Raw genomic sequence first — 66,836 nt, forward strand, 5'->3', positions numbered from 1 at the left:
CGATCGGCTGTTTACACGTATCCGTGCTCAGACCCTTCTGCGAAGGCCTTTTGCTCCGCAAAAGGTTAGCGTTCACGCTAATAGCCGCTAGGCTACATGAGGTAAGGGTCTGATTTATCTGAGACAAGTGTTTGCTGTGATAAGCATTGATGAGTCAGCACCTCTTGTCCCTGGTAATGCCGGCCAGGCCTTGTGCCCCCTGGGCCCCTCCCCCTTTTTGCTCTTTTGCTCTTTTGGTGGCCCCTAATTACCTACTCTTGCCGCAGGGGCCGACCACGTTGGTGATGCTGTTGGATGCCCTTGACCACCCCTGGAACCCCAAGCCTCTCTGCTATCTGCTTGCCTAGCTAGCTACAGCTTTAGCCACCAATGCCCAACAACCCCTCCATCATGCCGCATTCCTGCACTCATTACCCGTACTTCCTCGACCCCACCATCGCCTCAACCCCACCATGACTGGCGAAATTGTTATGGGAAAATACTCGAGCGCTCCTCAATGGATCTGTCTTGCGTAAACATTGCAGTGATGACTGAAGACCCAAGCTGAGTAGGCATGTACCACGAGGTAGTATTTCCTATCCTCTGTTAACTCCCAGATCCAGTTCCGCCTGTAACCTGCCTTGGACAACAGATACATAACATACGTCACAGTGTCGGTCTCAAGTCGCAATCTCAATCACAATCACAAGCTCATAGTCAAGCTTCACTCAAGTTTCCCATTCCTCATTCGAAGCGGGTGCGGAAAAAACACAAAAAACCGGCCATTGATTTGTTCCTTATCAAGCAAGAGATTACCCTTATTTGGGCTATTCGGAGGTCAACATATGTAATATCCCAACCCCTCGCCACGCGGTCTTGCTCAGATTTCTCTGACTTTTGGTAGTGTCCTTCTCTGTTTCTCGCATTGGATATCGCCCGCCCTCTCCCTAGCCGAGAAGCTCTACGCAAATTCCTCGGAGATAAGAGCTCTCAGCAGAGACAGAAGAAAATGACCACCCCGCGCTGCTTCATCGTTCGACATGGCGAAACGGAATGGTCGCTCTCGGGGAAACACACGGGCACCACAGATATACCTTTGACAAAGAACGGAGAGAAGCGAGTGCGTGCCACGGGGAAGGCTCTTGTCGGGGACGATAGGTTGATTGTGCCGAAGCAATTGGTTCACATGTAAGGGGCCTCTCTCTCATACACGCTCTACCACGAACCACTGCACTCTTCCTTTGTCCTTTGTATACCAGAGAAGAATAGGTCAAGACTGACATTGAGAAAATCATCTCAAAACATAGCTATGTCTCCCCCCGCCACCGCGCCCAAAAAACCCTCGAACTCCTCAATCTGGGCTGCCACCAGCCGTACCCTTGGCAAACACCATCCAAGTCCACGACAACAAACGAAGTACCACCACCGCACGAGACCAACGCGGACGTGACGATCGACCCGCGCATCGCCGAGTGGGACTACGGCGACTACGAGGGCATTACGAGTGCTGAAATCCGCGAACTGCGCCGCAAGCAGGGCCTGGGACCCTGGGATATCTGGCGCGACGGCTGTCCCGGTGGCGAGTCGCCCCAGGACATCATGGACCGGGTCGACAGCCTGATCCGCGAGATCCGGGAGCGATATCATTCCAAGGTGATTGGGAAGCCCAAGCAGCCCGGCGTCACGGGCGACGTCCTGGTCGTTGGCCACGGCCACATCCTGCGCGCCTTCGCTGTGCGCTGGATCGGCAGACCGCTCACCGAGACGGCCATGATCATGGAGGCCGGCGGTGTCGGCACCCTGAGCTACGAACATCATAATATCCACGAGCCGGCCATACTGCTCGGCGGAGGCTTTGTGGTCGGTGACGACAAGGACGAGATCGAAAAGGACGAGAAATGTGCAAAGTCATGACCCTCACTAGTGGGAGCTTTTCGGTCCTTTAGTTTTTTCTGGCCGTTTGCGATCGATACATTCTTCAGTCTTCTGTGCAGCAACCGTCATAATACCTCGTTTTAGCCAGCGGAAGAAAAGGGAGCTGCGACATGTCATGTATCACTCTTGAATCTAGAAGGCATGGAGTCAATCCGGGCTAAAATGAACTCGAAGAGTCTATGGCTTTGTTTTTGCCCTGACAATAACAGTTCCCCTTCCCCTTCTTCATTCTCTGCCTCACCTCACGTGTCTCGTCTCTCCAGCTCACTATACCTTACCAACCACCCGACGGCGCTGCTGGATTTGGTCCTTCCATGCCCCATCCCGCGGCCCCGAAGCCTCCCTGATCCTGAACGCTGAGAGGGCTGCACGGCGGCGGAGGTTCTGTAGGCGTTGCTGGCCGCGGACCAGCGCCGCTACTGGCGCTCATGTCGAATTTCGTCTGGCCACCTCCGACGGTGCCGGCGCCCGTGAAAGCAACGGTTGGGGGAGCAGGGGCTGGTGGGCCGGTCATGCCCATGCGCGCCGCTGCTTGCGGGTTGTTGAGGACGTAGTCGAGCAAGTCGCCCGGCGGGGGTCCAGCGGGACCTCCGTTTCCTTGAGCCGAGATCTGGCCCTTTGGACTGATCGCTGAGCTGCGGCGAGAGGTTCCCTGCGCGGTGTTGAAGTTCCCTGCGTGGTGAGACGCAGTGCTGGCCTGCTTTTCTTGTTGCCCGTCCCAGCCGTTCTTGTTCCCTGCGGAGGCGCTGTACCAACCACTATTGTTGTTCCCGCTGCCACCTCCGTTCCCCCAACTCTGGTTGTTGCTGCTGTTATTGGGCTGCGATTGATTGTTTTCTTGCCAGTTCTGAGATCCACCATTATTCCCGCTCGTGTTCTGCTGGCTGTTCCCGGTTTGCCAATCGTTGTTCGAACCATTATTCCAATTGCTGTTATTATTGCTGTTGCTGTTGCCTTGACTGACATTCCCCCCATCATTTTGGTTGTTTGGAGCCGGGGATAGGCCAATCCCAAGGCCCACAACGTTCGACGCATTGCGCATGCGTGGTAAGCTGTACCTGAGAAAACCCACATCTGGAGCGTCGACGGGAACCTGCTCAAAGCTATTCACGGAAGTCGGTGTCACTTTCGGTGGAGGACTGGGTATCGTGCCCCCGAGAGCTCCTTTTGCCCTAATCACCAACTGGATCAACTCTGCCTTATCCAAGTTCTCGAGAGCATTGATGTCCTCGTTTGGACTTGGCTCGGCTGTGATCTCGACCCCGATCTCGTCCTTGAGCTGTTCTTTTGTTCGGTATTTGAAGACGAACCTAGCGTACGGCTCGTCCAGAGAGTCAAGGTAGTAAGGAACACACCTCTTCTTGTTGTACAGGTAGCCTTTCCCTGGCTGCACTTGTTTCGTAACACCAATGGACTGCGCAATGGCTTGAGGGACGTCATACCGGGGTTCTTCCTCGGCTTCTGCAGGGGGTGCATTTTGCGCACTGGCTTTTGAGGTGTAGTATGCCCCGTGAGGACCATACAGAGATCGGCTGTTCAATGGATTTCCATCTGATGCAGGCGTGTTGTTGGAGATCGAGCCATGTTGTGGATTGTTGCTTCCATTGCCTGCTTGAGTATTCCCGCCACCCCCAGTGTTTTGATTCTCGTTCGCCCACCCACCATTGTTATTGCTCTGTTGGTTCCCGGTGTTGTTTTGGGTGGGTTCATTCTGCCAGCTGCTGCCTCCAGCGTTGGTGTTCTCGTTCTCCCAACCTTGACCAGTCCCATTATTGGGTTCGTCTTCCCAGCCTTGACCGGTTCCAGTATTGGCGGAGTTGTCTCCTCCCCAATTCTGCCCAAAGTCGTCACCGTTGGGTTCGTTATTGAAGGTGTTGTTATTGTTCTCGTTTGATCCGGCGTCGCTCAAATTCTGACCAGCCTTGTTACTTACATTGTCGTCTACACCTCCATTTGCCCGCCCATCATCGTTACTCCAGTTATTATTTCCAGAAGTGGCCCAACCGTCATCATTGCTATTCTTTTTTGTATTTTGTAGAGGATCTTCCGCGGGCTTTGTCTGAACCGTGTTGGAGTTGTTGTTCTCGACAATGTTGGCGTTGTCACCTCCCTGTTGCTGAGAGCTGTCCCCATTTGATCCGGCTTGAAATCCACCCGGAGCAACTGTGCTGTCATTTTGGGTGCTTGGGACATTACTGGCATCTATTTTCTGAGACTGGAATAGTGGTGCGTTGTTCAGGGGAGGATAGATCGGCATCGCAGTTGGAAATGGTGGAACCGGCATTGTTGGTGGGCGCACCCAAATTGGAACAGGGTAGTTAATAGGCTGTGGCTGGATGGGAGGCAGATTTGTGGGCTGAATCGGTATCTTAGGGGGAAGAGGAGGAAATGGGATCACCGACGGAGTAGAACCGGGCAAATTCGCTGGAGAAGGACCAAATGTCTGCGGACCATGTGCTTGGTGATGTTCATGACTGACCCCTTGAGTGGGTGGTTGATAGTATGAATGTTGAATAGAGTGACTGGCCATAGGAGTATGTTGCTGGAAGCTGCCGTGAATCTGATTCGGATCGGGATATTGGCTGTAGATTTTTCGATCAGCATTGTACATGTAATGCCCGCCTCCAGGGGGAACAGGATAGTCCGGATGGGAGTTACGGTGTCTGTGGTATTCTGGACGACCATGACTTGGACGAGGTTGGGAGTATGCTGGCCCATCGTCTCGGGTCCAAGTATGATGAGGTTGGTGGTCGTAACCTGCGTTGTAGCTATTCAATGGCGGCCTTGCCCTATCGCCATAGTCGAAATGAACATGTCTCTCTGGTCTGATATGTGGTGGAGGCGAATTTAGTGGGTGTGCATATGCTGATGAGGGGGGCGAGTCGTGATAGTCGTACCTGGATCGCGGCGGCTCTCCGTAATGATGGGGAGCTGCACGATAATCCGGCGAATGCTGTGATCTTTCTTGAGGCCCGTAAGGACCGGTTTCACCACCAGGTCCTCGCCAATGCCATCGAGAATAGCCACCTGACGGGGCATCGCCCGAGTTCCCGGCGAAGGAAGACCATCCGTCGGCGGGTCCATCGAAAAGGCCAAAAAGCCCACCGAAAGCATCCTGTGCCTCAGTTTGGGGTGGTTCGGCATCCGCAACGATCTGCACAGCATCTGTTGTGCCCCCAGAGTCGCCTCCCGAGAGTTGTTCTTCTCTAGCATCCTCATCGTCGTTCATGATACCGCTATGTTCAGCAGAAGAGGTAGTCGAACATTGGCCATCCTCGCGATTATTGCTGGAGCATCGCATAACCAGAACCTCGATCGTTCCAAGCTCGTCAAAGTGGCCTTGATCGACGCCATCAGGGATTTGAGAGACTGGTAGAGGAGGGTCAGCTTCGACGTCGCGGACCTAGTAGAGGGACTCACCAAGATTACAATCATCGAAACGCCACTCGCGACCCATATATGTCCCATCACCCATCGGTTTCTCTTTCTGTCTTACAAGGAAGTCGATATTTGTTCTGTTATCCGGTGCGTCATCCTTTGCAGGCTGCAGGTTGACTCTGTTCCGGTTGCACTGGTAATCTCCGTCAATAAAGACAACCATTGCTAAGCCTTTGTAGATGAACTTCCGCGAAGTGAGTCGAATGTTGAAGGCTTGAGGATGGCCAGGGACGGCAATGTAGGTCTCAACGACACCATCTCCGTAGATTGTCCCATATTCAGGGAATGCGGATCCAGTATCTGCCCATTGTACATGGCAAACAAGGTCTTTCAGGGTGGGCATCGTGGTGGCACTGCGTGATTCGTCATTCGTGTGGTCAGTGAGCCACGCCTTCAGTCAGTCGGCGCTGTCTCCGCGTTCGAAGGACAACAGACCAGAGGGAAATTGTCATCTGGAGCGGTGGTGATGTGGAGGTGTCTACAACAACGTCTGCAAGGCAAGGGAAACTGGACGGGGGAGGACTCGTCTGGACAGAGTGAGGACTAGGTGAGGGTGTCAAAGGAATCTCCTCCAGCCGAGAATTTCAGGCCAGGTCGCCAGTCAGGAAGACATGAGAAAGAGATACACTTAGCATCCAGTGTGACGACGGCTCTTCATGCTCACTCTGTAAATTTCATATGAGAGAACCGTTTCTGCCGCGACCTTGGATGTCGCGATCTGCTCCCGCAGGTTTCGCGCAAATCCTTGTCCGCAGGATAAATGAACCCATGGGTGCGGTCTGCCTGGACTGTGACATTTTACATGTGGATCCCAAAGGTATAGCAACCATGAGTTGGAATCCATGCTTAGAGCAGAATAGATGCTTTGGCCCCTAATCTGAACTCGAGGCTGCAAAGTCCCGAAGTCGCTTAGTGGCGTCTGCTGTTCCGTAAATGCGGGAACGAGCCCTGAACCCGGCGCATGTCTGCGATCCAGATTTCCTGTCAATAACTTGTGTCAACACTACGCCTCTCACGATCCCCGGTTTCCTGTCTCTGTCTCCTCCTCCATATTGGGTCCTGTCAAGATGAGCGCAACAAAGGCGCAATCGCAGAAGATCTTCGAGAAACTGAAAGCCAAACCGGCCAACAAGGTACTCAGTCCCTTAGCCCTGCAAGGAGGCCACATCTACGAATCTACACTTCCACGCCTTCCGTGACCGCTGACATACGTTCGCAGATATGTTTCGACTGTGGCCAGAAAAATCCAACTTGGTCTTCTGTCCCTTTCGGCGTCTATCTATGTCTGGATTGCTCTTCCAACCATAGGAACCTGGGTGTCCACATCTCCTTTGTCAGATCGACGAATTTGGACGGTACCTGCGAGCTTGCCATCCCAACAGAAGAATTATATTGACGTGTAATAGTCTGGCAATGGAGTCAACTGCGTACTATGAAAGTTGGAGGCAATGAGTCTGCCACAAAGTTCTTCCAATCTCACGGTGGGAGTGCGGCACTGGCGAGCAAAGACGCGAAGGTCAAATACACGTCCAATGCTGCGAACAAATACAAGGAAGAACTTAAGCGTAGGGCTGAAAGAGACGCGCAAGAGTACGACACCCTTATTGGAAATTACATCTGTACGCACATGGCCTGACAGATATCAACAGATACCCCGACGAAGTCGTCATCACCGACGACCCCCTCTCCACCCCTGGCGCCGACGGTACCTCTACACCCGCAGGTGAACCAGCAGACGACTTCTTCTCATCCTGGGACAAGCCAACCATCAAGCGGCCTAGCAATCCGCCGTCGCGAAGCGGCACGCCCCCGGTAATCTCACGTACTGCCTCCCCTTTCCTATCGGCCGGAAACGGTACGAATGGCTCGCAAGCACGGCCTAAATCTCCTTCACCTTTGGCTGTCAACTCGACCGATGACCCCGTCAAAGACGCTGAAGCTGCTCTTCCCGCCCCAGCTGCAATACGTACAACTTCTTCTTCCGCAATCCGCAAAGGCCCCAGTGCTGCTGGAGGTGCAGGTGCCAAACGCGCCAATGTCCTTAGTGGGAAGAAGCCGGTACACAAACTCGGTGCAAAGAAGGTTGTGGGCGAGGAAATCGATTTTGAGGCAGCTGAAAAGGCGGCAAAAGCCGAGGCCGAAAGGATAGAGAAACTGGGCTATGATCCTGAAGCAGAGAAGGCAGAGGACCTTGCAAAGGCCAAATCCTCCGGTTTCGGTGCCTCTTCGCCTGCGACGCCCAAGGAGACCCCGACGCCTATCAACACAGCGACTAGGTCGGCGTCCAATCCCAGCCACGCGCGAAGTCCGAGTGAGCTTGAGAGGCTTGGAATGGGGGTCGGTCGTTTGGGCTTCGGGCAGGTCGGACCAAGCAAAGGAGCGGCAAGCTCAAGCGCACCAGCACCAAAGAAACTGGGATTCGGTGCTGTTGGCCCGACTAAGGCCTCTGCAGCAGACGGTAAGGACGTCCTCGAGATTCAAAGCATCCCCTATGTCACCTTCCCTCTTTTTCCGTCTACCTGCACACCTTTGTTATCTCTTGTTCTGCAACTAACAATGTCGCTTGCTCTACAGACGAGGAAGAACAATACGCCCGCAGCAAATTCGGCACCCAAAAGTCGATCTCATCCGACGAGTTCTTTGGCCGCAACAGCTACGATCCCCAGGCGCAAGCTGAGGCGAAATCGCGCCTGCAGGGCTTCGAGGGTGCCACGTCGATCAGCTCGAACGCGTATTTTGGACGTCCCGAGGACGATCCTACTGGTCTCGAAGGTGACGGTGCATACGGAGATATCGAGACGATGGCCAAGGATTTTGTTCGGAAACTGGGCCTGACGGCTGGAGACGACCTAGAGAACCTGATCAACGTGGCCGGTGAAGGTGGGAGGCGGCTGAGAGGCGCGGTGGCCCGGTATCTGAACAGTTGAGCTGGAGCCGGGACTAGGACTGGAGCTTGAGCGAACCTTTTGGATTCGGATTCGGATAAAGAAGTGTGTCACGAGAGGCGGGGGTGGAAGCCAGGCTGTGAATGACGGATAAACGTAAAGGAGAGCCGGATTGTTTGACTGCCTGCCTGCTTACTTTATTGCATGCTTGGTTTCCAATTGCAGGCGGAGCGCAGCCACAGTACGATGTAGTAGCGAAGAAATGCGATGGGGGTTAGGCAATGAAGCACGAGCGTGAGCAACGAGCGTGAGCAACGAGCATGATGAGCATTGAAGATTACCCAAGTTTTCTAGTTTACTGCTAAAAACGATTAGATCTATTAGCACGGGCCATTTCCAATCCAGGTGATTTGAGATAGAATCGGAACAAGACAATGTGTACCGAGTACCGAGTATATATATGAATGACTTTTGGGGTGTATGTGCGTGGGTTTATGAGTTCTCATGTGTACCGTACGAGGTACATATGAAATCTCTGTAGCTATTTAGGTATACTGTAACTTAGGTCGACGGCAAAGTTATCGTCCAACTTGTGCAAAATACCTATGTAATATGTACTCGCTCGCTCGTACTGGAAGGAATCAACCAATCGACCAGTTGAACCACCAATACTCATCCAAGTACTTTAGGAAGTAGGTACGTGCCTGATGAGTAGGTAGCCAACTGACCGAGTAACCGAGCCCCCAATCGTCCATTCATCGACCAGTGAATCAACCACTCATTCAGTCATTGAATCAGTCAGCTAGTGAGGCAGTCAATTGGTGCATGTATCAATTCATCAGTCAACTAATCAATATCAATCACTATCAATCCCACTAAACTTCTTTCCCTTCCTATCTCATCTCATCTCATCGCAACGCATCGCTACGCAGGCTTGGTCGAAAGAGAGCAAGCCAGCCAGCCAGCCAGCCCAGCCATGGTCCTCCTCTATCCGTCCTCTATCTGTCTCCATCCATCTAGACAGTCTAGACCTCCCCCTTAACGTCACCATGCCACTCACACCACTCTACTCTGCAGAGCATCTCTACTCCCAGCAACCCTTCCAGCGTACCGGCCCAGCCATAAAACCAAAAGCATGTATCCGGCCTCAAAAAGTCAATTCAAGAATCTTCAAAACAAGGCACAATCAAAGAGAAAAGAGACTAATCATAGAAAACCCCATTCATTAAAGGATATTTCCTAGGGTACCATTCGAGTCTCGGTGCTTTTTCCGTTAGGGGAGGATTGAGTGTATCGAGTGTAAAGTAATATTCATGCCAATCAATCTCGGAGTAGTAAGTCATCAAAGTCGTGATGAAAGGAGCGGCTGAGTCTTCCAAGAGAACTCAAATGATGCTTTAAAAGAAAGGGGCACCGCCCTCATTGCGTCTTGTCCATTCACATGACGACGCTCTTGCGTTTCTCAGCGCTACTGAGAACCATCAATGGCGTGTTGCGTCTGGCCGGCTCAATCTCGACAATAGATCCTCCAACAGAGTTGCCTTCATCGCTACTCAAGCTCTTAGCACTGATCGCTCCAACGCTGTCAACAGAAGACCGTTCACGAGACTTCTCCTTGATCTCAGACCCAATAACCCCGCTAGCAGCAGCCCGGAGACTACCCAGGCTCGGCTTGCTCGAGAGGCTACTGCTCCCAGCAAGAACAGAGTCATCGGACGACACTGAGAAGTTGAACTCGTTCTCGCTACCAGGTGTTCCTGCCCCGGAGCCGGGTTGACGACCACCATCACTGCGGCGCTCACGCCCTGCACGAACCAAGTCGTGAACAGCTCTACGGCGTTGTCGAGTAGCGAAATTCTTGCTCCCCTCGTGCTTGGAGGTTGGCTTCTCCTCGAGCTCTTGCAGAAGGGGCGGCCCCTTGGGCTGTCTGACAGGATGCTCTCCGGCTCTTCCGTGGCCCGGCCCAAAAGTGGCCGTCATTGGAGTCTGCGGAAACCCGGCTGGTCTAGCGGCCGAGCCTTTGGTCCAGTCGCCAGCAGTCTTGATGTTGGCAGAAGACATGTTCTTCCGGTGACCCCGTCGAAAAGCGTTCGCCGACGGAGGCGGGAGAGGCTCAACCTCTTGCGGCGGAGATGGGGTGGACTTAGGGGGGGTCTTTGAACGAGCCTAAGTCAGAGGGAAAGACGGCTCAGGATACTGGCGCTGGTAGGCTGGCGTAACAGGAGGGGGCGAAACAGAATTGTTCTGACGGACGGGAGAAACCTCTTTCTGCTGGCGCTGTTGCTGCTGCTGCTGATAGGAATTGTCGACCAGATAACTTGACTGCCCGGTCATCGGATTGTAGACAGTAAAGACACCAGGACTACCAGGGACTGGGTGAACCACGGGTTGCAGGCCTTGCTGGAATTGTTGATTGTACAGACCCATGGGAGAGCTGATGGGAGACTGAAACTGCGGCTGGCCCAGGTTGTTCACAAAGCCCGTGTTCAGGTTGAGTCCAGAAAGTTGATGGGCCGCAGCAGTGACATTCAACAGCTGCTGTTGAAGAGCCCGTTGCTGTTGCGCAAGATAATTATTCGTGGCTACCAGTTCATCGTACAGATTCTGATCCATATTCTCCGCTCCGTCAACGAAGTCAAGAGATGGAGGAGCAAGCACATGCTCAGGACGCGAGTAAGGTTGCAGCAAGTTGCTCTGCAAATTGTTCCTGCCTCCCGGAAAGTACGTGCCAGTAGCCGTCTGCGGTACCTGGTTGGCGTACCCCGCAGAGGCGTACCTGCTACCTTCCAGACCTATGCCATGGGTAGCAGGAGGTACCGTTGCAGATTTGGGAGCTGTACGTAGACCAGCCAGAAGGTGGCCCCGACTAGTGCGGGGCGTGGAAACGGTATTCGCCTGTTGAGTTTCGTCGATGGTCGAGATCTTGGAGGGAGGTGCAACGCTGAGACGCTTGATATGGGATCCTTTCCCTCGAGAAGCAAAACCAGGGCCGGAAACGCCAATAGAATTGTTGAAGGGAGACTGGTAAGTCATTTGAGCAACACCGCCAGCGTCGATGCTCATTGTACTCTAGATGAAATATACAAAGGATGTTATACTGTAAGTTTGACGAGACTGAAACTGTGGGTGGACGGGACAAGCCGCAGTGTCCGGTGCCGGATTTCAAAAAGATCGGGAAGAAAATAAGTCCGTGCACTGCGGACGCGAGAACTGAATGTGACCAAGGAGTGTGATTTCCCTTTTGTCTGGTGAATTAAGAAAATTAGGACAAGTCGTGACTAGGTAGAGACGATTTCGTGATGCAGTATGTTCCAAAGGTCGGTAGTACTAGAAAAAGGCGGACAGCGTGACCGGGAAGGAAATGCCTGCCTGTTCCTGTCAGTACGCAGACTCGATCAAGGAGGACGACTAAACTAACCAAATGTTCAGCCAGCTGTTGGCAGAACCCTTTTGAAACCGGGGGTGCAGGTACTAATGTACTGATACTGCGAGTTCAAGGGCCAGATGAGGGATTGTACAAAGCTGTCTTGAATCTTTTGGGAAGACCAGATAAGGGAGATTTAGAACAATGAAGGTGGTTCGGCAATCAGATCGAGGTTTAATAGAGTAGGATATTGCGCGGCAATGATCGAGCGATTGAAAAGCTTGTTGTGTACGTGTATGGACGATTATCAGGTATGTTGCAAGTCACTCTCCACGACTGAGGGAGTTCGAAAGGGCAGTATGGTATATCGGTTAGAGAGAGGGGACAGGATCGAGCGGGTCGGATTTTGGGGACCTGGATGTTGGCGCGTGATGGCGAGGAGGGTTTGAAGAAAGCGATTAGAGCGAAAACGGTCGAGGTTGAAAGGAAAGGCGAGCGATGCGAGACCGAGAGTACTAGGTTGCCACAGTCGATGCCGGAGTCGACAGGGAAGCTGAAGGGAACGGAGGGTAATAAGGTCAGGAAGAGTGAAGAGTGACAGCAAAGGACGGTGAGGAGGGAAAAAGAAGTTCGAGGAAAAACGATGATAGAGGATGTGGATGGATGGGAAAAAGACCCAAGCCTGGAGAAAGACGCAGGGAGGAAGGGGAGCGGGTTTTGGGAAAAGACCAGCAAAGGGAGAGGAGAGGGAGGAGAAGCCGAGCGAAGGGGAAAAAAAGGGCTGTCAGACCAAAGCTCACTTGAGGGAGATCCGCCTTCGATGTCTACGGGAATCTCATGTCAGACGGCGGCCTCTTTTTCCAGGCCATCTGACGTCCCCACTTACTGTCCATCAGGGGATCCGGGCCAGCCAACGGGAACCCGCGGCGAACGGTCAAGGGGGGTTTGTTGGATCCCAGGCGATTGGCGTACGGGGGTTTGTTCGGGTGCCACCAGTGATGTTGGGCTTGGCGGGATATTGGGAACAGGCGCCACCTAGGCCACTCAGGGTTCCAGAGCGCTTGACGCTTGTTGCTTTCTGGTTAAAAGGGGTCACCAGGACTGCTTAGTCTGCGTCCTTCACCTGTGCTGTCACCACCACCCTAGCCGGAGCGAACGAAGAAGCTCTTCTCACCCAAACACCCTCTGCCCTTCACACTCAAACACACACACCCTCTCTCTCTCTGCCCAACAGGCATCATTGTCCATTCTTTTTTTTTCCCTCAAGAGTGGGCGTATTCAAGCATCCCAAACCCAATAGTCCAATCACGCGAGCAAGACGTGTGTGTTAGAAGCTGCTATTAATACGCCCGCCCCTACTGGCGTTCCCAAGTTCATTTGCTGATCTGCTTACCATTGAGTGCCACTAGTGCGTAGCTAGTCCCGAATCCCACGAGGGTTTATAGGCTGAGGCGCTCCCCAAACCACTGTTTCATCCTCCTCCCGAATTGGTCGGCTCGAGTTTCGGGGTGGAGATGCGGGTGGGTTGAACCGCTTCCCAACGCGTATACGGGGGCCCTGTAAGGGACAAACAAGGGGAGCAAACTTGAAAAAAAGAGAAGACAGTAGTAAAAGCCACACCCACGCTGCTGGGTCAGCACTCGTATTGACCTTCAACCGCGCGCAAAGCGTCAATAATGACACACGATCTAGATTGAAAGGAACGATTGGGACTTTTGTGAGCTCATCTACATACGTACCTACAAGTACTTGCACATAGCTGAGTCGGCTATCTCGCCCACACCCATTTTTGACCTCGATCGCGCCTCCGTCTCAAATTTGCCTCGTGGCACGCGAAGCCTAAGCGGAGATTGCTTGTTTATCAAAACCTCCATACCTACAGGTCGTAGCGAGTCCACCTACCAGAGCTGGACGACCGAAAACTGTATCTCCGTCATACTCGTCCTCTACTCGCATGGGACGCGCTACCTCTTCAACAGCTCTTGCCACATGGTATATACCTCCATGCTGCTTCAAAGTAAATATTTGAGGTCCCGTGTTCCGCTTCGGCTATAAGTGAACAAAAAGATTGACAGGAGATGAGGTCTTTTAATTTTGGGCTGCTACAAGTACTTGTACATTTGTACATGAGGATGTCACCGCCGCATTTGTATCGAACTCTTGCCCAAAACCATCTGTCGATTCCAATATTGTACAAAGTCGAGCCTCGCTTTTGAAATGATGATGTACAATACCTTTTTGTCTTTCCGTGGTCTTGTAACTAAAAAATGGACTCGGCCACACACAGCTTTTCTGTCATGTAACACACATTATGTCTCTCCTCCAGCTGTCTAGAAAACTCATTTTTCTGCCCTCCCCGCAGTATTGTCCGTAGCATCGTGCGCCGCCTTGGGCACGATATCTGCTTCGGGATTGTACGTCTCTTCTGTCGCGGCGGAAGATGACAGCTTCGGTTCTTTTGTCACTCCTGATTTTTGTCCCTCTGTGATGTTCTCCCGCTCGAGTGACATGGTTGAAGAGTGAGAAGGGTCGTCACTCACTTTGACCTTGCCCTCTGGCACAGGGGGTTGTTGGCTTTGGAGGTGTTGTAGCTCAGACTGTGACTGCGGCTGCGGTTGCTCATGCGATTCCAATCCCGATTCCACTTTCTTCGTCGTTCGTGCGGGCCTAGGCGCTGGATCAGGCTCCTCGAGCAACCTGCGCTGCTGTGCCCCGGAGGATCCCTCGTGTTGCTTTTTCCTCTCGGCGATCTCGTTGACCAACTCCTGCTTCTCCGCCTCGAGGCTAGCATCCAGCTCTTCATCGTCCTCCAGTTCGCCCTTGTAGATTTCCGGGTATCTCTGGAAACATTGCTGCATATTCTGGAATTTGTCTATGCAGTCCATCCCCTTGGGTTCCTCCTTTGAAAAAACGAAACACGAAAAGGCCTCGCGGAACTCGGGTCCGCAGGGCCCATGCGCCATGCCGCCCAGACACGGGCAGTCCCAGTTGATCTCGCCCGTCTCGGGGTTAAAAGCTCCTTCGCCGGCCGCCTCTTCTTCTAGACCTTCGGCGGTGCCAGGTGTAAATGGCCCGTCGTCGGTAACGACAGTCGTGGACGCATTTTCGGACGATATCGAGTCGATAGCGGAGTGGAGGGCGGCGGCGTTCCCGTCGGTTTCTGGGGTGTGCCGGGACGTGAGAGCTTCCAGGGTCGAATGGTCCCTTCGGTCATCTTCAACGGCATCCAGGTTTGGGTTTAATAGATCTGTAAGGTGCACGCGCCAATCACACAATCAGTATCTCGGACGCTTCCATGTAGAAAAGTTGCAATCTACGGAACGAACGGACGCCTCTCCCCTCGGACAACTATCGAAGCAGTAGTTGACTTACTATGTTGCGGCTGCTCCGCGAAGACCGGGCTCGTGTTATAATAGTAAATGCCCGCAATGGCAATCCCCCATCTCAACGCCGTGCTCTTCCAACTCCGTCGCGCTTTCGCGGGTGATGTACTGGCGAATCGTACTCCATACGTACTTCTGGGCACGGGAGCGAAGGTAACGGAGGATGAGCGAGCTATGGAGCGAAGCGTTGACCGGGCTACCGCGGGTCGAAACATGGCTTTTAAGAGGAGGAGGATGGAGGGGGTTAGGGAGGGAGGGAGTTTATTCTCGTCTTCGGTCTTGCTTCAGAGATACAATAGAGAGTGGACCATGTCAAAAGCCGGAAAGAGAAAAAGAGAGCAGCAACCTTGGGAAATAGAAAACGACAGGACTTGTAAACCAGTTGTGGTTTTGAAAACGGAAAGAAAATGCGGCCCTTTTTTATGATAATTTATGTAGTGATGCAATGGGGCTCCGAATTAATAATAATACTTTTTGGAGCTCAAAGATTTCATTTCCCATGAGAAATTGCGGTTCGGTAACTCGGGGTTCCTCCGTATACGAAGCGAAAAGGTAAGAGATAGTAGGGCGGAGCAAACACGCAACAGACGCTGCGAGGCTCTCCCCTGATATACGCACGTGATCGTCGCTGAGATGTTCGAGTGGATGAGAATAGACAGAACATTGAGAGCTTCAGGAAGCTTTGTACGATTTATTTCAATTTCTCTTGATGTAAATAGTGCCATGAAACCTACCCCCCAAACTCCGAGCGCCGTGTCTGACCCCTCATCTGAAAATCTTGACGGGTCGACCCTTGTATAGATAGATAGCAATGGTATTCACACCTTAAGTCCGTGAACGTTTGCACGATACTCCTTTTCCGCCCTCAATCGCAGGTTGTCTTGAAGATGGAGTGACCAAGGGTCGAGCAGGAACTGTACTTCCGGCTCCTTTTCTGCATTGAAGACACGTACTAGGAAATACACATCTGTTGGAATGCTGGTATCCATCGAATCGGGGATGGTATATGTGCGAGCCTGTTGCAAATGTTAGACTCGAATGTTGATGCTCTCAACCACTCACCATCTTCCACTGGGCATTACTGTAGGAGAACTCAGAGGCCAAGTCACCCTGGGTAGTTTTTACGTCAAGATGATACACAGGTGGACGCTTGATCCATCTCCTGGCCTCTGGATAACACTCTGCGACATAGCGACTGAACGTTCCACTGGTGTCAGCTAACGTGAAGCTGGCATATATCTTGGACTTTCCATCACTGTTTTGTTCCCGGATGAAAGCTTTGTGTCCATTTCTTGTCCTCAGACTGCTCGTCCAGTGAACGTCTGGTTTGTAGGCGTCGTTAAGCATCCGTCGGAGTTCTTCCGACACCTGCAACACTCGTCAGCATCGACGCCCCGTTGTTAGTAAGACAGGTTCAGGCATAGCCATCACACCTTCTTCTGACCAAGAAACTCTAGATTGTCATCAGCTTCTCGACGCAGATTATCAGAGAACCCGGAGCTCCGCCGCAGCAATCTCGCGGGGACAGCTGCAAAAAGTCTCATCCTACTGCCACCCAGCGTAGAACCGGAAAATGTCGATGAGGCGCGCGATGTGATGGATTTGGTATCACCCTCATCATCCTCGTAGTCTTCCAGATATAACTCGCTGGTGCTGAGGCCCCCGGATCCGCCGTCTATCAACAAAGTATCGATATCGCTGAGGCCATTGCCTGAGTAGGCGCCCCCAGGGCCAGTATCGATTGTAAAGATATTGGCAAAGGTGAACATACGCACCAGTTCTCCATTGAGCAAGCTCTTTCGACCATTTTTGTGTGTTGCACTACTTGTACCTGCGCCCCAACCCTGAGATCTTCGCGGGTCGAAGTCGTCAATATCTTCAAACTCCGCTGTGTCATCATCATCAAGGTTGAGTGCTGGAACACCATGCTCTTGGAAGCATATCTGTATATTCTGAATGTCGTCTTGCAAAGCAACAGTGAGGAGAAATAAGCCTTTATCTTCGATACCGCAGAAGCTAGCGACCGCTTCGATCAGATCCCTGGGAACCCTGGTCGATTCGAAATACCCATTTTTCATGTAGATTTCGAGACGGTTATGCTCAGTGGACAGGACAACGTTACCATCCTTAGAACGGCCCGATCTGCTTTCCGAGACAACCTTCACGGACCACTTTTGAATGACCCGTGTGGTAGAGAATGCTTGTAGTGATTTGAGCTTAGCCACCTTGTCCCTCTTGTCGTGTTCTTTTTTCGGGATGAGTCTGAGAACAATCTTTAGTAACCAGAGTCTTTCACGATCCATGGGTGATGCAGCCAACTCCTCGTTGGACGGCAGAGCAGTACTTACCTGGCTATGAACTCGGCTCTGGACCGCAGATCATCCTGCCGAACCGGATCGGGTCGCAACAGTCCAACAGTCTCTGCAATGCTCGTGACCGCTCGTGTCAGTCGTCGTTTGTCCCCACCCAGTTTGCGAATCAGGAGTGGGATTTTGAGTATATCCTCGACTTGGAAAGCGAGCAAGGGCACGATTCCATAGAAACTCTCCAGCAAATGTGATCTGTCAGCAATGAACCACACGTCCGGCCTGTTGGCGCATCCAAGCATATCCCACTGGTCCTCGTTGCTTGACTTATAGACTGGCCATATGCAATGTGTCTGAAGTGAGTCGATAGATGTCGTCGCCTCGTCCTTCTCTAGATGCTTCTCAATTTCAAGAAACAGGGCTTTGATGTAAGAGAGAGGGTCGCCGACAGTGAGCAACTTGGTCTCACGTACCAGGTCCGCAATGCCAGCGTCGGGAAGCAGGAAGAAATCACGGAACAGCCGCTGGCAAGATGGGTATACGTTCTTCAGAGCAACAAATCGTCGAAGGCATTCGGGGCCACTCCACAAGCAATCTTGCACCTTCACCCAACGGGGTTCTCCTCCAACTCTTTTATTCGGAATGCAGACAAGCGGCTTCTGGTCGAACGATTGCCTCACAACGTCAGGCAGTTCTGAGCATCGGGCTTGGATTTGTTCAAGCAGTAGAGCAGCACGGTCGATGACGGCTGCATCTTTGTCACCACTCAATGTTTCGAGGCATCGGAGATAGAAACAAACGTCACCCTCGACACCAAGGCCCAGGATCTTGAGTCTCTGCCAACGTGGGTCGAGAGGATCATCGACATCAACGAATGGCACCTGACCGTTGGCTTGCTGAACAAGTTCTGAGATGGGTAGGAAGACCTCCCGCAGAGGTTTCTTCCCACCTCCCAGGCACTGCACTTGTGCTTCTTGCAGCGATTTTCTGACTCGTTCTCGATATACTTGTCTTTCCTTTCTTGAATCATCTCGGGGACCGCCCGCGTCGTCTTCGAGCCACCGCGCATAGTAACCCCAGTTGTCTCTCAAGAGGACCAGAAAATCCTTAGACTTCAGATCCTGCATGATCAAGGCAAAGTGGCGAGATAGTCCAAAGGAGTGTGGCGATTGTCCGTCAGCCTGTGTGAGACGTGGCAGAATGGAGATTTTGGCAGCGTTCTCCAACCACTCCAGCCAGCTCGTTTGATCGTCCTTTACAGCGTCCAAATAGTGTGGATGTATAAATCCGATATCGTTCCGACCTGCGAAGTACTGGCTCGCAGCAAACGGAGCCGCCCACGGCAGATATGCGCTTTCCGCACGGCAGCGGCCAGACCCATCCGTTGTGGCAAACCAAAGATATCTGACTTCATAGTCATGCACCCTGGCGCGGTAGAGGAACACTGCTTGAGATAACAGATGCTCAAGGGACATATTTTTTGCGTTGAATGAAGGCTGGGTATGCACATGAAGGATAAAATCGGCGATGGCATCTTGACCAAAGACCTTGAGTCCGAGCTGAAGATATAGTGATCGAGCTGTGGAGTTGTTGGCAGCATCTTCGCGGACCAGTCGAAATGCGAGACCCTCAGGCGCCATGCAATTTTCGGCTTCTTGAGGAAGGAAGATGGACTTTTCCTCGGCGGACACCCATCGTCCGTCGTTGAGAGGAATGATCGCTAGCTTACGAAGCTGCTCGTGATGTTCAGTATCGAAAGAGAGCTTCAACAGGATTTCGGCGAGTTGTGTATGCCAATCAACGGTTTTGGTCGTCTGAAACAATTCTGTGTTTTGTTTGATGTACACATCTAGATGTTTCAAAAATATGGCTGCGGTCATCTTTGTAACGCCCAGTGCTTCCAGGTTATCGTGAAGGGATTCGTCATAGTGTTGGCACAGATATATCCGATCGTTCCTCGGGGATGAAGTCATTGGAACCCCTCGTCTGTCGCAAAAGTCCACAGGGACATATGTTAAGGCGGACGGCATCATCAATTCTTGGGCTCTGGACTTCAAGACTGGCTGTCGCGAGAGTGCTTGACAGATTTCCCGCCTGGCTGGTTCGAAGAAGTGATATTGGGTCATTTTGAAAGGAATGAACCTGGGCCAGATATAACACAACTGGCCGTGACTGTAGGCTCTGGTGACAGCAACAAATGCCTTGGCAAACTGACTCCGAAGAGCCTTGTTCCAAGCGGAGTCTGACAAGACATCCTCGCGACTGGCCGAAAGGAGAAAGTCTCCCTGAAGGAGGAACTAAAGAGGATTTCGTGAGATTGCAACTCCATTCACAGAAATATTCACATACCGTAAAGCCGTAGTCTCGTATCGGCAGGAATGCATACACCTTTTGAGATATCAATGTCTGGTCTGTAATGTCCGGGAAGGCAAGTAGGATCTGAGACTGGTGTGCACCAGGACGTTTGGGTTCAACTGGTAGGTTCTGAGCGATGTGTGAGCTGATAAGGTACTTGGTGACTTCCCCATCCCGAGTCAATTCAATTGCTGTTTCGCCGTGGCTCGTGCCCACGCTTTTGCCGAATGTGGTCTGCCAGCCTGGGTTGCCGTCTTGAATCGTGATTGTTACTCTTTTCAAGCGACGGAGAAACATCAGCATGCGAGGGTCAAACTCTTTCAAGTCCGAGACCAGCTGACTCTCGTCGTACTCTGGAGATAACTGCAAGATCATGGATGTCATGGAAGGCGTGGCTGGCTCTGGGAAAGATTCCCATATGGGCGCAATCATGCCTAAGACCTGTCTCTTGTCGAATTTAAAGCTGTAGCTGTTGGACGAGATCCAGACAACATCGGCAGCTTTAAAGACCGACTTGAAACCAATCCCTTTCTCTCCGACGTAGGCGGTAGCGCGGTTGGCGCCAGCTTTGGTACTGCTGCCCACTCTGCAGATGGCCTCAACATTCTTCTCACTGAAGCCTTTCTCATTACAGTCGATCCTCAGACGTCGATTCTGGTATGTTAGGGAGATACTAGGTTCAGCCACGTCATACTCGTTGTCATCGGCATTCTGTATGAGCTCGAGGAGGAAATGGGTGGACTTCTGGTACAATTCATCTGCGAGACTGGGGTATGGTTAGACATAACTCAAGGTACAAGCACAGCAAGGCAATGGACTATTCACGTGTGAAGAGCATTCTGGAGGTTCTCGACATTTCGGCTCGTTGCACTGGTGTCGTCCAGTCCGGCTTCTTTCCTTATGGTGTGAATATGGTGTCGAGCCTTTTGCACAGCCTGATCTTGGTTCAGCTGTACCATTGTGGGAAGTCGCCTGAAAGTGTAGAGGTGTGCAGGTTGACGACAACTTGACGGAGAGAACGGCCTTTTGTAGCAACCGACGGACCCAAGCAAATCACACCCCACGAAGTGTGTTGACTCGGGCAAAGCAAGGCAGAATGCGAGTTAGCCATACCATGCCATACCTTAGTCTAGCCAAGACAACGGAAAGGCTGAGCAAGGCAACCCATTTTCATCAGTATCGGACAAACCATGTCGCTTCAACCCGATGCATCTTCATCGGTCGTCCAAGGACTAGCCGGTGGAGGACAACATGTATTCTTTAGGGCGCGTGGCTGCCTGGAGGCTACCGATTCCCCGTGCCAGCGAACCTCGAGTGGGACTGCATATGCCTCCACCCTGAGGCTTGTAGCGGGTACTCCAGACTGGTAGCGCACACATCTCCCTCGGGAGCTGCATCCCAAGGCGAGTATACGCGAGATGACACGAAGCCAATCAGCGTAGGTGTTTCGTCTTGACCGATTTGTTGAAAGAAGGAAGTTACAAAGGTTTCGAAGTCGAACATCTCGGCAACATCGGACTGTACGGCACGTGATGACGGAATCGTAATTATGTTTCTCCGAGGTTTCTCGCCAAGCATTGGATCAAATCGAGCGTATCTTCTGCCTCGTTGACAAAAGATGATGATGCAGGACATAAGATCGAGATACACCCATTGTATCCACGGAACGTGCGGCAGAGGAGCCACCAGGCAAGAATGGTGACGGAGTGGCATCCTTGCGGTCTCTTGAACAATTCCCCTACACATTCCTATGCGGTTATCATCCTCAACCAGCCCATCAACAAGCACGCCCTGAGCGCCGTTATCGGGGCAGCCTCGTTGCTCGTATGTGCCGACGGCGGCGCCAACAGGCTGTATAATTACGACAAGGCCGCGCAGAATGGCATGTCTAGGCTGAAGCGCCGTGTTCCAGATGCCGTCATAGGGGATCTGGACTCCCTGACTGAGTCGGTCGGAGAGCATTATCGCTCTCTCGGATCCCAAGTTATCAAGGACCCTGATCAGCACTCTACAGACTTCACAAAGTGCCTTAGATGGATTCGCGACTGGGCGATATCAAAGCATGAACGCGGCGCATCCGGTCATGGCGAAGCGTCACAGCCTATCATGGATGTCGTGGTACTGGGGGGACTCGGAGGTCGAGTAGATCAAGGGTTTTCACAAGTCCACCACCTTTTTATGGCCGAGAACCACCCAGCACTCCTGAGGGGCCGCATATATCTATTGTCGGAACAGAGTTTGTCATTTGTTCTAGCTGATGGCCGCAATCTCATCCACCTCGAACCGGGTTATTTTGCAGAGAATGTGGGAATCCTGCCTGTCCTCGGCCGCACATTCCTCACTACCAAGGGCCTTGAGTGGGACGTTGAACAATGGCCCACCGAGTTTGGTGGCCAAGTGAGTACCAGTAACCACATACGATCCTCTAAAATCGACATTGCCTTCGAGGGTCCCAGACCGTTGTTCACTCTGGAACTGGACCAACGTCTGGCGGCTACCTGTGAATGAGTCTTCCATCGTCGATAGGAACTGGCGCTCTTGTAACATGCCTGTCGCAGACGGGAATCGACCCTTTGTCGCCGATGGAGGCTTTCTTCAGACTGCCTAGTGACCAAAACCCGAAGGTGGCTGTCGGGTTCATGCTCGGATGCTGTTTGCATGGCAAGCTCGCCTGTCCGCCTCTGCTTCAAAACTGCAGGTTTCTTGGACTCTTTGTAGTCTGACGAATCGGACGCAAGCTCGAAACCACCTGCCACGAGGTGGCTCTGATGCAACCAGCGCTGGAATGAGTGGCGCGATTGCTTCGCGGAGTACCCAGGCCAGGGACGGCTGCTGAGTGACGATGCAAGGGGTAAAGGCTCATGTCCTGTGAGGCCAAGGTGGCCAATCAGCCTGGCTTCTTTGTGCGAAAGGGGGAGTGCTTGTGCGTTGATGGAAAGCTGCCAGCTGCCTCTTTCCCACACGTTACCTGGGTAGGACGTGATTTCTTGGTGCCGTACCAGTCAACATCGCTTAAGTTGAGTCTTCTTGCTCGTGGCGCGTGGCGCCCCGACCTCTCAGCACGACTGAGGGAAGGATTGTAGTGATCGGGTCCTAATTTGAGTCCTTTAGTATTGGGGTTCTTTTCCACGGGAGGTTGAATAATAGGGCCACAAGAAAATCCATTGGGAATACCATCGTGTTGATCATCTTCGCGCAGATCATAATTGAGGACCAGGTTCTTGATGCGTTGTTGTTCCTCCCTTTCGGCAGCTTGCTGCGATTTCATGGAAACGGCGAAGCTCGAGTCCGACGGTAGCTTAATTGTCTTTGTCTAAAATATTGTTAGCAACAGCGATCATCCAGATCCCGACCATACCACTAGTCAAAAGAGGGTCAATGGGGGTTACTTGCTTGTTGTCGATTTCCCCTCTTTGTCATCAAGGAGAATGCCATTGTATTCGATTCCGCTTTTGGAGCAGGACTCGGTTCGTCCTCATTCGGCTCGATTGGCGCTCGCTGGATCTTGCGGATGGGTAAAGGTACGTCGAAATGAGTCTTGCGCTCGAACTTCCGCGAGTCCAAGCTTTCGGCCATCATCTTTTCGAATGCGCGGTCAAACTCGGCCTCGACTTCTGGGTCCAAATGTTCCTCTTGACGCAAGACAACAATCTGTTCTTCTTCATCGGAGTCAATGTCTTCTTTCTCTTCACCTGTGTCCTCTTCTGCTGCTGCTGCTGCTGCCGCCGCCGCCTTCTCCAAGTCAGAGGTTGATCTCAGCTCAGACCGGTACAGTGCTTACCTCGCCTTCTTCATCTGATGATCGCGCGATTTCAGCGTCAAGTTCAACATCACCTTCACCAAGTCCATCTTCGGAAGCAGTGTCTTCAATGTCTTCTGGTTGCTCCACACTTTTTTCGGCCCCTTGCTGCCTGTAGTTCGCGCTTACAGCTTCAGCAAATAGTTTGGCCGCCTCGCCGAGCTCAGTGACTAGCTTCCAGTTCGGGCGGACAAGGGAGTAAGTGTCCTGCACTAGGAACTCAATTTCCATGGGCAGGGGATCCTTTGTGGCCATGTAGTACTGAAAGAAAGTCAAAAAGAAATCGAGCTTTTTGCGGGAGCTACCTCTGTCAAAACAGATGCCACAAGTGTCGAGGAGAGTGCATATCAGTCGGATCCGGAAGAACTCATCGGGGGGATCAAAGGGTGTGAAGTTCCCAGGCTGAGGTGTTCCACCTTCATGGCCAAATGTCACGATCCGATACAACGTGTCGAACACCACGGTGGAGTCGATCATCTTGTAATTGTAGAGTTCGCCCAGGTATTTGACTTCAGCCACTCTTCGCTGATTGAACTTGAAATCGTTCTGCTCCAGACCCAGAGTAATTTGTTCCAAGACATTGTCTATAATGCCAACGGTAAAGTCTTGATGATATCGAAAAAGAGCCTGCAGAAGAACAGCCAAGAGATGGATGTTGCTGAACTTGACTTTTCCCGGCTTGCTGAAAATCTTCTCTAACATCTGGACAACCTCCTTCTCTTCCCAATGGAGTTTTCGAATGGTCTTGAGCACCTTCATGTAGTTTCGCTTCGTCATGTCCACATATACCAGTTGTCGAACAAAGAGTTCCGTTGGCGTACGCTCTTTTTGTTGGATGGCAGCGCGCTGAGGAGGGTCGACATAGTACAACGCGTTTTCGATAAGCATACGCTCTTGGGTCCCCATGTGCTGTGCAGATTTCTTGCGGTTCAACGTCTCAAGGAAAGACGACATTCGAGGAGATGTCTCGGGGTTGCGCAGGAGATATCGACCGCAGTTTTCGAGCAAATGGGCAATGATCTCAATGTTCATCCTCGAAAAGTCATCCAAACTGACTTTGAAACAGTGGAAAATGACGTGCTCTGGGACGATGCCAAACTTGGTGAGTTCCGCCAAATATCGGATGTTCGCCATGCGAATTTGCCCCAAAAAATCTTTTGATTTTCGTCTCTGAAGGCTTCGAAATTCGTCATCAAGATGCGAGATTAGACCCTGCACGACATCAGGCATATACTGCCCAAGAGTGGCAGCAAGTCGTGCATACAAAGGTAGTAGATCTAGTCGACCTTTGGGGACTTCCTGGATGGTCTTGACGAGACGATTTCGGGAAGCTTTGGAGTTGAGGAAGCAGAAGTCCAAAGCAACCTGGTCGACCATATCCTTGGTTTGCAGTTCTGGCAGGCGCAAAAGAATGGCATCGACTTGAGCCCCAACAGTCTTGTTCGTGATGGCGGTAGACTGCTCTTCGTTCTCTTGTGGCTTATTCGTCCCGCCTTCACCGGATGTGGCGGCAGCTTCACCACGTTCATCTGTTTCTGGCTTCTTTTTTGAATCCTCCAAAAGAATGCCTGGCACTCGACCCTTGAGGTCAACCAAGTTCTCGTAGAAACGGCGTTCTTCTTCGTCTTCCCAGATGCCAGCGCCCTCTCCTTGACCTTTGAGGTAGTCGCCTGTCTTGATCATCCCCACGCTCCCTGAAGTAGTAGTCTCGGCGCTGTCTTTCTCTTCGAGATCTGGCATTTCTTGTCCGAGGACATCACAAAGGACTTGGGCATTTGCAACTAATTTCTCTTGGGCTTTGACCTGCTTCTCGAAATTTGCTTGTCTGTCTTCGAAAATTTCGCCGCTTTTGACATAAGCCTCTGCATTTCGGCGGCTTTGATTGTTCAGAGATCTCTGGTCTCGAATGACGTGGGATTTTACTGTAGTCAAATATCGTTCTAGGACGTTAATGAATCTCTGCCGGATGGGTTGAGGGATAATGGGCGCGTCTTCCTCAGAGGGGGCAGAGGAGCCTTCGCCATCTTTGGCTTGCTCGACAATCTGACCGTCTGCGTCAACTGTTTTTCGGCCTTCCTCCGACGGTGGTTTGAGTCCCAGAACATCCCAGGCAAAATTCTTCACAAAAAGAACAGCAAGACTGAGGTTAACATGCTCGGGATCATGGCCTAACAAATCCTTCAGAACTTCCAGGGGAAACGGATCCTGCTCGACATTCGTGTCGGATCGAACACCATTTGTGCCCACCTTCGGTTTGGATTCGGGTTGTGAAGGCGCATCTTTGCCCCGGGTTGTAGCTTCATCTGGTCGATCCGCATCATCCAGGCTTCGAAGAATGCCACATAGCCAGAATTCGGTGACGACACGAAGGAGAACTCGGTGTCGAACTAGACGCTCTTTCTCTTCCCGTTCGCGGACTTCCTGGCTCCACAATTTCACCTGAGCCTTGTCAGGAGTTGTCAAGCCCTTGCCCAGAAGCCATGCCAGCTGCTTGGTGAATTCGTGGGGTCCAAATCTCTGGTGTAGTGCGCTGACAACCTCGACACCCGCGGCAATCTCACTCGCAGTCTTCAGTCTACCCAATCCTTCGGCTGTGGCAGCTATGATCTCGGAGAGGTATTTTTGTAGGGATAACGTGCGGATCTCGGACAGAAAGGTGTCTTGTGCAGCAGACGACAACCCAGTTCGGAGCCGTTTAATAAACGCCGTGTTTTTCTTCAGAGACGAATCGAGCGAGTTTGCTGTTTCGTAGACATCTGCGATAGCACGGCAATTAGTGTCGGCGCCATTCCGTCGAGAGATGGATGCTGACCTTTTGCGCCTGCCCAGACGCGTAAATTTAAGTCACGTAGTTCTCCTGCGTTTGACTTATTAGTTTACCATCTCCCAAATCAACGACAGAGTGAGCATACTCTTGCGCTTGCGGTCCATGACGGCCCGCGGTTTTGTGAAGAGGATCCTGACGCTCGCATGACGACAGGATGAGATGCAGAGGAGCTGCAGGAATCCTGCCCTGGAGATCGAACGGTAGATGTCACTACGCGTTCGTCGCTGTCGGATTGCGCACCAGGCGGGTAGTGAATGAATGACCGATTCACTTTCCAGGGATATCCAGTTGGAGGGGCAATAATATTATGTTTTCACCCAAGCCTGCATCGGGGGTAGCTAGAGCCCGCCGTGATGATGGGTGCCAAGAGCCCTCGCCAGCCCTGGCAATCCAGCGAACCAGCCAGCGACGTCCCTGCTCAATGGGGGGAATCAAGCTGAAGCAGCCTTGCAGGGGGTAACTGGGGTTGGTGTGACACTGGACGTTGGACTGACTTTACATGGGTACAGCTGCTGCTTGCTCATTATGATTCTATCTACCACTTTATGCACTTCATGATAGTCATGCACACATGGGTGTCCCCTTCTACTTAGACCTGTTCCTCAAACACCTTTGCTTTTTGTGCGGCCAATTTGCTTTTTCGTGCACGTGCAGCTTCCTGATCAGCCACAGGCTTTCCATTCTTTCCATCGTCTCCCTTTGGACGCTTCCGCGAGCCAGACTGAGGGCCTTTTGTGCTAGCTGCTTTTCGCTTACGCTTCTGCCCTTGTTGGGTATCGTTTTCCAAAGATTCTGTTTCCTGTGTCGCTGCAATTATATCATCATGCTCGGTCCACAGGTCGTCCGCCAACCATATTGGCACTGCAAACGAAGATTGGCCTTTTATGTGTATTCCTCTTACATTCCTCCAACCTTTGACAACATGCTTTTCAATCAGTTTGGACACAATGGTTGAGATATTTTCTGACAACTGCTCGGGCTTGAATGAGGACAGGCCAGCACGAACAGCAACGAGTGTACCAGGTCGCAGGCTGACAGGTACCGCATTGACCGCTTTTTCAATTTCTCTAGCAAGCGCTGATGGTGAGATAGGAGCAGCAGCACCGTCTTCCTTTGACTTTTTGGGCTTAGTTGTCTTGTCCCTCCTTGGGTCTGCGATTATGATTGGGATGGGCCGTTTGGAGGTTGCTTTGTAGAAGACTTTGCCTAGAATTGCTGGTAGTCGAGTGACGATGCGATCGTCGGCGAGAAAGAGGTCGTGTTCAGAGAGCAGTTCCCGTAGTTGTTCGAATGTCTTATACCTCGCTTTGAGCTTGGTGATTCCGATAATTCGAGTGATGCGGGACTTGAGATGTTCGGGAAATGCAGGATCTGCCACCACGTTTTTCACTGCTCTCTGGGGATCGGTGGTGATGAGACATATCCGAAGGTCTGGAGATGTGTTGAGCGGATGCGGGACGGTAATTTTGCTAGGCTTCAGACGGTGTTTATCCACGATATGTTGTTTTGTGGTGAGGGTGAGCCAAATCGTCGCTGTCGTTTCGTCAGGCCCATCCTCTTCTGAATCCGAGCTGCTGGCAGCAAGGAGACTCTTTTTCGACGAGGCCTGCTGTAAGCGCTTGGTTTCTGCTTGAATATGCTGCAACAAGGCACGGGAAGCTTTGAGGGTCTAGAGGGGAATGCGTTAGCAAAACCGCTTCCGTACATGCGACCAGTGCATAAATACCTGGTCGGGATCGAGCTGGTAGGGAGTTTGTTGGGGCTGCTTGGAGGCGACGGTGGTCGTGACCTTCGCTACAGTAGCCATCGTACAAGTGGCGTTGTGTCAATATGTGTGTTGAATGAGAGTAGAAGTCTTTGAGTTGCGACAATGTACTCTCATTTCAACAGGCGTGTCGAGAAAAAAAGTTTCTTGAAAGCCCTTGATCCACTAGCTTTGCTCCTGGCAAGTCGCAGTGTGGGGAAAAATTCGAATCTCGCTCGGCTGACCTTCTTCGATCTGCATGCACTTTGAGCTAATATCGAAAGACGTGGTGCAGTCTGACAAGAAAATGGATGCCCGCAGCTGGTTCACTCTGACTTGTTTACTCCGAGTACTGGTTAATGAAGGTCATTTTTATTCTGTCCTTACCTCCACTAGCATCTCAATCCTCTATTGACTCTACTTAACTGTATCTAAATTAGAGGATATATCGTAGTTGTTGAGGTATTACACCAACATTCTAAAGTGGAATCTTTATTTTTTCGTCTGACTTTTCCATTTATTTCCGAATCTAGCTTACCGACTCTAATATTAATCAATCATGATGCGTCGCCAACTTTCTCCCCTTGGTCATCCCGGCACAACCGATGAGCCGGACGGGGATGGGCAATGCAGAAAAGAAAGATTCGTTGGGATCTCTCACGTAGCTGTGGTGGTCTTCTTCAGCAATGGTTACAGAGGTCTACAGTATCCTACATCGACGACAGACGGTTGATGCAGTATCACTATGAGCGGTAGAAGTCCTCTCACATCGCACGGACATGTAGTAGAGGCCGCATAGGTACATTTACATGCAGGTCGGTGTACGATGAGGGCAAACATGCAATGTAACTCTAGCGTAGAAAGTAGCCAACGACTTATCTGCCAGAATATGTAAGGCCATTTTCGCACACTTACTTTCCTTCCCACCTCAATAATACAATTGACTTGCAAGCTCCACAGTCTCGAGACGGTGGTATTGGGCCGACGGTGAGCAAATCTCTCGAGGATCGGTGCCAGACGCGCTCCTCGTGCGTGTCATGAGCAGTTAGTGGCGTCTGAAAAATGCTGGCGCGCCAGAACGTCGACTCGGGCCACTCCACATCTACCATTCGGGTGTCGTTTCTCCAATCCACATCGCGTGAGTTGCCCTCGATCCATCCATTCCAGCACCTCCAGCACCACCAGCACCTTTGCAAATGTCCAACCTCTCTTGACCTTTGACCTCTTGCGTGGCCAGCTGCATTCTTGACTTGGTGTTCTTCTTCCTTGCTCTCGATTACCCTTCAGCTGAACCTCTCATGAGCAGATACATCCCGCTGAACCCCGTACCTCTGCCGAGGACGCGTTTTTGAGCTGGTCAATCTACCCCCGGCGACCGCGCCTCCCCAGTAGCTGGACTACGTGACGCCTGAAGACCATGGCTCCCTCGACCACTTTCGCAGAGACGGTCATGTCACCCTCTCCAGGCCCCAAGAGATCAGCAACCTCACTACTTCCTGCCTTCGAACCGCTATCTTCGTCACCAGCCTTACCGAGACCCCTCAAGCGAAACCGAGATGCACTCGACGAGAGCACGACCTACCCTACACCCGTCCCTACTTCTTCCACCGCTATTTTATCTTCCTCGCCAGTACATGTAGCCAAATCCCGGCCCAGCCTCCACAGGACTTCTTCTACCCTTGCTGAACGTACTCCTCTCGGTGCCGTACCCTCAATCCAATTACAAGCCGACGGCAAGGTAACGCGTATGGGAAGATCCAGCGCTTCTTGCGACTATCAATTCTCAGCAAATCGTCTCATATCCAGGGTTCACGTGGAGGCTTGCTACAAAGCTGCGGGTTCGCGTCTGGAGCGTGATCGTGTGGAAATCACGTGTACTGGTTGGAATGGTATTAAGATACACTGCAAGGGACAGGTGTACGAGGTTAAGAAGGGAGAGACATTTTCGTCCGATATTAGGGACTCGGAAATCATGATTGACGTTCATGACAGTCGCGTCGTGGTGGATTGGCCTCCGAAACCTCACCTCGGCGCCTTCTCGTCTGAAGACGAGGAGGATGCTTCTCCTGCGAAGCGCAAGCGCGCCATGTTGCGCCATTCAACACCGCCCAGCCCAAGTCCAATGCAAGTTCGACGACGACTTTCTTCTCCCATATCCCCGTCTCCTGCCGTACAGGCCGTAATGCCTTCTTCACCGCCACTCCCTCCAGCTACCGTCGAAATATATGAAGACCCTGAATCGACCAACGAAAGCAGTGGAACGGTGACCGGGACTGAAGTGTCACAGTCAACACAGGCACTGTCGCAGAACTGTGGACTCGCGGGAAACACTCAGAACAGTGCTTCGTTGTCTGCTGAAGAATTTTCCGACAACGACGAAGAGAATGATCCCATCATTCATTCTTTTGGACCCTTTGGTGCAAACCTACTGCCACGTATGGCATCAGTCTCCGCTGGAGATTCGCACCACTCAAGTGATTCTGCAACGAGTACACGATCTTCCCACACAGAACCCCTTCCTCCCAGCGAAGCTTTGAGCTCATCGAAAAAGAAAGATCCGGAATTTGACGCGCAAGGCCACATTATTAATCAGCTCGCGTTTTCGAGATTGTCCTCGACCCCGTTGTCCACCATTTTAAGCCACCTTCCCCGCGAGGCTGGTGTTTTGTCCCTCCATGAAATCAGAAAGCTCATCCGTGAAACAGCGTGTATTGGCGAGGTTGCAAGAGAAGGCAAAGACGCCGCGGGTAAACCGCTGGAAAGCGAATTTTATTACATCCCAGATGAAGATGAAGATGAGAAGAGAAAGGAAGCTGTGGTCAATGATTTGCGAAAGCCGGGCTTACGAGCTTGTCGCAAACAGCACAAGGTAATCTCTCCCAATCCACGACCTACCGGCAGAACAGGACTGACGTGCTATAGCAATATTTCTGGCGGAAGCCCAAATAGTCGATGCCTCTAGACATTGTTCATGCAAAGTCGTCAGACGATGATGAAGGCCCGGAATGGCTTTGTGAGCGCGCTGCCGGTCTACCGAGTATGATTTCTTTCTTATTGTGTCGTTTTTGGTTGCATGTCTGTGCAACCGTGTCTCTGTACACGACAGGCTGTCGTCCCTTGTCTAGCGTTCAGCGTCATGCATAGCGAAAGGAGATCAGACATCATCAGCGTCTTTCATCTCTGATCGGAAAACTGGGTTTTGTTGTCAATCATACCACTGTGCAGGACAAAGCCATAATCAGCTCTGATGGATGAAACTAAATGAGCACGTAGGAGGGCAAATAGGGTCGTGCCGATGCAATGCAGAATGTATCTTAAAAACATGTTTCCTTTTCGATCTTGTTGCTGTGCCTGCCTGCGCTTAGACTCGGCTTCGGAGAAAGTCTCCCGACATCGGAATGCCAAATGCTTCCATTCGGGAGAAACTCGCGTAAACCCTAGAGATCCCGAGGTCGAAGCTTTGAGCGGCGCAGGTCATTCGAAGACGTCAATCCCTGAATTGAAGACTGCGTCGAAGAATTCCATCAACACCACATTACTTGGTCTTCCAGCGTCAACTCAAGCTCTCCTTGATTCTGCTCCTCCAGCCGGAGAGACGCACTCTATAGACATGCTATCGACAGCTGGACAATCCGCCTTGCGGGCAGTCCGCGCCCGCTCCCCTTCCCACACCCTTCTAAACCAGTTCCAATCGTCATCCCTCGCACGACTACTCTCCACACTTGCCATTCTCGAGCAACGCGACGGCAAACTCAACAGCGGCTCATTAGGAGCAATCACAGCTGGGGCAAAGCTCGGAGGTTCTGTACATGGCTTTGTGGCCGGAAAATCAGCCAAGGCCGTAGCACAAGAAGCGTCCAAAATCAAAGGCCTGGAGAAGGTCATCGCGGTGGAGAATGAGGCATATGACAGAGGGCTGCCCGAGAACTGGGCACCACTGCTGGTGGAGAATATCAAGAAGGGCGGTTATACGCATGTGATCGCAGCGCATTCCGCGTTTGGTAAGAGTCTGCTCCCTCGGGTGGCGGCGTTGTTGGACGTGCAGCAGATTTCGGACGTGATGGGAATTGAGGGAGAAGACAGTGAGTTTTACAACACCGAAAGGAAGGCACATTATGCTGATACGGCACAGCGTTTGTCCGACCTATTTACGCGGGCAACGCGATCCTCACCGTCCAGAGCAGCGACCCTACCAAACTACTAACAGTGCGCCAAACATCTTTTGCTCCTGCCGAAACCGAAGGCGGCTCCGCCAGCGTCGAAGAGGGCGCAGACACCAAGGTTGAATCGTCCACGGAATGGATTTCTGAAAACCTTACAAAATCGGATCGTCCTGAACTCGCTTCGGCCGAAAAGGTTGTCTCAGGTGGCCGGGGTTTGAAATCCAAAGAAGAATTTGACCGATTGATGCCTCCTCTGGCAGATGCGTTGGGCGCGGCCATCGGGGCTTCGAGAGCTGCGGTGGACAGTGGGTTTGCAGACAACAGTTTGCAGGTGGGCCAAACCGGCAAGAATGTCGCACCTCAACTCTATTTGGCCGTGGGAATCTCGGGCGCCATCCAACATCTTGCGGGCATGAAGGATAGCAAAGTCATTGCATGTATCAACAAGGACCCGGATGCGCCTATCTTTCAAGTGGCGGACGTGGGATTGGTCGGGGATCTGTTCGAGAGAGTCCCTGAGTTGACGGAGAAACTAAAGTCCCAATGATAGACAAGTGTTGGTATATTCGAGGCGAGGAGTCCATGACGGAATCCTTCCTACTGCTATTGGTTTGGAGGCTAGCGTACATATGTGGCGGTGGGATATACTGTGCAGGTACCACAGTACAAGTACAAGTAAAAAGCAGTCCAGCTGGGTGCCAGCATATTATTGCCCTCTTGGCTTTCCCCTGGTTTACAATATGCATAAAATCTCTCACACACCAAAATCCCTGGAGCCAAGATTTAAGGCTCGAGACAATCTAACGACATTGAGAGACAATCAGACGAGCGGCAGTGCACAACACCTGAAAGGCCAAAAAAGTTTTATGCATCTGAGCTTCTGGTGTCATTAGAAGCACGAAGTTATCAGGTGACATTGAGTGACTTTTGGTGGGTGGTATTAAATCGAGTGGTCTGACAGCTTTAGTAATGCAGGTATTACCAGACACACCGGAAACACGCACGCGGGCCATGCACCCCAAGGTTAGAATTCGGGGAAAACCACCAACTCCGTCCTTGTCACAAGTCCTGTGCAGCGATATTTTTTTCGCGGTTTTGTTTTCGCTCTCGGTGGAGCCGAATTGGATTGTTCTAGGTAATACCCTACATAGCGACCTGACACACGGTTTCATAGAGACGGGGAGATATTCATCCCTAGAACACAAAGAGTGAGGAAAAGGGGAGTACGGCGACCGGAGCAGCCCGCAATCACTCCCGACCTTGTTGGGGTGGCTTGCACTTAGTTGACATGAGAAACTCGGTAGAGCGCATGACTCGTGCGTCACTCGTACCCCGGACTAGCTTTGCAGCCAATGGGAAGTGATAGACAAAGCTTTGAAGCCAGATCTCATTATGTAATCACCATTAGTGTCAGGCCAGCACCCACCAGCACCCAGCCAGGACTCCAGGGAGCCGAGGACCCTACGAGGCTGCGTTGGACCCTTTCGTTGTTGGAGTGCTTGCAAAATCAGCTCACCTCGTGCATGTGATCAAGCTGCTCGTCAACTCACCCTCCGGGCGGAAGGGCGAATGCGCGGTAGCGATGTATCACCTACTTTTATTCTATGTCCAGAATTGATTGATTCTTGCTGCCTGGAACCCCGCGCCACCCTTGTGTCGGTACTGGTACCGACATAATCTTGATCACAAAACTCAGCATAACGCCAGTTGCCGAAGGACAACAAGCCGCGAGGTCAATGACAAGGTCATCCAGACCTCAGTGCTGAATGCGTGACACTCTCTACTTGTACATCTGGGCTATTGTGTTGTACCTGCACTCAAGATCTGCAGAGACTTCGAGATTCGAGATTCCCGAGCGTGCATGTCCCCAGCCAGCCAGATACCAAGAGAGCCCAACATGCGGGCGAGTATCGGAGGTCAACCCTTTTTTTGGCACGCGAAAAACACTAAAGTTACCCGTTGCAGGGGGACAGGAAATTCGGAGACTTCGCTTATTTAGAGGGACACCAAGAATGAAAAAGAGGCAGAAAAAATTGGGTGGTCTTGTTGCATTTTTCGTCCTTGGGAGAAGGGAGAAGAAGCCCATCAATCAGATGCCAGCGCGGAATACGTCCGGTCACCGTTGGAATGCACGTTAGGTGGAATGGGACGGAGCCTGGCGTACGAGAAAGAATTTTCCTCTCCCCGTTCAGGTATGGCACTTCAGATTGAACAATCCCATTCCGTTCATCCGCCCATGATTCAGATCCTCCAGCCTGGTCATCCTGGTCGTTCTGGTCGAATTGTTCAACTCGTGGGAGGGACCCACACCGGACTTGTAGGACCGGGTTAAGTTCAGGGTCCCCAGCGAGTCTTTACACGGCATTACGAGGGTCGCTTTTAGGTTTTCGGCTCCTCCCCACCACCGTTTTCCTCGGTCGGGAACAGGCTGGCAAACTCGTTGGAGTAAGTAACCAAAGGGCAAAGGGCCACGGTGTCGACATTCATACTGTTGGAGGTGCAGGTTCAGAAGAGGACAGACTATCCTGGGGAATTCCCAGTTGATGGCAAAACCAACATTGGTCAGAACCCGATAATTGGAAGGAAACGTTGGGCCGCGGGACTAGTTTGGTGGGACGAGATCCACGAACCTACTTGTACAAGTACGAGGCGATGCAGCCGCATCCTGAACTAGGTGTACTTGTATACCAAGTAATTGTATTGTGCTGCTGTCCAACACATATCGACAGACTGCGCATCGCAAGTCACAATCCCCGCGGCCCCGAGAAAAATTGCACTTCGTTGGGCAATCCCGCATTTCTAACACAGTTTGAAGCTTCAGGAAGCATCTCGGCTCCGTATTGAGTGATATTTTGGTTGTGTCTTTCGTCCACGCGCTCCCTCCCTAAGCTCCCTCCGGTCCTTCTCGCTTCCGATCAAAGGGTCTAGGCTCTCTGTGATGACGAACACAAGTGATCTGAAGAGGCGCAGTGTCGAGGAACAATTCCCGTCGTGGTTCTAGGTGGTGGTATCGCAAACCGCAAGGTTGTCGGTGCCAAGGAATCGGCATGTGTCGCTTCGCACAACGCCTGCAATGTGGGATGCCCCCAGGCTCAGCACAGCGCTGCAGATACTGCACTTCCAGAGCCGTGCAGGACGGGATACAGTCTTGTGACCATTCTAGGAGGTTCGATAGAATAATGACTCGCAATATGTCTGGGACAAAACAAGGTACTGTACTTGGGTCGAGGGGGCTGAGGGGAGTAAACCGGAACGTGATGTTGTGCCATTTTATTCTAGAGAGGCGGCATGTCCCGTACCCACAGCACGAGATTCTGTAGCCGGGCCATTGCCCCATGCAGCCTAGTCACTTGCCACCATCCATACCAATGGTGTCCATTTCATACAAGTAAGAGGCGCAAGGCTTGCCTGGGAGGGCAGAGAGAGAATAAAAAAAGGGAGCGAAATGTTTAAGAGTCGGACATCCCACACAAAGTCCTATCGAGGCCATGACGGAGCATGGATCGTTTTCAGGACATCACACGCAAACCAGATCTATCGAGAGAGGACATTGACGAAGTCCTTCGACAGCGCCGTGACAACAGGACCCCCCGGGCCTGCTATCCCTGCCACCAACGCAAAGTCAAGTGCAACTACGTGAAGCCTTGTCAAACCTGCATTGATCGAGGCTATCCCGAGATTTGCATCTACGACGCCCCGCGGTCAAAGTCGTTTGCCGAGACCGCATCGTCTTCGGGCGCCGCCAGCACCACCCCCGCAGCTTCAGACGAGCCTGTGCTGGCACAGAAAGTCACCTTGTTCGAGCAGACACTATGGAAAGTCAAAGACGAAATCGACAGGGTCTTGGGCGTATGGGGCCCGAGACCAGAGTCGTCGATGGTCGGCCAGCAATCGCGCCAGAGTCCCAGCAGAGAAGGGACATGGTCGACACCTCAGGTACCAGGGCCGAGCACGCGGGGTACTGGCCAGCCTGTGCACTTGGGACCGCATCCAGTGCTGCGGCCGACTGCGGTGTCGACCAGTGCTGACCCTGCGCGGTGGGCACAAGATCCCTCAAACCAAGAGATTCTATCCATCTTCGCCTTGGAGAATCAATCCATCACCTATCCTTTCTCTGCGTTGTGGGGGCTACACAACGAGCCCGCATCGAGGTTTCAAAGCCTGTGCGAGTTGCTTCCCAGCGACGTCGAGTGCCGCAGCCTCTTCGCCTGCTACACCGAGACTGCTCACGCCGTTTTCCCAGCCATTCCTGACCTCGACCAATTTCAGAACGACCTCAGCGAATTCCTTGCACGGCGGTCAACCGCCCAAAAAGCACCCCTCTCAGAGGCGGACCCGGAGCCACATTCGGGGATTGGCGGTAGAGACCTCCATTGGCTTGGGCTGCTTTTTGCATGTTTGGCCTCTGGCTGCCAGTACTCGACTCTTCCGTGTGAGGAACGTCGGTGGAAATCGCGAGTATACGGTGCTTGACTCCTGAGTCCCCTTTCCGCGCCTTGACTCGCTCCTGTTACTGACTGAATTTCTAGTCTGCTGCGCCTACGAGTGCTTGCGATCCACCAATTACCTCGGATACCCCACCCTATTTGACGTTCAAAACATGCTGGTCATTGCCGATGTCATGGCCAACAGCCTCGATGCCGGTGTGGCGTGGTGCTTTGAAGGTGAGATGTACACTTTTTGAGGAGAAAAATACTGACAGGCGCAAAAGGGCTGACGATCCGGCTGGCACAAAGCCTTGGACTGCACCTTGAGGTGCCTCCATCCACGGCAGAAAGCCTGCAGTGGCTCCGAAAGGAGCTCTGGTGCGTAAAAACACAACATCTTGCGTCGAATCTACGTTAACTTGGGAGCCAGGTGGCGCATCGTATGGCAAGAAAGCTCACTTGCCTTGGCTTTCGACAGACCTTCGACCCTCCCGATCCAAAGAACGCCCCTCAACACCGGATCCAGCGAGTTATCCTACATTGACTGCATGAAAAAAATCTGCCAAATTGGCATTGAAATTGTCCGCGAGCGTTCGAACAGAGCAGCCGGGCAGTTCAGTTCTGAAGATATATCTCGACACCAGGATATCCTCAACGAAATGGCACAGGAGGCTGCACCGTACCTCAAGGATGTGACGCTTTGCCACACGACCAAAGCTCGGCTCGAATACTGGAGCTTGTACCTACACCGGTCCTACGTCAATGCTGAGCTCTACAGGACCCTTCTAAGCGACCGCAGCCCCAGCCCCGACGATATGGATGCCTACGTGCGATGCCTGAGTGGCACAGTTACCGGCTTCCTTCACCTGCAGGTCACCGCTCCCGCAGTCAAGCAATCCTCAATATTCGTGCAGAGAGCGCTGAGCTCTGCTCTGATGTTGTGCACCATGGACGACCTTACGAGGACGAGGCCAGCCCAGTATCTGGTCCACAATTTTATCACGGTCATGGAGAGCCCGTGCACACACTGCGCCGAGGCACACCTGCCTACACCTTTCTCCAAATCCATTGCGAAACTACAGGACATGGCGGCGATGCGGTGGCCTTCGAATCCTCCGAGCTTTTCGAGTGGTCGGACGCCGCCAGGGACGACCACGAGTCACGAATTGATGAACTGAAAAGAACGACACGGACTGTCGGTAATAAACAGATTACGATTATCTAGCTTTGTCATATTGACCATTTTTGGTTGACAGCCCAACAGGCCTGATTTGCTCGAGGTCTTTTGCATCCCCCAGGACGTGGAAGGGTCACACCACCCGGGGAAATTCTACGGGGTACTGAACTTAAAGGAAAGGCATGCCCAGGAATGACGGCGGCTCACAAAGGCCACAGAACCGGAAAAGGTTTGCGAACACCGCTGGCCCGGAAAAGACATGCGGTTGCACTCTTTGAGAGTACTTGTGCGACAGCGAAGCGACTGGAATTTATAGAGGGGTTCTGTGGCACACGGTCCCAGAGTTTGCTATACTATATAATATCATCTCCCTCTACTGACTCACCTCACTTCCGTTCCATAACATCAATCTTCTTTCCTCAATTTTCCTTCCCCCTTTACGGACACAGTGGCTGGAATTGGCTGGTTTGAATTTGGCCTGGATCACAACAGACACTGCGCGGTACTAGCTGAACACTTCTCTATCAGTCACTAACACGAGCCACTGTTATGTCTTTACTGCGGTAACGTCCGGCCATGACGATCGTCGAGGTACAGAGATCCTGCCACTCAAAAGGGGCCGCTCCCGAACATACCCAGACTGTTATGAAGGCTGCCTTTGTGGGCTGATGCCATTACCTCGCTCGCCCCATGCACAAGGGGTTTTGCGCTTCTCTACCGAGCACACTCCGTGAGACATGCGATCGCATTTCCCTCGACACCGGCATCAAGGTCCTCGAGTTTTTGATGATGGAGATTAATTCTGGGTCGTCTGGGTCGTCCCATTGCGACTTCTGGGAAAGAATCTCATTGGCCCCGTCAAACAGGGCTACAGCCTCACAGACCCTGGACCGCCGAAGCCGCCGAAGCCACCGAGCAAATCCGAGCTGGCCGCTGCTGGCCTAGCTCGACTAGGAAATGTTTCCAAGCCAGTCAGTGGAGCTAATGCATCACTGGTGGAATCAGTGGAATCGGCCAGCCATGCCGAACCCGAACCCAGGGCCACCAGGGCGACCTGGGCCACTACTCGCAACTACTTGGACGACGAATCCTCCACTATTAGCCATGCACATGTGCACGCCCTCTTCCCCCAGTTTGATCGTCCGATCGTTCGATCTTCCCTTGGGCCAGCCGCCTGGAAATTTGCCATGGAATCGGCACTCACCACCCAGAAGGCGACAATGGACTACCTAGGGGGTGGATTGTCGTCGGTAGAGTTTCTTGTGCGAAGCTCGGCTCTTGCGTCTGGCCAGCCCTGACCTTCTGGAAACGGAGGGGGGGCGTTTCCTTATTACCTTCTTATTAGGTACTTGAACTGTGCAACGGAACCACCCCTCGCCGGCCAAGCTTGCAAACTGACGCAAGCGGAGCTGTTGTGAAGATCTCAGGGAAATGTATTATATCAACTCTGTGTGATAACGGAGCTTCTCTCTTTCTGAGCCTTTTCCCTTCCTATCTTAACCCCCCTGAGGGACAAAAAACAATATACTCATTCGGATCATCGAGTCTGTTTACCCAAGAACTTGTCCCCGAGGACGTCGTGTCTTAGGGGGGAAAAACATCATTCGCGGTTTTTACCTGTATGGACTATATGCCAATGTCTGCCCACTCTCTTGTGGACTTTGGCGTCAGCAATGGGGTGGGTGTATCATTGAACCCTTCGGGGTATCCCCTTTGATAGCGCTGTCTGAATATTGACCATTGGAATTTTCTTGTCGCAGCCTTTAAATGACATTGACTTTTCGATCTTTCAGCCGTTCATACGGAACGAGTATCTTAAAGAGCAACCGGGCTTCGTACCGTCAGATCAGCAACAACAACAACAGCAGCACCTACACAATGTCATATTCCCCGGTCAACCACTCGGTACCGGCGCCGGTCCTCCCGCGCAGTTCCCTCTGTCGCCGCCCATATCGTTTGTCGACTACGAGACGCTCCAATCCACGACCCCGGACGACTGCTACCACTCGAGCACGGGTAATTTCGAGCCTCAGGTTTCGGAGGAGGACGACTCACCCCAAAGCCGCCAGGAGCAGCTAGAGGGTTCGAAGGTCAACGCGGTCGTCGCCGCACCACCACCCGTCAACTGGTCGAATGTCGTTCCTTGGGTCTCGACCAAGCCGCCCTCGTCGCGCGGACGCCCACGGGGTGGGAAACGAAGAGCCGCCGCGGCGCGAAATGGAGAGGCTATAGCGGTCCCAACGACGGGGAAACCACCGGGCGCCAAACGAGGGAGGAAACCCCGAGCGGCGAGACAGCAAGCGACCAGGGCTCCGACGGAGGAGGACGACAAGGCCGCGCTCAAGGAAGCCAAGGCGGCGCACTCGGTTGTGGAGCGGCGGTACCGCGACAACCTCAACGGGAAGATGAGCCAGCTGTACTACGTGCTGCGGGAGGTGAACTCGCCGGGCCCGCACTCGCGGTTGTCGAGCACAAGCGGCGGTAGCGGCACCAGCGAAATCACGACACCCCTCCCTGCGTTCCAACGGCCGAGTCGAGTCCGCAAATCCGAGATCCTCAACAGCGCCATCGACTACATCCACCAGTCCGAGGTGGAGATGCGGCACATGGCCGACGAGATCAAGCACCTGCAGGACAAGGAGCGGACGATCCGGAACCTGGTCAAGTGCGAGGAGTGGTCTGTGCTGAGGGCACTTTTAAGTGCATGATTTTTGCTTGGGGTTGGGTCGGAGGTGACTGGGTCAATGAATGCATTTACGCGTGTGCATGGATTATCTGCACATACGTTTTTGCTCGTGCGAGTGTAAGGGGAACGAGGTGAAGCGAGGTTAACGGGCACGAACGATTGGTAGGGGAGAGAGGTGGTCTATCAACACCACTGGGGGATATTCTGGCGACCAGGAGAAATCCTGCACTCGCACAGAGACTATGCAGTGTCGAGCCAGTGTCAAAGACCTGGGTCGAGAGGAAGAAGCCAACAATCGATCAACAATAAACAACAAACTATCTTCAACAAACGCGAGAAGCAAGAAATATGTCGTGAGAAGTAGTCATCTCAGCCTCGAGAGCTGATTGGGAGGGACATGGGAAACGGGTCGTCGACAGATGAAATTACCGGGCGTAGTCACCTGTCTGTCCCGACTACAGCCAGCCCTAGGGAGGAGTTCGTGCGGTTATTTTTGGGACGAGGATTGGGGATTTTCATGTATAAAGAGGAACTTGTCGTTTGGTCATGATGCTTTTTATTAACGGGTGACAAGTCGACGGCTCCACCGTAGGGGAACAGAAGGGAGGTCAAGGTCAATATAGAATATTTATCAGTTTATCATCTTGGTTGTCTGTTTGTTTTCTCTTCTTTGGTGATCTCATGTCACGTCGCAGGTCCAGTAGGTCCAGCATGTCCCAGTAATCTCGGTGTACAGTTAGTTCTACACTCTGCACTCGACAGAAGCGAACCAGCATGAAGAGAAGTAATTATCCCGTAGAGGGGAGAAGATGTGGAAAAGGACCCGTGACTCGTATCCCGTATCCAATATGGCCAATCGCTTGCTGCGTGACCACGGATCACGTATCACGTATTGCGCACCTATCGCTCATCTCTTCTGAGTAAAAAGTCAGTGTAGTGGATGATGGAGCGAGTACCCGTTATCTACCCCCCAAAGGACCAAGTGTTGTATCTACCTATCTATCTATCAACCAACCTCTGGTACATTCCCATCGATTACATTGCATTTATATGACAACAGCACTGGTGACACTGGGCAATTCTTATTAGACGTCGGCACACATTGCGATCGGCCGATCTAGGGAGCCATTTGTTACCCTTTTTTTTCGCTTCTTAAAACCACTTGTACTTGACTACGTGATTATCTAGGGCACTAAGGAGTCGGTGGGCACGAGGGAGGGCTGGGAGGGTAGGCGACACCGACGATCTCACCGAACCCAAGACCCGCACCAGCAGGGTACCGGTGGGAGGATCGGCGAGGGACTCAACCGCTCTCTGATCATCAGGAGTAAAAACGGCAAGGGAGGATTTGGGGGAGAAGAAACGAGCGAGCGAGTGAGGTATTGATGTCGATGTCGAAAATGACGAGTCCTTTGGTAGCGCCGTAGGTGTTTGGATACATTAGGTGCTGTACATACTTGTAGGTAGTTATTTGATAGGTACTAGGTAAGAGGTAAGTATAGCTGTATGGATACCAGCACAAGTAATACATAGCCGTGGTAGGTTACCCTTTTTTGGATCGTGGACAATGCACAAATGCCCACTGCCAAATGCATAAAGACTATCCAAAATACCTGATGTTAGTGCCAGGTGGGTATGCATTGCATCATCGCCTAGTATATGCACAATTGCCTACCAGTGCCTACCCTGCCTACTTAGCTTGCTAGGTACCGATCATTAGTGTCTCTCGTCCATTAACCGCTTCAGGAAGGATCTGGTCCGCAACTCAATGGCTCGGACTAACTCAGACTTGTACCTCGCACAAGTAGTCGATAACTGATAGAGGATGGGTACAAGTACAAGTAAACCAGCCCGGGTAGTTCACCCGCGAACACTCACTAACGCAGTCTCCCAGTAGGTAACCCGATGGCCTTGTCATCTACAAGCATCTACTCCGTAGAACTAACTCGCTCTCGCTACTTACTTACGTAGCACAACGGAGCTTTTAACGGAGTAAGGAAAAAAGGGTAACAAAAGAATATGGTCAAAAAAAATCGTGGTCATGACGCCAATTTCATTTGGACTATCTCCTTCAAAGCATCGCAGTCGCCTTCGCACCGCACCATGCGCTGCAGGACCGCCAGTTGATTCTGTAACCGCACAATCTCATCCGACATGTGCCTCATCTCTAGCTCCGACTCGTTGATGTACTGCAGGGCATTGCTCAAAATGTCCGATTTCCGCGGTTGCGGTGGTTCCCGTTGCTGTGACTGTGACTGCGACTGTGACTCCCGCCACTGTGGTGATGATTCGCTGTCGTCACTGTTGTTGGCGCTGCTGGCGCTGCTGGACATGCGGCTCGTCCCCTCCAGCGTGCGGTGCAGCTGCCACATCTTTGCGTTGAGGTTGTTCCGGTATTTGCGCTCAATGGCCGAGTGCGTCTGCTTGGCCAGCGTCCGCTCGAGATCATCGCTGTCACTCGAAGTGGTCCTCTTGAGCTTGGAGACTCGCTGCGAGTGCGGCTGTCTTCTTGATGCCGTGTTTGTGCGCTTCTCCCGGCTCCCTGCCCGCCGGGCCGTCGAATTCTGTGATGCCGCAGTCGTCACAGCGCAATCTTCAACTTCGGAAGAAGCCGAGGACTCAGAAAGAGCCAGCTCGAAATCGGAGAGCTGGTAATCTCTGGTAGAATCGCTCTTTACCACCTCATCCTCGCCAGCATACACTGGGAGGTTGTTGGGGCTGTGGGACCGCATTGGGTCTGACACATACGGGAGAAATGATGTGTTTGCAGTGGTGAATGACTGGGTTGGAGTCTTCTGATACATGAGGCTTGCATCGACAGTATTCCAGGGATATTGAGATTGGTTATAGTATTGCCGTGACTGGCCAAAGTTTGTAGTATTGGACTGGTCGTACGAGGCTAGAGGGTTTGACGCGCACCCAAAGAGACCGTCCATGTCGGCGTTGGTTAGGGTAAAGTTGTACCAGTCGTCCATGTCCATCGTGGAGTCTTGTTGAGGGATGATGGTATCCATTGCTAAGGACTTGTAAGATTGAGAAGGGCTGGTAATAGCGGTAATGATTCAAAGTGTAGAGTTGGATCGATGTTGGTGTTGGTGTTGGAGCTGGAGATCCATTGTGGCAAGGAGGGCACGGACAGCGTCATATATAATTGAGGCTTTGTAGCCATCTTGGGACGATCTCGAGCGAGCGTGCCTTCGTGCTTGACTTCGGAGATGATGCAAACAGATTCGGTTGAGAGGATTGAAACTCGGAGATGACGAAAATCAGAAATCTACTGCCACCAAAGTGTAGACACGTGTAGATCGTGTAGGTCAGAGTGAGACCAGTCGAGACCTCGCGGATCACGGAGGACAAGCGGAGCGCAGCGCTGCAATACCAGAGAGTCGGCAGTATTGAACAGAGAGATGCGCACTCAATGCAACGACGGAGTATCTACGGGTACAAGAATGCCCCTGATTATTAGGCTTATCGTCTACCTACGAGTAGCGAGCGAGATCTCGGGGCACGTTCTTGGGCGTTTATGTCCTAGGGGGGCCTAGTACAAAGTTCACGGGCACTTTGGGTATCTTGGGTCTCTTCCCAAGGGACACGGGGTTCTCCCTAGCTTATAAGGATCCCTAAGATAGGTACGCAGCCAGGCCCAGACTCGCTCCGACCATTGTGCGCCGCATGTCCGAGCAACACCTGAGCACCTGAGCCAAGCCTTATGGCCGTGCCTGGCCATCTCCACTCTCAAGTACTTGTTCGCTACGCATCGCTGTTCCACAACCAATCCGAGTCCACGATAACCTGCTCCTCTCTCGCCCGGGCCTCGTCGGTCATCAACACACCACCTCTCCGAAATACATCCGAGCCTGTCCGAGTTAATCACCTCCGAGTTGAGTCCCTGAACAACGTGTTATGCTTCAAAAAGGGGCTTGTTCCCAGCGAACCTGGTATTACTACAAAGCTACGAGAAAAATCAAAAGGGAAAAGAGAGCGGACAAGGAGACACGGAAAACTCAACTTCTATCCCAAACGCAGCCGAAATGCCACGCATTTTACACGCCACAAGGCTACACACTCAGATCTCCCCAAAATACTTCCGGATACCGAAACAAAAGGTCAGAGGAACGCAATCCTCAAACCGGAGATATACCCTGCGATCCCCATAGGATCTTCTCCATCAACTCATACGGCGAGTCCTCAGACCGCCCGCCGTCGTCCCCAGATGCTTCATTCGAGGGATGCCCATAATACATCAGAGTGTCCGAGCTTGTGCTTCGCTCCCACGCTGGTATGGTATCGCCGCTCGCACTGTACTCGGTCCCAACCTCGGAGCCGTGGTGGGCATTGAGACGAGCCAGCGCCCGCACAGCTCGGGCAATGGGAGCAGAGTGCTCATTGGGATCCAGCGACGAGTTGATGCTCGACATGACCACAATCAGCTTGTCAAGCAATGTCCGCACCCGGGGCTTACTATGAGGCTGTTTCAGAATCCCAAGCAGCAGCGCCGAGCTCAGAGACCGATGCACCGCTGCCCATGATTGTGTGGCAAACCGAGTCACGTTGGACAATCCCAGAAATGCATCCACCGTGTTGGCCATATTCTCCAAGCATGTGGCCCGGAAGTTGCCTAGTTCCGACGAGGTCTGCCTGCGTTTCAACGCGGACCGATACAGCTCCGATAAGATATATGACCGATGAAGATAGAGGTTCCAATGCTCTAGTTGGTCCCTCATTGACTGGCACGCCGTCGCGTCTTTAAGGTGGTGAAGCGCATGGTCCATCATTCTCGACAAATCCTCCTGATGACGGTTGATCCGTATCAGTTCTTGCCGGGGGTCCGTGTGTTTACTCCTCTCCCGCACAATTTCGAGCCCTGTCTCGCACAAGATCTTCATACAGTCGGTATATGATAACCACGTGTTGTCGACGGGCTGTACGGATTTGTGATGCGAGATGGTAGGAGTCGATGACGCTCGGTCGAATGTAATCGAGATGAGACTGTCCTGCCAAACGATCCGCCACCTATGAGTGTTGTCAGTGAGAACGCTCAGTGAGAACGCTCGGATGGCGCCAATTGAAAAGTCGCAGTGACTTACCAAAGCTCCTCCCGGACCGACCTCTCAGCCTCGCTGCTAGTCCGGTAGGTCTTTTGATGGAGACCAAGGCTCTGTCCGATCCGGATAGTCAGCCCTTTCGGGGCGGTCAGCAGAATAATCTCCACTCGAATATCAGCGCTTACCGAGCAAGCACCAGGCGATGCCAGAATTCATGTTATTGGAAATGACGTTCCCCAGCACCAGCAACGTCTGGATATCCAGCAACTTGGAGTTGGACAAGTAATTGATTATGCGGAGACATTCATATGCACAGCACACTACACCACGGTAAGCTCTTGGTTTCACCGCCAACGGACTGCTTCTCACCATAGACCTGACTGGTCAGTTGGCGTTCTTTATGCGGCAATGACGAACACTGGTAACCGGAAGCGAGAATGGCGAACAGTAACCCCACCCAGTGGAGGGTTTTCCCGTATATGTTGTCATTCGAAAGAGCCTCGTAAGGAGCATCCCTGCTCGCGGCAGCCTTGTTGATGAGGAAGTGGGTGAGTTCGCCCTCAAACTGTTTAATGTCCACTACTCCAGGGAAAAGAACATGAGCCGTGTCGCGGTATTGTGCAAAGTATTGCAGGCAATCGGCGTCGGTTGGCAACAGCCTGCACATTGCCTGCAGTCTGGCATAAGATCCGTGGGGTAAACCCCATAGGTCCACGAAAGGGTAGGTGGCACTCTCGTTATCTAGACCAAACAGAGGTAGGATGCTTTTGCCGAGTACATCCTGGGCATCATACTCGTTGGGGTCACTCTTGAGCGAAAATACCATGGCCGGGACCGAATTGCCGCCCAGGTGGACGGTCTCACCCGTGACTTCATTGCTGGTGTGGATGGCAAAGTTGTCCTGGTCGACACCTTCACTGCTCGAGTCTCCTCCCGTTCTCTCGACCTTGGGCCTGCCCACCAGCGTCGAGGGAGACCCATCCCTTCCCGGCAGATCTTTCAGCTCGGTACGCAGCTCTTGAATGGCCTGTTCGATCGTCTGCAATCTCTCACTGATCCTGTTCCACCCCATGGGCTGTCCTTCGATCGGAGTGCTGGGTGGGATTTCCTGGCCGGCAATTGTTATCGTCGTGGTGGTGTTCGCATCGATATTCGCGCGCTTGGACAAGGGCTCATAGAGGCAGAGCTCAGGGTGGTTACGGTCGATGCATTTTTGACAGGGGTGTTGATAGTTGCAACCCACTTTCCTCTGGCGACAGGGATGGCAGGCCTTTTGCCCGCGGGCCTTGCGCTTGCGACGTAGACGTTCATTGATCTCTTCCTGAGTCAACGCTTCCACCTTTGGTTGTGCCTCGTCCCCTGGGGTGGTTATCTGGTAGTGGCCCCGGCTCGAATCCATTGCAAACGAGCACTTTCGGAGGACGTGCGCGGTGGGCGCTATCCGAAAACTACCGCAAGAAGAAGCTGGGCGGAGGGGAGGGGGGGCCACTACCCAGCTCTTCGTGGGTGGCCCTCGCGAACTTGGGGCTTGGGGACCTCTGGAGAAGGAGGGAGAGGAGCAAGATTAAGAGTGATTGTTTGGCATATGGTCCTGCCCCAAAAAAGGCCGAGGTGAGCGACGGAGCGACAAAACTGGACAAGAGATTGGGAGAAAAATCGGGGATCGGCTGATATTGAAGGAAGAGAGAGCCGCAATAGGCTCCGTGGGCCGTGGCTTCCTTGTGTGAGTGTGTTGTGCTTGGCTGGCAGTTGGGAGGAGGGAAATGCGATCCCGCACCTGTGCCCTGTACTGAGTAAGTAACAGGATCGGGAAGGTGAGGCGGGCACAAGTTTAGCCCAAGTACATGGACTCAGTTTTTTTTTTTCGGCGGGTTCGGCGGCCTCGGGGACCAGATCGTAGGCTGTACATACGGAGTAGTAGTGGGCTGTTCTAAGGCTGTCCCTCGTGGGTTTGGCCCCATGTCGAAATCTACTTTCCTTACTCGTAACTGCCCAAAGTCGCTAAAACCGGAGCCATGGAATCTCTGTCTGGGCCCCCCCCCCCTCTTCCCTAAACTACAAACAAAGTACCTACCGAGCGAGCGAGTCGTCATTCCAAGGGAACTATTTAAGCATGCGTGTGGTCCCCCTTGGGTCCCCCCCTGTCTCCCTTTACGCCCCGCATCGCGAAAACGGGGGACCCAGCACGCCAGAAAAGGCGTTCGTCGTCGTCGTCGTGTCGGAGCTCATTTCCTTTTTGTCCAAAAACCCGCCCGCCGGTCGAGAAAGTCCACACCGCGCGTTTGTCAATTTGTGCATTGCATCCCCGTGTTCCGAGTACGAGGGTTACTTGCACAAAAGTAGTGCGGCCGGTACTGGTTGACTGAGTCGATGCCACTACCGTCGCCTTCGCCACTTGCCATTCACTACTGAGGAAACACCCCGTTCTGTGGCGAAAGGGAAAAGGCAAAAGGCAAAAGGCAAAAGGGCGGTTGCGTCACACAAAATGCGAGGAGAGGAGGTGAACTAGGCTGGAAAGCGTCCTGTGACGGACTACGCTAGGCTGTATCACCTCGCTTATATCAATGGTGACTTGGGGAAGTGCAAAGGGATTGCAGTTCGGGCCTAGAAATCACGATCGTGTCTGCAATGCTACTCGGTACTGCTGGTGGATATCAAAAGTGTCGTCAAGATCTGACATGACCCAAGATGATTGGGATTCCATCCGTACGACACGATGACGAGCTGTCCATACCGGTACACCTGGAAGGCTTGTACACTACGGAATACTTGCGCACTATTCTCCTCGACTAGGATATCAGACTGTCGCTGTTGTCGCTGCTATCCCTTCCGACAATGCACTACAAGTAAAAATCGAGTATGACGATTCCGGATGACTTATCGTGATATTGACGCCCTTGAGCGACTAGAATATCAAAATAATAAGCTCTTCGCCAACTTTGCCACCTCAATCAATTGATCATCACGCCCTCCATCTGTGATGCACTCACAGACTTGATGATTGAAAGTCTCCCAGACCCAGAGATATCGCGAATTCGATCTGACCATGCTCGCGAACCCGGCCCTGATGGCCAATGAATCCATTGAGTCTTGATCCGGGATCGATTGCTGGGACCTGGGGGGCTTGGTCACCTCCCAAAAGTGGCCGACTTGGACGCATTCCAAGATCAAGGTCGCCAGTCCGGCAGCGATGGCCGTGGCGACCGAAGAACCCTCATGGACATACCCTAGCTCCTTGTCCGGGTTGCTCCCCCTCAGGGGGATCTTGTGGCCAGGAAAGAGAAAGTCGATCTTGTGTTCGTCGACGTATTGGGCGTTGTTGCCCATGGCCGTGGCGGCGACGATGCGGATGACGTTCTCTTGATCCGCGTGTTTTGGGTAGGTTTCGTCATTGCCTGTCTTGCCCTGGTCGCCTGACGCGCACAACATGATGGTTCTTTGTCGGACGGCCCTGGTTATGGCCTCGTCAAACTCTTTCCGCAGTTCCTTGTCTTCTGGCCGTCTGACGGACCAGGACATGGAGATGACCCTGGCTCCGCAGTCGACGGCGTGGTTGATAGCCTGAAAGAAAAGGTGCCATATTAACGGTTTGTCCACAATGATGATAAGCCACTAGGAAATAATGACCAATACTAACATCAACGGCGCTGGCTACGACGATAGTTAGCCTGTTTGGATCCTGTGTCGCTGGTCTGGTCGCTACCTTGATGATGTAGATATCCGCCGTCGGGCAGATTTTGCGGATGAACCTTGCCATGATGGTTCCATGACCGCTGTCAGAAATCCAATATGGATAGTTTCTTTGCCCTGCGTCGTCGAAGGCGAAACTTCTCCCGAGGTATTCCCTGCCCTGAAGCGAACTGTGTGTAGTGTCGACACCGTCGTCAATCAAGGCAACTCGGATCGACTTGAAGTTGTTCTCTGCGTCTCTCGCTGGGCGTTCTCGGACCTTGAGAAAGGCAGTCGTGAAGTTCTCCATGCACTGCATCCAGCGATGTTGATCCATCTCGGCCGCCGGCCTGTCGTTATCAGCCGGCTTAGATTCAAGAGACGTCTTCGCCGCAAGGTGGATTATTTGGGGGCCAGTGATTTCGCTGTCCGCGGCGACTTCATGTTTCATTGATATGTGAGAGCCTGCTGAACATGGGCGGAATAGTCCAGAATCCAGACGGAGTGATCCGGATGCCAAAGTCGCGCTATCGTCCAGTATTGCACTCGCACTCCTCTCTTGTGACGGTGGCCTTCTTTTCTCTGCCACGAGCGACCAGTTGCGTATCAGACGATCATCCAAGCCTTTCAGTTGCTCCGACATGTTCGAAGACAGGTTAGGACTGTCCTGTTATAGTGATAAGGAACTCAGCAATGAGAAGTTATCGAGGGTCGAGTATAAAGGAAAGACACAATACCTCTGGAGAGAAGATGAAAATCTTTGACAGTTTGCCATACTGAGCTAGCATGGATAGTCCTTCAGCCTCGCTCCAAGCACGTAAGATGGCGTTGTTACCACCCCAATATAGATATAATTCCTTCAAATTCTTGCCGATCTTGAAGATGGTAGAGGGACACAAGTCCGGCCGGCGCCAGTCTAAGACCTCCACGTCGGCTCTGGCGATGGCGCGCCCTATCGCGTCGTAGCTGTGATAGTTTGGTTTCATGTCGTCGACGATGACATGCAGGATTCGTTTCACACCTTTACTTTGTAACCAGCCCAGGATACGTGTGGCATCGTTGCGGCCCTTTAAGACAACTCGGTCGTCATCCTTATCCGGCTTGAACTTGATGTTTGCAATCGATACGTATTTTAACGTCGTCTCAAAGTCAAGTTTATTCCAGTGACTTTCAAACTGGGCAAACGTCATGTCAGTCGATGGGGCGGGCATGTAATCAAACCACAACTCTTGGTCTGGGAGTTCAACTTTTAGTCTTGTATGTCCTAGTCTTGGAGACCTGAGGGTGGGTGGGCATGCTCTCTTACTCTTCTCATTTGGGATATACAAGCAGCGGTACGCAGCATCGCATGACATGTCCCTCAGACTCTCAAGCTTCAATTTGTCCTGGATTAATTTTGCTGTTTCGTCGGTGACGTCCGGACTTCCTAATCTCCTGTTAGAGCCCCAGGATCCTGCTGACAAGTCCAGTTCGGCAGCCTTCGTATCCAGGGGTTTTGAGCCACTATGGCTTGCCGGTTTTGACAGAACATGATACTGGTATGGCGAGTGCCCAGTGAAGTCTTTCTTTTGGAGCACAGAACGGCGGCGGGAAATGAGCTCCCGAACGATCTCGAGACGTCCAGGAGTGCACTTTGAATATTCGACCGCCAGATGAAGGGGCGTATGCCCGTGGATATCTTGAGCAAGCAACATGTCATCTGGTGCTAGGGATATGATAGCCAGGAGTAATTTGTTGGCAGCGAGTAGGCTCCTGCTGTACATGGCGTCATGCAAGAACGTGTTTCGCATCCAGATAGCGGCCCAGGTGGCTTTGCCCTTCTCAATGGTTTGACGGACATTCTTGACGGTCAAAGGCAGACTTGGCTCTCCTGAAACTGCACAAAGAAAGTCATGATTGCCTCTTCGAATGGCTGTGTGTAGAGGCGTATTCGACTCGCCGTCCCGTTCCACCAACAGGTTCATGCCACCCGGGTGCAAGAGCATTCTTGCCACTAGCTTCTGAACAGCCAGCCTCGTTGAAGGCGATCTGTTGTCCTCCTAACTCGAGGCTAGAAAATGCAGAAAATTTTCACCCCGCAACCTGCTGGTGGCCATCACAAGGCTGTCACCGCGCTCTGCGACGAGTTGCTTCGACCGCTGACGCCGGCTGGCGTTCTCGGTTTCTGGCATTTTTTCGATCTCTTTGGCGCGCTCCAAAACAGTCTCAAACAGGACTAGAGCTGGATCGGGACAAGAGCTGGGCGGCGACAGCACATTCGCTATTGACGTAAGTTCTACGCGAGGTTTTGAATGATCCATTGCCAAAGCAATGACTAGAACCCTTGGTTCCACGTTGCGAGAGTAGTAGGTATGTAGGTATCGACGTAGGTGTGTAAATGGCGTGTAGCTCGCCGAGAGTAATGAATGCGTCTGACCGAGTAATGTGTACTCGGTACTGAGTAGTTTAAGTGTCACGCATGGTGTGAGGTGCCACTGCTTTGCTGCCTCCCACCACCTCCCCGAATACGAGGAATCGATGCATTGAGCCGAGGGGAGGTCATGCAGGTGTCTCGATTGTCATTGGCACAATGATGCGTCTCGGTGCCCAAATATCAATGCCCCAGTCCATTGTCATTGTCATTGTAATTGGCACAGGAATGACGTGCGTAAAATGCTGTCGGGCTGTGCCTTGTCAAGTCAACCCACTCCCTTTTCTGCCTCTCAAAATCCTGTCGAGCCGCTATGTTCATCTAATCCATCTTAAATAGCGTTAGCCTCAGTGACCTGCTCGCGCGGCCTTGCCGTCGCCTCAATATCACCTCATCACTCATCATGGCGTTCCACGAGGCTGAGCACAACGTGCGGGGCTTGGCTGCGGATAACGACGAGAATAGTCCCATGTTATTTGAGGCTCCGCTCTTCGTCAGTGGTGATGATGACGATACATTTCATGTCAAGAACCAGTCCCTGACAGAATGGCAGCGGCGCATTGTCATGGAGCGCCTCACAAAGGCCTGTACGATTCAATGCTTCCTCATCAGTGTTCTCCACGGGAAACTGAACAAGACTCCCGAATCGCCGTCGGCTACCCTGATGGTGTTCAAGTTCCGCCTGGATCCTATCAAGCACGGCCGACGGCTTATCCGCGCTCGTATAGATATCGAGTTCTTTGCCGAGGATCGCGAGGATGCTGTCCCTACAGTCTTGGCTGTTGGGTTAGACGACCGCTGGACCATTGGGCCTACCGCAGACCACGAGGATGTTGTAAAGGGAGGAAATGTCAACTTCGGCGTCGCGGGAATCCCCTTTGTGAGCATCGGGGTAGAGGCATCACTCAGCAAAACTGGCGGCCGTGATATTCACGATGCCACCACCATCACTGGAGGGACGCATTTTGGCGAGGGCATCGACGCTGGTGCCCACACGGCCTGCGGATGGACTCTGCTGGAAACCAACAGCGAAAGACAGGCGTCCCTTATTCATTCACCGTGCCCGTTCTCCTTGAACGGCACCACGACAAAAAGTTCAAGGCGTGTGTGCATTTGGCGGCCAAGGGTAACACGCGAACGACTATCGAGTGGATGTTCAACAAGATCCCTGTGGATGATCCGGTGCTCTTCAACCCTACTGTCGATAGACGAGGGAACATGACAGAAGCGAAATATACAAAGGATGAGCTTGGGAAATGGGAGCACAAAATGGAACAACTCACCCATGTCATCTGCCGCACGGTTTATCGGGGCGCCGAGAGGGAGATCTAAACATCGCCATGCCGAGTTACAGTATAAGCTGTACTGGTTCATATCAGAAAGTCGGGAGTATTTGACTTTGTGCATGGGACGATGAACTCGGTAGAGATATCCTTGACTCGGCAATACTAAAACAAGTGGCCTGTGGGAGTAGCATCAGGGACTGGTCTTGTGTACGCAGGGACCAATCAAATCTTTCAGTCAAGTCAGTTCTTGAGTTGAATAGATGAGTAGGAAAGGTTCAAGGGAACTGACTCGTATTCGTACTTGCCACAAACTTTGCAACATACCTAGGTAGCCACGTAGCCCCTGTGCTCCTTCTCTCCTTTCACTCTGCAATAAGGTACCTACCTGCCTTATCTTTCCTCATTCTCATGCTCATGCTCATGCTCGGACTCACTCCCTACTTTGGAGAAGATGGATACCTACCAACCTAATTACGGTAGTAAATGCTCGTAGATCTCCGTCTCGTTGCTGGCTGTCGCATCATGTGTACCCTACCTACTAACGAGTACGACGTACTTGCGTACAGTATATAGATTATGACTCCCAAACCCTTCCAGATGCGCCGTTGTCGATTCCCCAGCGAGCCAGAGCAAGTTAAACCCCACTGCCAAGGCCAGGCAACAATGGCCAAGCACCGAACTAGAGGCCACCAAGCGCCCAGGCGCCCCAGGCATTAGTCACGCGAGTCACGCCAGTCTCGATACGGTATTTCTCTACGAACCATTTCACCTCAAACTTCACAGCTATGAGCACGAGAACTCGTGGTACGTACCTAAGGAGTACGCAAAGAGTTGTATCGAGTGCGAATAATCATTCTGTCGGGTTATGGGAATAGGGACTGGTGAGGGGACAAGGCACAACGAGATCAACCACTCATCACAACACTATCCACTACTCTCTCCAACGCTGGACAAGTAGGTACTGTAGAAAGACAGAGACCATAAGCGACGAGTACTGCGTGCATCTCACTGTGTGGAGCGGGACTAATTCCATCAAAAGTCTGTTGCAAAAGGGCGGACGAGCGACGAGCGAAGCGAGCAGATGACTGACTAATTCCTGTCTGTATAAAGAGACCTGCCTGCCTGGCTTGTTGTGTCTATTTGTCTGCTTGTCCGTCAACTTGCATACCTCCCTATATACCAATCTACCCACCTAGCGACTTGCCCTCCCGCCAGGAAAAGCTCGGCGTCCAACTCATCACACAAACTGCATCGTATCTTACCTCAGCCGTTCCACCTCCTCTTGAAACCATCTCCACGCGACAAGAACAGTTCGTCTCTGTCAGGCCAACCGCCCTACATATATAGGAGAGAGTAGACATCGCCCTTCATCTCAACCAAACTCAACAACAAAACCACACCGCAATAATACCTCCCAGCCCCACCTCAATCAAAATGTCATCCCCAGCGAACGACAAATCCAAGTCTGCGAGCTTGAACGCCGAGACTGCCTCCATCCAGAGCACTTCGACCATGTCGAGTCTCAAGGCTCTGCTGCACCCCAAGAACAAAAAGGAGAAAACCCGCGTCCCACCCGAGACCATGGAACAGAAGACCACGAGGAGGGAGGCTACTGCCACCTATATGGCGATGAGATAGATTTGCCGACACGGAAGATACACAGCAGAAACTGGGGAGACAGGGTCAGGATACAACCCACCACGCTATAATGAACGATGCCGATATAATGAGGTTGGATAGGTTGTCAGTGAGCGCCATCTAGTCTGAGATTCTGTAGAAATGAAGATTCCCATTGAGTGTTGTCTGGCGTCATTTTCCACGTGTCAAGGAGTGCCGGCTGACTTCCTTGCTGACATCCAGCCTTACCACGTGGGTGTCATCTGGCCCCTATTTCACCCATAATATAAAAGGCACCGAGACTCGTACCACTCTGTCTGCTTCTTGGCTCATGCCCCAATCGCCACAGAAAATGCCCATCGATAATGCCCGCGCCGAACATGTAAGGATCGAGTCACGGATGATTCTTGAAGCGTGTCCACTGTCCACCTGGCCAAAATTTTACTTAAAAGACTCCGTGAATGGCGCCAAAGTGTCCATCTTTTATTAAGTCGCCAGGGTCGCGTCGATTGTTGGCCAAGCATCTCGGCCACAAACAAGCTCGGCTGGAGATCTGAAAATTCGGCATGGCGAACACCGCATCCCCTTATCGGAAAAGCTTCTGTTGATCAACGGCGGGACTGGTCTGTTATCTCCGCTCCCCTGGTGACAGCCGAGATGGTTACGGCCTCTCGAGATTGATCAGAAACGGAAGTCCGCTGGTTTCCACTATGCAAAGTTCTGTTAATCGAGAAGCAGAGGATTCGATGCCACGGCCTTACTCGGTTCACTGCTCACTGCTCTAGCTGAGTGCCAACTTGCTGAGTCATTGACCGAGCTTATGAGCGAGCTAACGACCGAGCTCGTCTGCCGTTACGAGCGAGCCCGCAGCGAACCGCGTTGCTGGCAAGCTGGATCGTACAAACTCAGGCCGGCGACTTTCTGAAACGACAGGGTCTTCAACGGCTTCGTGTTGTCCCGTCCAATAAAGCAGCCCCATCTAATCTAATCATTGTTCAAAATTGCTTCCATGGCGGTGCTTCGCTCTTTCGCAAAGGCCGAAGCGTCCAATTGTATGGTCATCTCGGGTGCATTTCGATCTGGCTTCCGACTTTTCGATATATCAATGATAAATCAGGGGATCGCTTTTAGGTCCAGCTTAGCCTTTTCTCCCAGATCTGCCTCTCTTCCTCTTTCTGTTAGCCTTGAGATACAAAAAGAGAGAGCGAGCTCGCGCCTCCCACGGTTTCTTCCCACAGCCTATTCTGGTCTGTTCGAGCGGCAGAAAACAACTACCACTTAAACCTCCCCTTGATTTGACTCGACTCTTCCGACCATCGTCGCCATGTCGCAGGACCTGGAGAAGCAGATCCCCATCCGCGAGGAGCCAGAGTCCGAACCTCAGGAAAGTCTTGTTGTCCCCATCAACAAAGATGTCTCGGCTTCACCTACCGAGAAGTCGTCGCTCGATCAGCCCGCCCAAAATGAGACTCCAAAGCCTGCCAACCCGTGGATGGACCCGTCGTCGTTCCCGGACGGCGGTGCACAAGCCTGGCTCACGGTCGCTGCCGCCAGCGCCTGCTTTTTCGTTTCCTGGGGGTATGTGGTCCTCGCTGTTTATGGTGGAACATGAACACTGACATCCCTGTTTCCAGATGGATCAACTGTATCGGAGTCTTCCAAGACTACTACATGCGCGCCGAGTTGAAGCAATACTCACCCAGCACCGTTGCCTGGATTCCGTCGCTAGAAACATTCTTTATGCTCGCCACAGGACCTGTGGCCGGCTTCATCTTCGACAACTATGGCCCAACCAAGCTACTCATTGTCGGTAGCTTTCTGCATGTTTTCGGCTTGATGATGGCCTCCCTCTCCAAGGAATACTATCAGTTCCTCCTCAGCCAGGGCGTCTGCAGTGCCATTGGTGCCTGTTGCATCTTCACCCCGGCGGTCTCGTGTGTCTCGACATGGTTCTTTCACAAACGTGGTATGGCCATTGGAATCACCGCTGCAGGCAGCTCTCTCGGCGGTGTCCTGTTTCCCATCATTGTTAGTCGCATGATCGAGGAGACAGGGTTTCCGTGGGCCATGCGGACCTGCGCCTTTCTCATTCTGGGCCTCTGCACCTTTGCTGTCTTCACGCTGCGCTCTCGGTTCCCTCCGTCTCGGCGTCCTTGGAGCATCATGGCCTTCCTCCGGCCCCTCAAAGAAGTCCCCATGATCCTGCTCACTCTTGCCACTTTCTTCTTTTACTGGGGCATGTTCCCGGTATTCTCCTTCGTCACAGCCGTGGCCAACGGCAGGGGAATGTCGCTCGAGCTAGCTCAGTACCTCGTTTCCATCCTGAATGCCGGTTCTGTCTTTGGTCGGACATTACCAGGGTTGTTGGGTGATCGAGTTGGGCGCTTCAACGTCATGACTGTCTTTTGCACTCTGACAGCCATTTTAATCCTGGCTGTGTGGATCCCCGCCACGAGCAACGCAGGCCAACTCGTGTTTGCCCCATTGTTTGGTTTTGCCTCAGGTGCTGCCATTGGGCTGACGCCTGCTCTGATTGCACAAGTTTCCCCAATCAGGGAGATTGGTGTGCGGACAGGCACGGTCTTTGCCGCGGGTTCGATAGGGGCGTTGACGGGGTCGCCAATCGGAGGCGCCTTGATCACTCGCGATCACGGAGGCTTTCTGTACCTTCAACTCTTTGGCGGTTGTGTCTGTCTTGTTGGGTGTTTCTTCTTCCTCATAGCTCGGATATACCTGGTTGGCACTGATCTGAGGAAGAAAGTGTAGTTGGGAATGAGGGCCATTTGGCAGGAAAAAGCCAGTTTCGCGACGACCTGTGTTTACTTGTATTAGTGATAGATAGACATAGACTCCACTTGAACAAATTTCATTGCATACGGGATATAGATGGATTCACAGGGAAGAAATGAAGTTTTGCATGGTGAAGTCTGGAGCGAGAGGTTTATTTCAACTCTACCGAATTTCCGCGGACAGTTCGTATGGGCATAAGAAGTACATAGGCCATGGTAGCGGCAGTGGTGGTAGGGATCAAGGTGATGGTGGTGGCGCAGGTGCCAGTCAAACTGCGGCATGTGGCACAACTTCGTCCACGGCCAACTGCGCCCAATGTGTTTGGCTGCGCAATTCTGTCACAAACATCTTGTCATCTCATCACTATCACATCCTCATCCTCGTCTTCATCCCATCTTCCACCCACCATCCACCATCATGATCGAATTAGAACAGATTTCCCTTCGAACGTCGAATTACTCCTCAACATAGTCGCTATCTTTGGGATCGTCGCAGTCATCGGCCATCTCCACATCTTCCAGTCTCGCTGGTATCTCTTCCTCATTACCAGAAGTTTCGCCCGCGTCAACAGGCGTTTGAGTCTTGGACTTGACTCTGCGCCTGCTGCTCCTCTTCCAATTAGCCACAAGACGAGCGACCTCCTCCATATCGTACGCTTCGATGGCGTGCACAAGAGCATCCTTCGATTTAGTCAATTTGTCCACCATTTGCTCCAAACCATGACTGCTCGCTTCAAGCTTTTTCATTCGAGTTTCCAGGTCTCCCTTCTCCTTCTGCCACACTCCCCCCAGATCATTGGCTTTCATTGCTTTTGTTTCAGCTTCCACGGCCCTCGTTCTTGCTTCCAACACCTGTCGTTGCATTTTGACATAGTTGCAACAGCCCTTCTCAATATCGAGGTCCCAGCCTGGCATCTCGAGCTTCTCCAGGTGGTTTCCCAGTATCCTGGTGGTCTCGTCGGTCCAAAAGTTGGGCAACGTGACTTGTTTCACGGCCGCCTCGTCTGCATGCCACAAGACAACTGCGATCTTGACCATGTCACCCGGTACTCGGTGGGACATATTGACAGTCAGCCACCACTTTTTGAAGGCGGCCTCTTGAAGGAAAAGCCCACGTGTGAAGCTCTTGATGGTTTCGCGTCTGAACTCGGTGGAAGGCCCGTATACCATCAATCCAGCAAATCGGGTCTTGCTTACTTCGATGTTGGTGCGCTTGAGTTCGAAAATCAGGCTGTCCTTCACAAGATCCTTGACAGCTTCGATGGAGTTCATAGTGTCAATGTCGGACTGTACCTCCCGTGTGAAGCGGCCTGCTTGGGGAGCTGCGACATGAACCAGGACTGGCAGAATTTCCGGCAGCAACCACCCCTGGAAAAAATGTCAGCATAACACCGCAGGACGAGGACGGAGTTCTGGACTAGGACATATGCATTGCCAGCGAAGAATGCCCAGAAGACCTACTGTGATGTGCTTGTGTTTGTGAGTGATCTTTTCGGCTTCGGCTACTCCAAGCTCTTCCCAAGTCTCAAGAAGCGGGTACTTGGTGTTCGTGATGGTTGTTTCGGGATGCGCGATACCAGGGCCACTCTCTTGTGCGGCGTCATCGGCGACTCTCCAGCCGTTTATGTTCTGATGCAATTGCCGACTCTTCTTTATGCTCACCCTCTCCTGCTTGTGCTTTGTAACCTTTGGTGTCATGTTGACCAAATTAACTTGACATAGGCAGGAGGACGCAGTTGATGGGCCGTTTCGCAACTCCCGCCAGCACCAAGTGTTGGTGCACTTTTCAAGAAGTCCAAATACGATGAGCAAACTTGAGCACGAGGAGGAACGGAGGCACAGAGCCTGGGGCACAGGCTGGCGCAAGAGGAAAGGTAAGGAAATGCAGAAAATTGACACACGAACAAGGCATGATAGTAACAGAGGCAGTTGTTCGTTCACTTCACATCACTAACTCCTATCTCTGACCTACCTCAGAGCTTTCTGCCAGACCCTTCACGATTTCACTCTGACCGAGCAGTACTAGCACTAGCACCCTCCTCCCTCCTCATCATGACTACCTTGTCGGCCAGCACTGGTATGATCAGCGCAGCGAACTGTGCACACTGCGATGATAGCAACACAAGGCTTGACGATGAAGTACAAAAACAAGAGGAGAAAAATAGTATTTCCAGACGCACATCCGATTAAAGCATTCGATCACCATCCGTGAGGGACCTCGTTAACCACCTCAGCCAAAACCCCAAAGACTCGCCGATGTGGAGAGGAGGCCCGGAGAGCCTCTTTTGCCACCAAGGTATTGGACCTTTCCGCTCGACTGATGTAACCTATCAGGGGAGGCAAAGGGATTTGTGTTAAAATTCTCAGCCTCAACTTGTCAGGTGACCACAACCACCACCCATATATCGCAAAGGACATGATGACAGCTTCACTTTACTGTTCTGGCTGCTTTTGAGCGTTTGCATGGTGCAACGCTCAGAGGAAGAAGCTAGTCTCTAAGTACGGGTACGTTGTCTGCGCCCTGGGGGTTGGCCGAAGCGGAATTCAAGGTGAGTCCGTCCCTGGTGCGCTGTACCAGTTACCTACGTGCTTCGGAGCGTCCATCCCTGAACTTTCGTCGACCATGGCTGCCTGGTCTTACTGACGCCTTCGGTGGTAGGCAATCGTACGCTCCTGAAACTAGTTTGGGTCGAAACCTGGCCATCGATGCGGCCTTTGAACCCTAATCCCCCAATCACATGAGTCAGCCCACTCTTCAGCGGTGAGATAGTCGCCGAGTCCCCGTATCAAGGGAGCAGTCTGGCAGTCTTTTGGTTCCGAACACTGACCGGGGTGAAAAGAAACGCGCCGAAAGAGATGGAATTGAAGGATGCCCGAGAGTTTTGTGCGAATGATCAGAACATTTCTCGTCTGATTTTGTGCGACCAATCATTCCATGGCACGCGCCAACTGCAGTTGCAGGGGACGCAAGCATTAAACCTCATTGAGACAGGTTCGTTTTATTCTCTCTCGTCCCTCGTGACTATGGAAGCAATGCTCCTTAGCCGATGCCTTCTGACAGGGAGCAAGTGTTGATATTTACAATTGCTACTATTGCTCCCCGATCATCATGGGACGGGCCGATCGATACTGGGGTCATTTTAAGCGGATTGACGAGGGGTAGTAAATGTTCTTCTTTACTAACGGGTTTTAGACAAGACTAGCCTGGGCCAGGTGATGGGTACTCAGGCACCTTCAAGGAGACTCGGAGAACTACATTACGTCGGTGTGGATGATTGTTTTTGTTGGCAAAGGGTTTGCAGACGCCCGTCTGCTGCGCAAGGACGTTCTCAACTTCCCATCCACAGCTTCACCAATGTTTTGTTGCCATGTAGCCTACGAGGTTCGACGCTTTGACGATCTAAGCAACCTGAGAATTCCTTCCTGCCACCTGCATACCATTTAGCGCCATCATACCATCCTTCTTCCACGCTGCTGCAGGGCGACGAACCGAATGTTTCCATCACCCCGGACACTGGCTGCTCGTCAAGGGCACATGTAGCCCCACCCTCTTGGACGCAACACTTCCAACGTTCACAAGCGGTGCTATCTCGGAGGCAACCCCGTTCTAGCACCGTCTATTTGGCCTTGGAACTGGGCAAATCAAACCTACAGGTTGGATTGCATGGTTGCAAACTGAGATTTCAAGAGAGGTTTCACTTACGGCATTTGAGGGATACCATCTTGATTGTGGATTAATATGGGTTGATCTAGCGTGTTAATTTCGGGCATGGTCCGCAGGCGGTGAGGGCGAGAGCACATTCTAGGGTCCGAACTAGCCGTTGCGGCTCAGTTCGTAGGCATCCTCTGCAGAGTTAATACGCTAAGCTTCACGCCCCTACAAGGCGCAACCGGAGCCTGGGGTGACCCCGAAATACAATCGTCACAATGGACAATTAGGAATGACAGGGCAACACTCTTGGGTGGGCACGCATTTTGCGGCTCGAAGCCACTGACTGGATCTTGTCCAGGGCAATCATCTACTCGCAGGATTTCTCAGGAGGCCGACGGCTTAGGGTTCCGTTACTCGACATATCTGCTTGCCAGCAAACATGCGAACGTCGAAGATATTGCACCCCCTTGAACAAGGATTGCCTAAGCAAAAGAAACAACGATCCGAGAGCCTCAGCTTGACAAGACTTTCGTACACGACGTGCACGATGATGAGAGGTAGGTCATTTGAGGATGACTTGTTCGATATGTGAGATGTTGTCGCCATTGGGGATGACGCTGTGGCACGAAAGACCTTAGCATGTTCGCTGATTTTGTGTGTCACTCACCAATACGACAATCTCCGACAAGACCCCTGTCAACTAGCAGATATCCTCTGCAAGCCAAGCGCCTTACTTTGGTTATGGTTGCGCAAGGGAGATACAGTCCGGCCAGCAGACAGCCCGACCTTGGGAAGGGAGAAGACCCTTGGCTTTGTTGACTGGCGTCCTATAAAGGTCTGCTATCAGCCATGGTCCTCGGATACTCTCGAACTGCTGGAAGCAATCTTGAATTTTTCAAAGCTGCCCGAAGCACCTTCCGCACAGTCCTCAGATAGACCCTGCCTCCCTGACTATATTCCCCCGAAGAAGAATGACAGGCTCCCAGGAAGGGAATGGTCGGAAGCCAGGTCGCCAAAACAAACGCGGCGGTTCAGGACACAAGAAGCGCTTGAGATTCATTAGAGAGAGACCGGAGAGACATAAGCTCCGGAGTTGCGATTACTGTTTTACTGTACATCGCAGGGTACGTGTTTCTTTGGTACTTCGGTCTATTAGAGCATCCGAACTAACAGCAAATTGCCAGTGCGCACGACGAATACCAGGAAGGAAGTGCAGGAGGTGTGAGCGAAGAAACAATTATTGTAGTTTTGAGTCTTTGCCACGTCGACCAAGCGGTACGACGGCTCCTGGGAGTACTCATCCTTCACCTGGCGTCAACCCAACCCCGGTAGCACAAATTCGTCAAAGGTGTGTGTATCAAGGCGTCTTGGTCGAGACGGAAGCTGACGTCGGCTGCAGTCCTGGCAACCAACCCGATCCAGGCTTGATTCCAACCTCTTTTGACCAAGATGGGACAACCTGGGACAGCTACTTCGAAATGTTCCCTCGCCAATCTTTTGCTCACACTCTAGGCACTTCCGGACAGCCAAACAGCCTGTCCGGCTTTGTTGGTCCTCATGCGTACCAAGCCAGGTCAATATTTCCCTCGGCAAACGAACAGGGTCAGCAAACGGACGGTGGTAACGAGGAGGAGATAGATGAGGAGGAAGAGGAGGAGGAGGAAGAAGAAGAAGATGATGATGATGATGATGGGTATGATGATAACAATGATGATTATGACGGAGGGGCAGGGCCAGGGCCAGAGGAGGACAAAGACGAGGGTGCAAAAGAGAGCGTATGGTCTGGGGTGCTGGTCGAGAGGCAGAGGTACTATTAGGACCCCGTATAGGGAGCACAATGTCAAAACACAAAGGGAGGGGAGGGGTGGGGAGCTGCGAAACATGGGGCATGTGGTCTTCAACAGGCCTTGCGATTTACATTAGGAGGAGAGTTGGAGTGGCACACAGGACGGACACTGTCTCTTTTTTCTTTTGTTGTGCTTCTTGCTGCTGTTGTTATCGTTTTTGAATTACTTTGATGTTGTGGAGGCTCAACGGACGACGACATGATCGAGTGCGCCTTTTTTTGTTATGTCTCATACTTTCATAGCAACCGTAATTGACCATGAATCTTGTCATCAATGATTTTTTTCGTCTGCCTCCTTTTTCCGCCGTCAAAGCGTGACTTGAAGAATACCGGAAGTGGTGAACGGGGTTTTTATCTGGTACCCTCGCTTCGCAGCCTCGACCCCTGCCTTGGGGATGGATTCCTTGACAGGCATCCAGACATGCACAGCAAGGCTTGAACAATGGACAATGCATGGACAATGGTGCTTGTCCTGAGTACGAAGTACGGACAAGGTGTGGATTAAAGTAGCCGAAACTCACTAAATTTACGAGGTACCTACCTAGGGACTAGGTATGCAAGCTATGTACCGAGTACCGAGTGCAAAGTACATTCGGGGGGGCCAACCCACCGTTTGTAGATCCCCTAGCCCAAAACCAAGCCAAGCTGTGCCCTAACATAGCCGCTACCGGTGCCTAGATCTAGCAGTTGTTAGCTGTACTCGGTACATATGTGTTACTGGGGTTGGTGTTGGGGTTTGAGTTTGGGGTTCAGGGGTTAATAGCTTATAGGTACGAGGTAGGGCCATAGCGCTGCCACGCAGGGCAGGGTAGGGTAGTGGCAGGATAGGCGGTAGGGGGCACTGGGCTCACGCTTGGGACACCTATCTTCGAGGTGCCTAGAGGTATGAGGTAGAGGTACGGGGTACATATGTACATGCAAGTTCAGGAACAGTAACCCACGGGCCACGGGGACATAGCGCCTGGTGGGTGATGGCCTTTATAGAGTACATAGGTACCTATACAGTACCTGCGAGTGAATAGGTACAAGTGCCGAGTACTCGGTACTCGGTACGGAATCTGGATGAGCACTGACCAAGCCTACCTACGGAGTAGCTGCGTGGCTGCCTGAGGAGCGGGTAGCAGGTACCCTCGAAGCACTTGTATGTACCGAGTACCGAGTACCGAGTAGCCGGTACTTGTACGAGGGACCAAGCACGGACGGACGATCATCTGCTGCACTCGAATAATAATACGAGGTATTCTGTACCGGTTTCCTTTTCCAGAACCACACGTTTGTTGTTCGGCGGAATGTTTCTCCATGCCCTCCATATAACGTGCTACACTCGGTACCTACCTCCCTACATATCCTAGAGGTAGTGGTTTATATATGTGAAAAAAAGAGCCATTCAACATGAGGGTACCGGGTAACACACACATATGTATAAAGACGACGATTCTCACTGAACTGTGTCACTGACATCAACGACCCGTTACACAAATCATTACTAACTAAGAAAACATAGAAACCCCAGTCTTTAAACGAAAGAAAAAAGAAGAAACTCGCTGGAAGTCATGGACCCTCGCGTCGCGGCCGTCGACGGCTTCACAAAGACTCAACACACGTCGGTCCCACCGGCGCTGGATCCTTCTTCTGTAAAGCTGGACGACGGCTTCACCGTCTGCATCATCGGCGCGTCCACGGGCATCGGCGAGCATATCGCATACAGCTTCGCGATGGCCCAAGCGACAAGAATCATCATCGCGTCTCGCACCCTCGCCGACCTGGAGATAGTGGCCGACGAGGCCAGACGGTTCAATCCCCGCGTCCAGATCGACGTGGTCGAGTGTGACGTCTCGAAAGCGCCGGAGGTGGAGGCCCTCGCAGACTATGTGAGAGGACATTGCAGCGGGCGATTGGACGTGCTCATCCTCAACGCGGGCTACGCCGGCCCCGTCGTCACGAAGATGGACCAAGGAAGGCCTGAGTGGGTGCAACAAGCCTTTGAAGTCAACGCCCTGGGCACCTACCTCACCGCACATTACTTTGTGCCTTTACTCGTGCAGTCACAAAGCAAGGCGAAGGGATTCATCGCCATTGGGTCCATCGCGGGGTGCATCAGACGAGGACCCATCGCAAACACGGGGTACACGGTCAGCAAGTTTGCGCAGATTCGCCTGGTCGAATATCTTCACGAGCAATACTCTGGTACAGGGTTGGTCAGCCTGGCACTTCACCCGGGAGCGGTCATGACGAGAATGGCGAGCGGAAACACGCCGGAAGAATTCATGCCTTGTGAGTCGCCGTGGCTCCAGTATCTGCCCATTGGCCATGCTTGACTAATTTATTACCCAGATATGACGGACGAGGTCGATCTCTGTGGTGCAGTTTGTGTCTATCTCAGTAGGCAGATTGGCGATCTCGGTTGGCTGAGCGGGAGACTGATATCTGCCACTTGGGACATGGAGGAATTGATGGCCAAAAAGGCAAAGATAACAGAGAAAGATTTGCTCAAGTTCGTCCTAGTGACCGAGTAAGGAGGAGTCGCGTACGGTAAATGCGCATCACGACTTACTCGTCTTCCACATGCCAATTTGAGGGTTTGATTCGGTTGAACAAACTCAAACTGTCTACTCCCAAGAACTAGACATGGTCCGCCGCTAAGGCCCAAGAAGCAGTTGGGCAACCTCATTCAACTGCGACAACCACGACTGGCCTTCCTGCAGGTCTGGGATGACGATGCAAGGTACCAGATGTCAAATGCCAATCCCGACCAGTCGTCTGCAGGTGTGGTGGCACACATTCACATGATCTGCATGGCTTCGGGACATAAATAGAAACCAGAGGGCCAGACCTACGCCAACCGGCCAGAAAGAGTGGGAGAAGACGTGGGCTGAATGGATGTTGAAAAGGAGTTGTTCTTGAGTTGTTTCATGCAACCTTCTGGCCATAGATAACCCTATCCAACAACAGTTACACACGTACGAGTAGATCGCCCCGGTTGTTTGTGCCGGCCTGGTCTCTTCACGGGGCCAATGCAACGTATCGAGGTTTTCATGACTTCACCTCAAATCCACATGACCGGATTCGTTCGGTCTTCCAGCAGGAAACGTCCGGTGAAACAGGGAGCTGAACGTGACGAGCGTTTCAATGTCAAGCCACTGATGCAGGAAGTAGGACGCATGACGCAGGGCATGGGAGCGTGGAGCATGGAAACGATGGATTTACTCGCAGAGTCGACGTGTCTTAAAATGCCGAATGCAGGCGATGGAACGGTCGAGGACGCCAGCGACGGCCATGGATGGATGGGACAACGGGAAGCAGGAAGCTGATGTGGAGGACGAAAGCGAGAGGCCGGAATCTTGATTTGCTCAGTTTGAGGCAAGGTCTGGGATCGATGGGTCCGTCAAAGGAAGCTGGCCTGGCTGGTTCTTTGGCCAGGTTCCACTCAAATGCTGAAAGTGGCAAAGACGCCCAGCTTCCTTTTGAAACCTGCCGCAGGAGGTGAGAGACGAGGGCGCGCTCAGTGCTGTAAACAGAGGCCTTGCCAGCGTGTTCTGGGCCAGCTTGTCAGCTGCAGGCGAAACAGGAGAAAAAGCATCTTCTCCGCAGGAGTTTGACTGGGAGCGAGAAGGATACTGAGAGTACCTAGTAGGCAATGGAAGGAAGAAAGGAAGACGGATTACCAGCCTCCAAGCCCAATGATAGTGGTTTGATAGTGGCTTTTAGCCTTGATGCCGACTTTCCGCTCAGCAGGCATCGTCCGGGTACCATCACCGCCTAGGGCAGCCACTCCGGCTTACCTATTGCGCGAAGTTCCAGCGGTGCCAGGTTGGTAATGAGCGTATCGCATGGGGGGTGGGTTTAGGCTGCTCGGCTAGCCATCGCGTTTTCAGAGGTCTGGAGGTCATTCTGGCATTGCCCACGTGCGACTAGTTTTCTTGTCACTTTGTCCTCTTTACCAAGTACGAGGTGCTCGTATCTCGCAGTTCCATCATCTCCACAAGTGTCTCTGATTGTTTGCCTGCTTCAGCCTCTTTTGTTACCATAGTCACATCACAGCGCATAGGTATCC

At 52.3% G+C, this 66,836-nt stretch overlaps 21 protein-coding genes across 21 annotated transcripts; 10 read left to right on the forward strand and 11 right to left on the reverse strand.

Moving 5' to 3' along the window:
• Positions 1–988: 988 nt before the first annotated feature.
• AYO21_09851 (hypothetical protein) lies at positions 989–1,893 on the forward strand (the record flags this gene model as incomplete). Its single annotated transcript, XM_022659780.1, has 2 exons — positions 989–1,167; positions 1,287–1,893. 2 exons carry the CDS (start codon positions 989–991, stop codon positions 1,891–1,893), a joined length of 786 nt encoding a protein of 261 aa, XP_022507876.1.
• Positions 1,894–2,188: 295 nt separating this feature from the next.
• On the reverse strand, positions 2,189–5,695 carry AYO21_09852 (hypothetical protein; the record flags this gene model as incomplete). Its single annotated transcript, XM_022659781.1, has 2 exons — positions 2,189–5,283; positions 5,335–5,695. 2 exons carry the CDS (start codon positions 5,693–5,695, stop codon positions 2,189–2,191), a joined length of 3,456 nt encoding a protein of 1,151 aa, XP_022507877.1.
• A 724-nt stretch (positions 5,696–6,419) lies between these two features.
• Positions 6,420–8,279, forward strand: AYO21_09853 (hypothetical protein; the record flags this gene model as incomplete). Its single annotated transcript, XM_022659782.1, has 5 exons — positions 6,420–6,547; positions 6,661–6,707; positions 6,759–6,942; positions 7,002–7,810; positions 7,927–8,279. 5 exons carry the CDS (start codon positions 6,420–6,422, stop codon positions 8,277–8,279), a joined length of 1,521 nt encoding a protein of 506 aa, XP_022507878.1.
• A 1,395-nt stretch (positions 8,280–9,674) lies between these two features.
• On the reverse strand, positions 9,675–10,298 carry AYO21_09854 (hypothetical protein; the record flags this gene model as incomplete). Its single annotated transcript, XM_022659783.1, has 1 exon — positions 9,675–10,298. The coding sequence occupies one exon, from the start codon at positions 10,296–10,298 to the stop codon at positions 9,675–9,677; it is 624 nt and encodes a 207-aa protein (XP_022507879.1).
• A 105-nt stretch (positions 10,299–10,403) lies between these two features.
• Positions 10,404–11,300, reverse strand: AYO21_09855 (developmental regulator; the record flags this gene model as incomplete). Its single annotated transcript, XM_022659784.1, has 1 exon — positions 10,404–11,300. One exon carries the CDS (start codon positions 11,298–11,300, stop codon positions 10,404–10,406), a length of 897 nt encoding a protein of 298 aa, XP_022507880.1.
• Positions 11,301–13,940: 2,640 nt separating this feature from the next.
• On the reverse strand, positions 13,941–15,199 carry AYO21_09856 (hypothetical protein; the record flags this gene model as incomplete). The annotated part of the gene is made up of 2 exons (XM_022659785.1): positions 13,941–14,848; positions 14,974–15,199. The coding sequence occupies 2 exons, from the start codon at positions 15,197–15,199 to the stop codon at positions 13,941–13,943; spliced, it is 1,134 nt and encodes a 377-aa protein (XP_022507881.1).
• A 603-nt stretch (positions 15,200–15,802) lies between these two features.
• Positions 15,803–20,604, reverse strand: AYO21_09857 (hypothetical protein; the record flags this gene model as incomplete). The annotated part of the gene is made up of 6 exons (XM_022659786.1): positions 15,803–16,000; positions 16,047–16,352; positions 16,418–17,246; positions 17,333–19,587; positions 19,640–20,411; positions 20,471–20,604. The coding sequence occupies 6 exons, from the start codon at positions 20,602–20,604 to the stop codon at positions 15,803–15,805; spliced, it is 4,494 nt and encodes a 1,497-aa protein (XP_022507882.1).
• A 736-nt stretch (positions 20,605–21,340) lies between these two features.
• Positions 21,341–22,153, forward strand: AYO21_09858 (hypothetical protein; the record flags this gene model as incomplete). Its single annotated transcript, XM_022659787.1, has 1 exon — positions 21,341–22,153. The coding sequence occupies one exon, from the start codon at positions 21,341–21,343 to the stop codon at positions 22,151–22,153; it is 813 nt and encodes a 270-aa protein (XP_022507883.1).
• A 379-nt stretch (positions 22,154–22,532) lies between these two features.
• On the reverse strand, positions 22,533–26,375 carry AYO21_09859 (hypothetical protein; the record flags this gene model as incomplete). The annotated part of the gene is made up of 5 exons (XM_022659788.1): positions 22,533–22,958; positions 23,171–23,377; positions 23,427–26,200; positions 26,257–26,301; positions 26,357–26,375. 5 exons carry the CDS (start codon positions 26,373–26,375, stop codon positions 22,533–22,535), a joined length of 3,471 nt encoding a protein of 1,156 aa, XP_022507884.1.
• A 485-nt stretch (positions 26,376–26,860) lies between these two features.
• On the reverse strand, positions 26,861–28,078 carry AYO21_09860 (hypothetical protein; the record flags this gene model as incomplete). Its single annotated transcript, XM_022659789.1, has 2 exons — positions 26,861–27,940; positions 27,998–28,078. 2 exons carry the CDS (start codon positions 28,076–28,078, stop codon positions 26,861–26,863), a joined length of 1,161 nt encoding a protein of 386 aa, XP_022507885.1.
• A 1,354-nt stretch (positions 28,079–29,432) lies between these two features.
• AYO21_09861 (hypothetical protein) lies at positions 29,433–32,725 on the forward strand (the record flags this gene model as incomplete). Its single annotated transcript, XM_022659790.1, has 4 exons — positions 29,433–30,884; positions 30,965–31,028; positions 31,381–32,097; positions 32,148–32,725. The coding sequence occupies 4 exons, from the start codon at positions 29,433–29,435 to the stop codon at positions 32,723–32,725; spliced, it is 2,811 nt and encodes a 936-aa protein (XP_022507886.1).
• A 2,951-nt stretch (positions 32,726–35,676) lies between these two features.
• AYO21_09862 (hypothetical protein) lies at positions 35,677–37,783 on the forward strand (the record flags this gene model as incomplete). The annotated part of the gene is made up of 4 exons (XM_022659791.1): positions 35,677–36,610; positions 36,708–36,842; positions 36,890–36,983; positions 37,036–37,783. The coding sequence occupies 4 exons, from the start codon at positions 35,677–35,679 to the stop codon at positions 37,781–37,783; spliced, it is 1,911 nt and encodes a 636-aa protein (XP_022507887.1).
• A 1,635-nt stretch (positions 37,784–39,418) lies between these two features.
• Positions 39,419–40,490, forward strand: AYO21_09863 (hypothetical protein; the record flags this gene model as incomplete). Its single annotated transcript, XM_022659792.1, has 2 exons — positions 39,419–39,460; positions 39,576–40,490. The coding sequence occupies 2 exons, from the start codon at positions 39,419–39,421 to the stop codon at positions 40,488–40,490; spliced, it is 957 nt and encodes a 318-aa protein (XP_022507888.1).
• Positions 40,491–42,507: 2,017 nt separating this feature from the next.
• AYO21_09864 (hypothetical protein) lies at positions 42,508–43,482 on the reverse strand (the record flags this gene model as incomplete). The annotated part of the gene is made up of 1 exon (XM_022659793.1): positions 42,508–43,482. One exon carries the CDS (start codon positions 43,480–43,482, stop codon positions 42,508–42,510), a length of 975 nt encoding a protein of 324 aa, XP_022507889.1.
• Positions 43,483–44,592: 1,110 nt separating this feature from the next.
• On the reverse strand, positions 44,593–46,912 carry AYO21_09865 (hypothetical protein; the record flags this gene model as incomplete). The annotated part of the gene is made up of 4 exons (XM_022659794.1): positions 44,593–45,481; positions 45,556–45,649; positions 45,699–45,833; positions 45,883–46,912. 4 exons carry the CDS (start codon positions 46,910–46,912, stop codon positions 44,593–44,595), a joined length of 2,148 nt encoding a protein of 715 aa, XP_022507890.1.
• A 1,514-nt stretch (positions 46,913–48,426) lies between these two features.
• Positions 48,427–51,167, reverse strand: AYO21_09866 (hypothetical protein; the record flags this gene model as incomplete). The annotated part of the gene is made up of 4 exons (XM_022659795.1): positions 48,427–49,074; positions 49,151–49,849; positions 49,920–50,428; positions 50,489–51,167. 4 exons carry the CDS (start codon positions 51,165–51,167, stop codon positions 48,427–48,429), a joined length of 2,535 nt encoding a protein of 844 aa, XP_022507891.1.
• An 828-nt stretch (positions 51,168–51,995) lies between these two features.
• Positions 51,996–52,924, forward strand: AYO21_09867 (hypothetical protein; the record flags this gene model as incomplete). The annotated part of the gene is made up of 2 exons (XM_022659796.1): positions 51,996–52,578; positions 52,632–52,924. The coding sequence occupies 2 exons, from the start codon at positions 51,996–51,998 to the stop codon at positions 52,922–52,924; spliced, it is 876 nt and encodes a 291-aa protein (XP_022507892.1).
• A 2,895-nt stretch (positions 52,925–55,819) lies between these two features.
• AYO21_09868 (hypothetical protein) lies at positions 55,820–57,261 on the forward strand (the record flags this gene model as incomplete). Its single annotated transcript, XM_022659797.1, has 2 exons — positions 55,820–56,073; positions 56,130–57,261. The coding sequence occupies 2 exons, from the start codon at positions 55,820–55,822 to the stop codon at positions 57,259–57,261; spliced, it is 1,386 nt and encodes a 461-aa protein (XP_022507893.1).
• A 479-nt stretch (positions 57,262–57,740) lies between these two features.
• Positions 57,741–58,982, reverse strand: AYO21_09869 (hypothetical protein; the record flags this gene model as incomplete). The annotated part of the gene is made up of 2 exons (XM_022659798.1): positions 57,741–58,652; positions 58,746–58,982. The coding sequence occupies 2 exons, from the start codon at positions 58,980–58,982 to the stop codon at positions 57,741–57,743; spliced, it is 1,149 nt and encodes a 382-aa protein (XP_022507894.1).
• A 3,432-nt stretch (positions 58,983–62,414) lies between these two features.
• On the forward strand, positions 62,415–62,753 carry AYO21_09870 (hypothetical protein; the record flags this gene model as incomplete). Its single annotated transcript, XM_022659799.1, has 1 exon — positions 62,415–62,753. The coding sequence occupies one exon, from the start codon at positions 62,415–62,417 to the stop codon at positions 62,751–62,753; it is 339 nt and encodes a 112-aa protein (XP_022507895.1).
• Positions 62,754–64,335: 1,582 nt separating this feature from the next.
• AYO21_09871 (hypothetical protein) lies at positions 64,336–65,598 on the forward strand (the record flags this gene model as incomplete). Its single annotated transcript, XM_022659800.1, has 3 exons — positions 64,336–65,056; positions 65,117–65,294; positions 65,409–65,598. 3 exons carry the CDS (start codon positions 64,336–64,338, stop codon positions 65,596–65,598), a joined length of 1,089 nt encoding a protein of 362 aa, XP_022507896.1.
• Positions 65,599–66,836: the final 1,238 nt, after the last annotated feature.

Source organism: Fonsecaea monophora (assembly GCF_001642475.1).
Source record: "Fonsecaea monophora strain CBS 269.37 chromosome Unknown Scaff104, whole genome shotgun sequence".
In the NCBI taxonomy this organism is placed as follows: domain Eukaryota; kingdom Fungi; phylum Ascomycota; class Eurotiomycetes; order Chaetothyriales; family Herpotrichiellaceae; genus Fonsecaea; species Fonsecaea monophora.